Source organism: Vigna umbellata, chromosome 8, assembly GCF_029865625.1.
Source record: "Vigna umbellata cultivar VRB3 chromosome 8, Vumbellata_1.0, whole genome shotgun sequence".
NCBI classification, from domain to species: Eukaryota; Viridiplantae; Streptophyta; class Magnoliopsida; order Fabales; family Fabaceae; genus Vigna; species Vigna umbellata.
Genome location: NC_142172.1, coordinates 9111818 through 9183906, shown reverse-complemented (window position 1 = coordinate 9183906; position 72089 = coordinate 9111818). Strand labels below are relative to the sequence as shown.

Genomic DNA, 72089 nt, shown 5'->3' with positions numbered 1-72089 from the left:
TTCCAGGGGTGCTGAGCTCCAGTTTTCTCCCGCACACCGCCTGTGCGCCCCACTTAAGGTGCTGAGCGCCAGCGTGGATATGGACCTGGTTTCTATTATTTGTTTTTATCTATATAAGGACTTGGACGTCCTAGATTTGTATCTTTTGATGGCTTGAGCATAGAAACACACTTTTGACCCCTTGGAGGCAGATTTGGGGATGTGGGAGCTCTCCTCTTCAGTTTTTATGGTTTTTCTATCTTTTTCATTCCATTGTTGATCTAGTTTGTCCATGACAAGGGGGAACTAAATACAATTTGTTGTTGGGAAAGATGTAACCTCTAAACTCTCACGTATTTGAATTGATTCCAATTTATTTATGCTTCTTTCATTAATTGTTAGGGTTATTCTTCTTTGCTCAATGCTTGTTACGTTTAACTCATTAATGGCATGATTATTGGTTTTCGTGATATGGACACATACGGGGAAACCTAGATCTGGAGAATTTTCTCCCAAAAGCAGTATTGTCTAGACATAGGGATATGAGTTTTGGTCATCTTAAGCTTCTAATCGTAATGCATAATTAATTACTAGTGATACAAGACATTGTGATCTAGTAATTAAGGATATGCTTTCTTCACCGTGACATCGGGTTTTAAGTAATTTAGAAAGTGATATTAACAATTGAATGAAGAAGATGAATTCTTATATGCATGAGAGTAGACTAGGTGAAATCTAAACCCCAACAACATACTCATCTCATATTTTCAACTTCATCCATTTATTCTTGTGTTTAGCCCCAATTGATCAATTGGAACTCATATTTACTTTCTTGTTTTGCATTCAAAACCCAAAATTTTTTCTTCAAAGTCTTAATTAGTTGAGTAATCACATAATTGTCTAGTATCGTGAGTCCTTTGGGAAACGATACTTGGTCTTACCATTTTATTATTACTTGATACGATTCGGTACACTTGCCGATATCTTAACATTTGTGTGTGTCTGTGTGTATTTGTGTGTGTGTCTGTGTGTATCTCTATGTTTGTGTGTGTGTGTGTGTGATTGTTTGTGTGTGTGTGTGTTTGTGTGTCTGCGTCTGTGTGTGTTTGTGCGTGTGTCAGTGTGTGTGTGTGTTTGTATGTGTGTGTGTGTGTTTATATTTTAATATACATATCCTAAAATTCATTAAAAAATTTTAATTTTGTTTCAAATTGATCTTTGAGTGCATATTTGATTGTAGTTGATACTCACTTTTATTTCCATGTGATTCTAGTGTATTTGGGAGAGACGATAAAATCCTATAAGATATCTTAGAGCTTACATTAGAAAATGAAGAACATAATTTTACCCTTATTCAATTGTTAATGATGTAAACGTTTGAAATATTCTTTATATTAAATTGATTTATCTAGTTACTTATATTAAATAAATATTTTGTGTTCAGGTATATGTTTGGTGTGAGTAGCAATACGGGATTGAATGATGTATATAGGTTCATAAACTCCCAACTCATTCATGAATGCAATAAATTTGATGTCATCAAATCATACATCATTAGCTGCTTTGCACGAGGAAAACAAATATATTTTTCCCTCATATTAATGCATAAGTGTAATTTGTTGACTTATAAGTATAATCTATCATCTTAAGGTATAATAATGAAGTTATTTTCAATTTAGGCATCATTGACAACTATTTGTGGTTTCTTTAACGCACAAAACTGATATGTGGTTTTACTCCTTGCACAAGTCTCCCCTCAACCATTTTAAACAAATAAGAGATTGATAAGAACCTTAATATTATGAACTTTCTTTATTACATAAGTGTATCATAAAACATTCCCTTCTTTATAATTCAATTGCAAGACATAACATGTTATTAAGAAAATCAACTATTAAGGCTACAAAGCTTGCATGGTTGTCCCTCAAGGTTTGGTAGTTTTTTCCACATATTTATAATTGTTTAACTCCTTTTCTTCATCAATTATTTATAATTATGCTCACATAATAAACAAACTAGCTCATATGAGTGCAATTACTATGTAATGCACTAGATGATAATCATTGTTCGTGCTTGCATTACAACTAGTTAGAAAATCAGTAATAATTGGTGTTGTTGAATAAAACTTTGCAACTTTGCTTTTTTATATACTAATTGAAATTATTGTTTTTTTGTGTAAAAAATTCAAGAATTCTACACCAATTCCCGGTAAGTCAAATTATTATTTAAATAAAGCTTGTGCAAAATACATAATATAAATGTACAATAGTATTTAACACATTTCCTTGTTATAAGATATTATATTCTTAAGGATTTAGCATAAATGTTGGAAGGGTAGCATTTAACACATTTACTTATCTAGATTTTGACTTATTCTAGGTGTGATGAATGTATAAGTTGAGTTTATGTGCTATGTTGTAAGGATAGCATTTAAGACATTTACCTGTCCATGTTCTGCTTCTGTGTTGGGTTTTCATGCATGTTTAATATATGGGTGTTGCTCCCTCCACCACCACACCTTTCTCCCTCCACCTCCCATTTACTATTTTGTCCCTAACTAAAATTTTATTTTTAGGGTTATTTTTTAATTTTACCCATTCACAACCTATTCCACTAATAACCTATTCTAGTGTCCCGTACATGAGTAAAATACTTTTCTTTCATTTTAACATTATATTTCTTCCTCTCTTTCTTTCGTCTCTGTGAGATACTACAAGTTGCAAAGGTTAGTGATGGTGGAAAGAATTATCAAGCAGTCTCCCTCTCGTGGTGCAGTGTGTGGAGTGGTGCAGTGCGTGTGTTGCTTCCTCAAGGTGCGTATTCAAATAAACCTTTAAATGAAACCCTAAAATAAAAAACGTAACCTTTAAGACATCCTTCAACGGATGTCAACATCCGTTTAAGGTAAAACGGATGTCGACATCCGTTTTTCCTTAAACGGATGTTGACATCTATTGAAGGATGTCACCTCAGGTTACGTTTTTTATTTTAGGGTTTGTTTTATTAGTTTATTCTTTATTTTGGAAATATTTTAATAATTTAATTTAAATATTTTGATTTATTATTTTTGAATATATTTTTAATGTATTTTAATAATGTAAGGAAAATGAAGAAGAAAGAAATGAGGGAGGAGAAGTGAAACGAAGAAGACAAATGGGGTTGCAGAGTAAAACGGAAGACAAATTGTTAAACGGAAACGAGAGATGGAAAGATTGGGTGCAGGGAGTAAAGTAGGAGAACTAGGTTTGAAATAAATTAAAATAGTAAAAGTAAAAAATTTTAATCTGAGGATATAATTGGAATTAAAAAAAATTGGGAAGGTGGAGGAAGAAAGGTGTGATGGTGGAGGGAACAACACCCTTAATATATAGCCTGAAACAAAAATAGAAAAAAAAAATTAAGAAAGATGTTCGGCTTTAATTATATACAAAACCGAAGCAGAGTATTTGGCTTCTGTTTAGATCATAATCAAAGCCAAATACCCTTTAAAAAAACAAATATTTTAAAAAAACAACATTAGACTTCAATTATATATATAATCAAAATATAAAAGAGATTTAATATTAGTTATAAGAAGAACCGATATTATATGCGCTTTCTGATTTAATAATATTATTTAATTTTAAGGATATTTGGCTTAGGTTCTAACGAGCTAAATACTTTTAAAAATAATAATATTTAGAAAAGGTATATGACATTGCTTCTTCTTATAATCAAAATCAAATTCATTTTTTTTATTATATAAAAAAAATACGACCTAAGTTCTTCCTGTAAGTTAGACCAAATCAACTTTTTTATTTTATTTTTATTATTTATTTATGGTTTAGTACTTCGGTTTTTATTAAATTGTAACAAAATACTGAAAATTATTTTTCAGTTCATAATCGAAACTAAAAACTATTTTTTATCTAGTTTTGATATGCTTTAATTGTAAAACTCAAACTTAATGTGTGAAATAATCATTGCCATCTCTTCTTGACACACTAGTGATCTCTCTCTTTTTGGCAATTACAAAAAAACCATTGACAAAAAAATAAAAAAATATAATAAATAAATGGTAGACAATTTAACTAAATGAATGCTTCTAAATTCATTTTTGAATATGACTTTATGTGTAGATGGAAAAATGAGTTACCTATCCCATTTTAGACCGGGTTGACTATATGGGTTAAAATTTGTATCCAACCTTGTAACGTTTCACCGTGTACATCCAATACTTTCACAGCTTGCATCTCCAAGTTTTCCTAAAATACTTATTATGTCCTACGGAAAAATATCTAAAAATTTGTCTTCTACGTAAAAATATCTAATGGATTTTAAAATTTTTTCTTCATCAAATTTTGAAATTTGATAAAAAAAAATATCAGATTTTGAAATTTGATGAAAACCAATTAATTTCATAAAATGCCTATTATTTTTATTTTAGTTTTTTTAATATAACTATTAAGATAATATAAATTTTATTATAGTAATTATTAAAATATGAAAATGTATTAAATAATATTAAAATTTAAAATTAAATTAAATAATTATAAAATTTTAAATAGAAGAAAAAGTTTTTTAAAAAATTGTTAATCGGTTTTCGAAATCCGTTAACATCATCCAAAATCCGATAAAATTTCTTTTACAATTTTATTTTTATTGAAAACTTAATAATTATTTAATTTAATTTAATATTTTAATAAAATTATTATATTTAAATATATTAAATCAAATTTTATATTATTATTATTTATTTTTATTATTTTTAGTTTTAATTTTTATTATTACTACTTTTATTTAATTATTTTTAATTTTTTTAACACTATTGTAATAATATAAATTATATTTCAAAAATTATTAAAATTTAAAAAAATATATAACTTAATATTAAAATTTAAAATTAAATAAAATAATTATTAAATTTTAAATAAAAAACAAAAATTTTAAAAAAATTTATTAATTTGATTTCGAAATCCGATTAACAAATTTTTTTCAACTTTTGATTATAAATTTAATAATTATTTAGTTTAGTTTAAAATTTTAATATAATTTAATATATTTAAATGTATTAAATTGGATTTGAAACTTTTATTTTCATTTTCATTATTTTTTCTAATTTCATTATTATTAATTTTATTGTCATTATTTTTATTTAATTTTTTAATATAATTAGTATAATAATGTAAATTAATTTTAATAATTATTAAAATATGAAATATATTAAATAATATGAAAATTTTAAAATAAATTAAATAAATTTTAAATTTTAAATAAAAAACAAAATTTTAAAAAAATTTGTTCATCTAATTTCGAAATACATTAACCGATAAACAATTTTTTGAAAATGTTCTTTTTATTTAAAATTTAATAAGTATTTTATTTAATTTAATATTTAGTATCATTTAATATATTTAAATATATTAAATTATATTTTATTTTATTTTATTTTTTAATTATTACTTCTTTTATTTTAATTATTTTTATTTTTATTTAACTATTATAATAATATAAATTATACTTTAATAATTATTAAGTTAAAGATATATTAAATAATATTAAAATTTTAAATTACATAAAATTATTATTAAACTTTAAATTTAAAAGCAAAATGAAAAAAACTTGTTAATCAGATTTCGAAATTCTTACAAATTTAGAAATCTTTTAAGGAAGTGTATAGTAACTTTAATAAAAATAGAAAAAAATTAAAAAATATATTTAAAAAGGTTAAAAAAAAATTAAAAAAAATTAGAGGTGCAAATGAGACAGTTGAAGGTAGAGGGTGAAACGCTCCCAACCTTGTGATAGAGTGGATGAAGGACGGGCGTTCTCCACATTTTTCAATTTTGTTTTTAAAAATCTTAATTTTTTTTTATTTTTTATTTTGTTATGGGCTTATTTATTTGCATGTAGTTAGTGATCAACAATATATGAAACAATATAAGACACATGTTAGATGGTGGATTTGAATAGAAAGAAGGGGAAAGTGAGATTATATAGACTAAGAGAAAGTTGGTGAGAAATAAAAAGATTTGGGATTAAAGTTAATGACTAATGAGATAGATTAAAAAAATATTTGATAAAAATAAAATATTATTATTTTATAAAAATAATTTAAAATAAAATATAATTAATATAAATTAATAATAATAAATTGTTAATTATTATTTAAAATAAAAAATTAAAATTGATGGAATTATATTAAATTAAAATAGCATTGGTAAAAATTAATTTAAAATATTATATATATATATATATATATATATATATGTTTATTTATTTATTTATAATATAGTAAATTATATTTTGATTTTTAAGACATTTGCTAACATTTCTTTTGCAAATCTTTTCTTTTATGCAAAGAAAGTAAAAAGTAACAAATGTCTTTTGTTTTGACTTTTTTTTTAATTTTTTTCTTTTTGTTTTTCGTGCTTTCATCTCTTGTATCATTATGTTGGTCGCAAATTCATTCACTGGAGAAAACATTGAACACAAATAAAAAATTAGCATTAACAATAGGTTTAATGTCTCAATAGGTCCCTATTTTTGTTCAGAATTTGAAATAGGTCCCTTTATTTTTTGGCATCTCAATTGGGTCCTTATTTTTGTTAATTTTATGCAAATAAATCTTTTCCGTCAATTTCATCAAACGGCGTTAATGAATGTGTGACGTGGCCTGAGGACAGTATTGACACGTGTAAGGCCACGTCACACATTCATTAACGCCGTTTGATGAAATTGACGGAAAGGATTTATTTGCATCAAATTAACAAAAATAAGGACCCAATTGAGACGCCAAAAAATAAAGGGACCTATGTCAAATTTTGAACAAAAATAGGGACCCATTGAGACATTAAACCATAACAATAATCACTTATGCCAAAAGCAACACATTCTTGTTCAAAAGCATCATCGTAAATAAAGGCAATGCATCATAAACATAATGAGAAAACCATGCAGTGTCACAAATTCAGTTTTCCCTAATTATATCATAACAAAATCTAGTCATTAACAATTCAGCACAATATACTTTAGCTAAATTAGACATATATCAAAATAAAGTTAAGGTCATTCTCAACTCAACATAAAAATAATCATAAACCACAATAACATGACCTTTGTTGAAATTTAAGTAATTAATTATATTCCATTTCAGAATTAATAAGGGTAACATTAGACAAAATCTCCTCTACTATTCTATCTTTATTACTTTGTTTTCCGTTTGACATGCAATTGAAAAAACAAAAAGTTAGAATATAAAAATTATTTATTAAAATAAAATATAATTATATTTAAATTAAAAAAATACAATTATAAAATCATATTTTCAATTGAAAGTACAATATTATCGAAAAATATTATTTATTAATGCATTTAATTTATGGATTTCATTTATAATTTGAGTTTTTTTTAATCCCTAAAATTCATATATAAATTTTTTTCTATTTTGAATCACTAAAATTCATTTATAATTTTTTTCTATTTTAATCCCAGCCAGATTTGGATAACTGTACTCCTTAATCCTATCTATTGTGACTCTTAACTGCTTTCTATTATTATAATCGATGCATTCTACATATATACATTGCTATATATTTTGGGATGTCACATTTATGGTATCAGAGCAGTTTTTATCCTTAGAGAACCTGTAGGTTATGTACATCCCTTACTTGTGCTTGTGTGCCTTAAATGTACGGAAGCATTCTAAATTCTTGAGTAAGACTAATTGTTTTACTCTCTGATCTTAAACAGAATATGGCGCCTAGACCTCCTCCTCCTCCACCTCCACAACCCGATCAGACTGAAATGATGAGGATGATGGAATCACTAATGAACTCCATGCAACAACAAAATAATGCACTAGTCCAACAAAATACCATGGCACTGCAAAACTTAGAAGCCGCTAGAGTGGCCTCAGAAAGTGCTAGGGTGGCAGCTGAGGCCACCCAAAGACAGTTCTTGGAGGTGATGACTAGTGGCAGGATGCCCACCGGTCCTTCTTCTTCTTCGGCTGCTCCAACTCAACAATGGAGTTTGGAAAATTTCTTGCAGCATCATCCCGCCAAGTTTGATGGCAAATGCTCCCCAGATGAAGCCGATCAGTGGCTTCGTGATATGGAGAGAGTCTACAACGCCAAGAGGTGCCCTGATGAAAACAGGTTGTCCTATACTGAGTATCTATTGACTGGAGAGGCAAGCCACTGGTGGAGCAGTGCACGGATGATCTTGGAGGGAACTAGAACCCCTATCACATGGGACCTATTTAAGAGGAAGTTCTACAGGGAATACTTCCCTGACACACTTAGGTATGCGAAGGAAGTGGAGTTCTTGGAGCTAGTACAGGGGAACATGTCAGTATCTGAGTATACTGACCGTTTCAAACATCTCCTCCGATTTAATACCATGACGGTGGATGAAGAATGGCAGTGCCGGAAGTTTGAAAATGGGCTGCGTGGTGACATCAAGCTCTTGGTGAAGGGACACCGTTTGAGGGAGTTTCCGACTTTAGTGGAGATGGCTAGAGATATGGAGAAAACCAAGAGAGAAGCCGAGGGATACCCTAGCCGTCAAGCCCAGCCACTAAGGGTTGGGGGACCAGCCATGTCTAGAGGCGGGTCCAGTTCCAGGAAGGCACCATACTCCAGATCTTCTCCTTCTCGTAGTTCTGGAGGATCTTCTCAGCCTTCCGTTCAGCCGAGCCAATCCTCCTCTATGAGTGGCGTGAGATGCTATGGATGTGGAGGTCCTCACTACTTATCTTCATGTCCCCAGAGGACTAATTTTCGGAGGTGCAACTGATGCCACAAGGAGGGCCACTATGAGCGTGATTGCCCTATGGGTAGGAGAGCTACTTCCCAGCCGCAGCATGCAGGGAGTTCTCAACGCGGAGGTGACATCAAACCTCAGGCCACTGGACGTGTTTATGCACTGACGGGGACAGAAGCAGCTAGCTCAGGTGATTTGATTTTCGGTACATGTGTATTGGGTGGTAGATCTTGCATGGTTTTGTTTGACTCTGGAGCGACACACTCATTTGTGTCTGAGACTTGTGCTAGAGAGTTGGGGTTAACAGTGAGAGAGCTACAATATGACTTGATTGTATCTACTCCTACTTCTGGGATAGTGAAGACATCTACAATCTGTGTTAGATGTTCAATAGTGGTTGAGGGACGTCAGTACAAGGTAAACTTGATATGTTTGCTTTTGTAGGGTTTGGATGTCATCCTAGGGATGGATTGGTTGTCTGTCAATCGTATTCTCATTGATTGTGGAGAGAAGAAGCTAGTATTTCCCAATGAGGAGAATTACACACCTCTGACTCTTGGTGTGTTGAGACAAGACCTAATAGAAGGTGCATGTTGTTTCCTGATACTATCACACATGGAAGTAAAGCAAGGAGATTCTGACGTAGACCTCTCGGTAGTCAGTGAATTTCTAGATGTGTTTCCTGAGGAGATTCCTGGCTTACCTCCTCCAAGAGAGGTAGAGTTTTCCATAGACCTTGTATCTGGAGCAGGGCCTATCTCTATAGCCCCATATCGCATGGCGCCAGCCGAATTGGCCGAATTGAAAAAGCAGATTGAAGAGTTGTTGGAGAAACAGTTCATCCGACCCAGTGTTTCTCCTTGGGGTGCGCCTGCATTACTTATAAAGAAGAAGGATGGCAGTTCAAGATTGTGTGTGGATTATAGGCAACTTAACAAATTAACCATCAAGAATAAGTACCCTTTGCCTAGAATTGATGATTTGATGGACCAGCTACATGGGGCAGTTGTGTTTTCCAAGATTGATCTACGGTCCGGCTATCACCAAATATTAGTTAAGGCTGATGATGTTCAGAAGACAGCCTTTAGATCCAGATATGGCCATTACGAGTATGTGGTCATGCCCTTTGGTGTGACTAACGCCCCTGCCATATTCATGGATTACATGAATAGGATTTTCTGACCTTTCTTAGATAAATTCGTTGTCGTCTTCATAGATGACATTCTAATTTATTCTAAGAGTGAAGAAGAACATGCCGATCATCTTAGAACGGTGTTGAGGATATTGAGAGAAAGAAAGTTGTATGCCAAGCTCTCAAAATGTGAGTTCTGGATGATAGAAGTGCAGTTCCTTGGTCATATTATATCGGCTGATGGGATTTCTGTAGATCCAGCCAAGGTTCAAGCCGTGTTGCAATGGGAAAGACCAAAGTCAGTCACTGAGGTCAGAAGCTTTGTTGGGTTAGCAGGCTACTATCGTCGCTTCATTGAAGATTTCTCTAAGATTGTAGCCCCTTTGACACAGTTGACTAGGAAAGACACTCCATTCGCATGGACAGACCGTTGTGAGACTAGCTTTCAGGAGTTGAAGCAGAGATTGACTAGCGCTCCTGTATTGGCCATTCCTGACACAGGTAAACCTTTTGAGGTTTTCTGTGATGCTTCCTATCAGGGACTAGGATGCGTCTTGATGCAAGAGCGAAGAGTTGTTGCATATGCCTCGAGACAACTCAAGATTCATGAGAGGAACTATCCTACTCACGATCTGGAGTTAGCTGCAGTGGTGTTTGCTCTCAAGATTTGGAGACATTATTTGTATGGAGCTCAATTTCAGGTGTTCAGTGATCACAAGAGCCTGAAGTATCTCTTTGATCAAAAGGAGCTTAATATGAGACAAAGAAGGTGGATGGAATTCTTAAAGGATTATGATTTTGACCTTCTTTATCATCCAGGGAAGGCAAATGTAGTTGCTAATGCCTTAAGCAGAAAGTCAGTACATATTTATGCATTGATGGTTAAAGAGTTGGAGCTAGTTGAGAGCTTTAGTGATTTAAAGCTGGATGTAGAATTTGAACCTGATGGCATTAAATGTTGCAAATTGGTTATATCAAGTGGTCTCTTTGAAAGAATTAAAGAAGGACAACTAGTAGACCCCGAGCTTCAGAAGTCAAGGGCTTTAATTGGTAGGGAACAAGGAAGAGATTTTAACACTGGGACAGACGGTCTTCTACGATTCAGAGGAAGAACCTGTGTACCAAATAATGGAGAGCTAAAGAGATTGATATTGGAGGAAGGTCACCGGAGTCGCTTTAGTATGCATCCAGGCATGACTAAAATGTACCATGATCTTAAGAAATCATTTTGGTGGTCGGGTATGAAAGGTGATGTGGCTCGATTTGTTTCCTCTTGCCTTACTTGTCAGAAGGCTAAGATAGAACACCAGAGGCCAGGTGGTATGTTACAACAACCTGATGTTCCTGAGTGGAAATGGGACAACATTGCAATGGATTTCGTAACCCATTTGCCATACACTGTCCGAAAACATGATGCCATCTGGGTAATAGTTGATAGATTGACCAAGAGTGCCCACTTCTTGGCAATTAATTTGAAGATGCCTATGCAAAAGTTAGCTCAGTTGTACATCAAGGAAATAGTTAGATTGCATGGCGTGCCTTCCAGCATCATATCGGACAGAGACTCCCGCTTCACTTCTCGCTTCTGGCAGACTTTACAGAATGAGATGGGCAGTAGACTCCAGATGAGTTCTGCTTACCATCCTCAGACTGATGGTCAGTCAGAACGGACTATACAGTCATTGGAGGATCTGCTTAGGACGTGTGTACTTGATCATCTGGGAGTCTGGGATGAAGTGCTGCCATTGGTGGAGTTCACATATAATAACAACTTTCAGACCAGTATTGGAATGGCACCGTTCGAAGCTCTTTATGGGAGGCGCTACAGGACACCTTTATGCTGGTTTCAGGATGGGGAGTTTGTGTTGACTAGGCCAGAAATAGTGCAACAAACGAATGAGAAAGTGAGAGTGATTCAAGAGAGGATGAGAGCCTCACAGAGTAGGCAGAAATCATATGCTGACAGGAGACGCAGGCCTTTGGAGTTCGAGGCCGATGACCATGTGTTTCTTCGTGTGACACCTACTACTGGAGTAGGGAAGGCCATCCGTGCTAAGAAGCTTTCTCCCAGATACCTTGGGCCATATCAGATTTCTAGACGCATCAGACCAGTTGCATATGAGATAGCTATGCCGCCCCAACTAGCTAATCTCCATCCAGGCTTTCATGTTTCTCAGCTTCGGAAGTATGTCCCCTACCCTTCTCACGTGTTGGAAGCTGACACTGTACAAGTCAAGGAAGATCTCTCTATAGAGATGCAACCGGTTAAAGTAGATGAGAGGCTATCCAAACGACCAGATGGGAAAGCTACTAGACTGATCAAAGTCATATGGGATAGTAGAACCGACGATTCTACCTGGGAGAAGGAGGAAGAGATGAAGAAGTCATATCCTCACTTGTTTTCTGGTAAGTTCCAATTTTCGAGGACGAAAATTTTTGTTGTTGGGGAGAATGTAAGGCCTTATAAAAATATAATCAGCAAGTGCGCACACGTGGCAGCATAGGGTAGGTTGGGCAAAATTAGTAAAGTAAAAATCCACATCTAAGTTGTGCTTTAGAAGAACGTTCCCCATTTTCTTTCAAGCACTCTCTCTTTTCTTCCTTGCCTTGCCACTCTCTCTATTCCAACTCCAAAATCTAACCGTTTGTTTTCTGAATTGAAGCTACCTAGACCTTCAGGACTCCAAGAGCTACGTTTCTACCGATTGATTTTCCATTTTCTCCAACCGGTAAGAAAACCCCCTTTTCTCTTGTGTCCTAGGGTTGTAAGCATGCGATCGAACTGTTGCATGCAACCCATTTCGTTTTCTTCCATAATCTAGCTTCTATTTGGTTCTAAGATTCGTTTCCATCATCAATTGATGATTTATAGGTGATTCTAACATTTTGGGAGTGCAAGCAAGTGGTCTAGGGTTCCTACTTGAGCTTGGTTGTCTACACTAGAGGTAAGGGGAGCTAGTTACAATTTTAGATGATGTATGATATGCTTGTTTGATTTATTTTGCTTTTTACTGTTCTACTGTTTTGGTGATGAACATGTTTAAATTGTGTTGGTTGAAAATGAAGAAATTGTGTGATCATGCTGTACTGATGTTGATATGAACTGTGAATTGGATGATTAGGAACTGGTATTGATACAATGCTGTGATAATTTTGAATGCTTAGAAGAAATGAATTCTGTTAAATAATTTATTAGGAAATAACCATGTGAATCATTGAAGTTTATAACCTATGAAGAGAACTAAGGTAGTCAAAATATGAATTTTGTATTTCCAGCTGTTAGGATCAGTTTAGATAACTTGGGTAAGTTAATTGTGACTCATTAGGAGTGTTAAAGTGTTAAAAATAATTTATAAGTGGTAGATTCAGAATTGAGTACCTAGGTTGATGAAATTGAGGGTTTAGAGTTTAAATCAACATTAAATCACTAGATAATAAGATTATGAAGTATTAGAATCAATTATATAAGTTTATTTCGTCATATAGATCAAGTTTGGAGTGTTAGAAACTCATTAAAGTGTCTAAGATGCACCAAAACCAGAAAAAATCATGTTGCTGTCAAAAACTGATAAGAATAATCGATTATCTCACTTGATAATTGATTATTTTAGTCAGAGAGTTGTATCTTCTTCAAAGCTCTCGCAAATAATCGATTATCACATATGATAATCGATTATTATCGTCGGAAAATCATCCAGAAGAGTTTTTGATAGTTTGTGGGGTTCTGGATGTCCGTTTTGGACGTTCTTTAGGTCGTTCTGGGGGTTTTTGACCCTTCCGGAGACATTGGTGAGGGTCTCCAAGCTGTTTGAATTACTTAAGTATTGATAATTAAAAGTCCTAAAGAAATTTGTGTTAATAAGTGATGGTTTTGTGAAAGTATGTAATGTATGAGTTGTTTTTATGACATGGTTGATGTTGTATGATGATGTATGGGTTTGGTATGAGACAATATAGTAAGAATGCACTTGAATGACTATGAAAGTTTATGTTTGATGAATCAAAGTGGTTTATGAGGTACATTATTGATCCAAGAGGAATATCATGTGATTTAAAGTGGTCGGATTGAATATGAAATTAAGATCTCTCGGTGGGATCAGTTAGTGTATTGAATGAATGTGAGAGGCTTCCATATGGGGGGTTATCCCTACACTCCAACGGTCTTTCATTCTCACTTAGAGAGGATTGACGCGTGTGGTGGGAGTAGTGGGAGGTCCTAGGGTAGGTGCTATCACTGAAGGTCTATTCCGCGGTAACGGACTAGCCTTGTGTATGGTCGGGTGGAACCCCTCGGCAATGGCTTTGCAAAGCAGTAGGGGCCATCACAAGTGCACAACCCGCCCCAGCTCTACATTCATTCCAAGTCCGGACGTGTCTAGAGTCTTAACATGATAGGATGCTTGTCTTGATGAGTTTTATGAAATAAATGCTTATGTTTATGATGACTAAGGTGTTTATGTGTGTATGAATATTCTGGGAAATGCTAGATTGATTGAAAATGAATTGTATGATTGTTTGAGACCTAGCTCACCCTTGCATTTGTATGTGTTGCATGTGTTTGCTTTCCCCCTTGCGATGATCATCCAATCCTTTGGATGTGAGCAGTAGGTGATGATGTACCTTTGGAGCAAGCTTTGGAAGTTGAGGAAGACCCAACCCCTAGTGCTTAGGATTTCTACTAGCTCTTAATTTAAATTGCTCTTTATTTTGAAAGACTTCTAGCCTTCATTTTATCATGATATGTATTTTTGGAAACACTCTTTAGGTCCCATTGAATCTTTATTTAATCATGTATTTTGGAGAATTATGAACTTGTACTTTAAGCTTTAAAACTTCCCAGCCAGATTTGGATAACTGTACTCCTTAATCCTATCTATTGTGACTCTTAACTGCTTTCTATTATTATAATCGATGCATTCTATATATACATTGCTATATATTCTGGGATGTCACATAAATCCTAAGTTGTATAGAAACAATACTAAATACATACATGTATAATCGTGTAATCGATTTAGATTGTGATATCTTAAAATGACGTTATATATATTACCATCATTCATAAAGATTATGGAACTGATAAAATTACTTAACCCATCTCGCCCCACATTTTATAACTAATATAATTAAATATTTAACAATGACTTTAACCATTGATTTTGCCAATGAATTCCAATGTTTTCACTGACAAAATTAATCAATAGAAACAATTAATCAATAGAAGAATAAAAAATAATGTAATAAATGAATATAGAAGTGTATAAAAATATATTTTCTTTTATGAAATTCATAAAAATTCTAGTGTACTAATTTCACCAAACATTTTGCTTTCCCTGTTCACTTATGGAATCATTCACTGCCTATCAATCATAAAATTTAGCTTCATCATTCTTTTTAGCGTGGTTCATGCACAACTCATTTGAATAATATTATTTTTTAAAATAAATGGTAGGACGATTACATTTATATTTATTTGATATATTAGAATGATATAATGATCATTAAAAAATAATTTTTTGTATTTTAAAAAGAAAATGATAAAAAAGAATAGAATAAAAAATTTATGTATATTAAAATATTATTATTATTATTATTATTTTTATCTCAAATTTCCATCTCTATTTCAGATTTCCTTTTCTGTTGCGGACAAAAACACTGTTTCCGTATACATTTTAAAAGAATTTAATTTAAAAGAAATCACAAATATGAATAAATTGTGCTTTTATGGTCAAAAACAATGTTTCCGTATAAATTTTTAAAAAATTTAATTTAAAAAAAATTATAAATATGAATAAATCGTGTTATAAAATGATCAAGACGAGGCAACTTTAATTTTGCATTCTAAATTGAAGTTAATTAAAGTTTCCTAACTCGAGTGGAGTTCAGTTTGGATAAAAATTGCGAAGATAAAGAATTGCGAGGATAATACGATTTCACTTTATAATATTTTCACTTAAAAATACTTTAAACAAAATTATATCACCTTAAATATTTTAAATTAAAGCCTCAACTTTAAAAATATTTTGAATTAAAGTAGTGTGACTTTGATATGATTAGTTTACAGTAACTTTGGTAACTGTCTGCCCTTTTCAATAAGATCAATATATTTTAACAATTTTTTGTTGTCGTAAAAATATAACAAAATTAAAAGCAGCAATGAATGTTTCAATTCGAACATGACCAAACAGAATGACTATGCTACTTTTTTTATACAATATAGCTGTTCAACTTATCAAGAATACTAAATTGGTTTTTATTTTACTTTATTTACGAAATGCAGTAATTAGCAATAAGCTTATACAACCGTTGTAAAATATTTGATGGAGTAGCCGTTGTTCATCCCACTCGGTTTATTTCCTCTATAAATTCGTAATGGACCGCTGATGAAACCAAGAAAACTAGTGTAAATGATTTTATTTATTTGACACTGAAAATATTATTAATATAACACAAGCAACTACATATATTTACTATGTTTCACTAACCGGTCACTCATCATGAAAAACAGTAAACTAATCCTTTGATCGACACGAACTTCCCTTATTGGCTTTGACATTAGTTTCAGTGTTTTTTCTATGTCCTGCTGCTTTCTTCTTAGTTTTGCGTCATGGAGTCTTTTCTGTGCTAAAATCTAAGCATTGTCAGTACTGTTTATAGATGCAGATCATTTTCTCATAAAGGGCAACTCATGATCCTTCTCAATGATCTCGATTTATTTTTGGCCTTTTGAAGGTTGTTTTGAACTCTCCAATTCCCTTCCTCTAAATGCTGCAAAAAAGGTGACTGTAGTTCACATTGTGATGTTCTTATGCTCAGGGAATTTGAAAGGACAACCATTACCTAAATCTTAGAATAAATAAATGTTTGTGATTAATTGCATAAGAATATTAGTTACCTGTTGCTTTCTTCTCCTTTCAAGATCAGCCTATGTATAGAAGCATGATCCATGTTAGATATGGAATCTAATTACTGGGTACAATATACAAAATAAAGAAAGAACTTCAACATTGATCAAAGTACAATATAGTTGGCATACCAGTGATAGTTTAAGTTCGGCGTTCTCTTCTTTCAACTGGGTCAATTCTGCTTCTAATTCAACTGTGTATGCCTGCCAAAGCAAAAGTGAAAGATAATACCACGAAAAGAAAGGTCATTAACAATATTATGTTCAAAGGTTTAAGATAAGAAAGCAACCATTTTGTATTTTACAGGTTTAAAACTTTTTATCCCTCTACTGCAATTTCATTCCTTTGTTTGAATTTATACAGGGGGAAGTTTTCTAAGGCCAAAAGCTCTCAAAAGTAATCCTACTTATCTAATCAGGTACCTTTTTCTCTACCTTTTCCTCCAAAGCAGGTAATCAGTTTAATTAACAAGAAAAAGCCTATTCTAACATCTTTTACGCTACCCCTTTACATCACCCTTTTGTCACTTACGGGAAAGAAAGTTTATCAATAAAGAAGAATCATAAGAGTAAACTATACAATGTTAAAAAAAGGTGCTTTTATAATTAATTAGCCTAACTGTTTTGCCTGCCTCAATTATCAGTGATGCGGGAGCTCACCAACTGAAAATCACAACGCACCTAGGCATGTGGCAGCCAACAAAATTTTACTGACAATTTGATATCCTTGTTATCTAAATTTTGAAAAAGAATATATCAAAACAAGTTGCCAGATCCTGTGGCTAAATTAGGAGTTGATTTAGTAACATATTTTCAAGAGGGACAAACTACTTCATTTGTAGATTAATTTTCCTTTTTCTCACTCCTTTTTGGAGAGAAGTTGTATTGCTAAAAGAAAGTGTGTAACCCTCATAAAAATTGGAAGAACAGAACTTCAAATCTAAACTATGAAAGCTGCAGTGCAAATTTCACAGTATAATTTCTAAGAACCAGACAAACAAAAAGCATATTTATCAAGAACAATGATTAACAAGACAAGACATCTAGCTTCGTATCAATGCAGTTTAATCATGAAATGCAGAAAGTACCAGTTTTCTTGCTCTGGATCTGGCTGCTGATTCTCTGTTCTTGATCATCCTCCTCTGTCTTCTCTCCACCACCTTTTCCACAGGCCCATCAAACGCCCTCTTTCTCCCTCTTGACACAACTTTGTCCATCCCAAATCTGGAACCAAAATTTTCACCAGTACCTATCCCCTCCGGCGAAACCGGGCTCACCGGCGCCACCACTCCCACGTTGCTCACTGCCTCGTAACCACCGCCACCATTCACCGCCCTCGGTCCAAAGCAAACCGCTGACGGCACTGCCGCCGGATACCCAGAAGACTGTCCAACTGCACCACCCCCACCACCACCCTTAGTCACCGCCTGATAAGGTGGTCTAACCACATTCCCACCAGCACTACCGCCGAAACCGCCGCCACCAAGCCCCATCACCTGCCTTCCGACAAAAGAAGGCTCCATTGTACGGTTGTTATTAGGAAAGAAGCCATACTGCTGCAAATGCTGATTTTGACTTGTAGAAGCTGGAACTGGCGTTGCAATGGCACACTGTTCACGAACTATCCCAGCTTTTATCAAGAAGTCCTCCAAAGTCATCTCTCCAAAGGTAGGTTGGCGACTGGCAGAATCGGTATTTTGAGCATTGTTATCATTATTAACGCTTCCACAGTTATTGTCGTTGTTTTTCTGTGGTTGCCGTTGTTGTTGTCCTTTGTGTATCTCAGACCAAACCTCGTCCACTGTTTTCCTACACAAAGGTGCAGGAAGTGTTAGAGACCCTTGCCGAGGAAGGCTCGGTTGCTTCCTTATCAACCCTTTTTCTGCGGAAGCTTCATTCAGTGAGAAGCTGCTAACGTTGATGCTGCTGTTGCTGTTGTTTAAAATTTGAATTTCTTCTGCACACCATATGCTGCTGAGAAACTCGTCCATGTTCATGGACCCAAAGTTCTTGCCATTCTCCCATAGCGTGTGTTGGAACTCGTCGAGGGTGATGGAGTAGATGGAAGAAGCTTCTCTTCCCAATGAAGAGAATGGGTGATTCTTGTTGACGTCGTGCTGTTGCTCCAACTCTATCGAAGATTCATCGTCGTTTTGTGAGTTCATCTCAGACTCCGCCACCACCATGCTTTTCAAGCGTTGGTTTTTTGTTCTCTTTATTCTTACACTTGCATTGTGAAAGGTCAAAAGATGAATAGGAGGGAAACTAAACAACTTTATTATGATGGCACTGTGTTCTTAATAAAAGAACAAAAAACTATCTTTTCAATTCTTATTTTTGGCATTGCGTTAGTAAATAGAAATCCAAACATATATCAAAATTAAAGGGAGCAATGAATGTTTCAATTCATAGCTCTAGAACTAGATGTCGCAGTGGTAGTGACAATTGTAGCACATCTATTTGATGAGTAAGAGAATCAAACAAGGGGTTTCCCAAGCTCACATCCACATAGTAAAATTCAATACACAGATAAAAGTCAAAAACAATTTTTTCTCTGCAATGTGTAAGAGACTGTAGTAGAGTGAAGTCCTTTTTTCTCAGTCAGGTGCAAGAAAGCAATTGAAAAAGAAAAAAAAAAAAAAACTTAGCTGTGTTATTTAATATTATCCGAAAGGGTATGGAGAAACATATATGTGGATTTTGATTCTTGTTGGACTGAAGAGGAAATTCTTGGTCTCCACCGAATCCCACTTAAGAAAGTGCATGAAGAAAGAATATTATGAGTGTATGAAGTTGGGCAAGGGATGGCAGCAAAAGTTGAATCCTTTGTCTAGTGCGTTGCCTACAAATATCGAAGCAACTACCTGTTTAATTGGCACACAGCACAGAAGTGCAGTAGGTATGGATGGGCCTCCGTAACCATTAACATTGTACCAATTCAAGAGGTCAAAATTTAGAACCTTGTTCTTAGGGGGATTTCACTCTTTTATGTGCCTAATCAAAATTACAAGTATATTGATAATGATAGTAATAATGTAATGAATATAAAGTTCAAGTTTTTCTTTAAAGTGAGTTAAGTTTTCACTAAACAAAAATACCAAAAACAACAACTACAACTCTTCTCAAATGTAATTCTTTTCAGAGAAATAAAAATGGCCAGATTTCAAAAAATAAAAAGTAGGTTTTTGTTCAATCATAAAATAGTATAACTTTTTAAATTATAATACAAATTAAGAAATAGCATGTCCTAATTTATAATTAAATGAAAATATAGAAAACTTGTAAACTCTGATACATCATTTGAAAAGTGAGTTAGTTAACAAAAGAAAAAGTCGTTAGACATAGTGTGGGCTATTCTTAACGAAAAATTATATGTTCTATCAATTCTTTTGTGTAAAAACTCGAAGAAAATTCGAAGGTGAAAGTCTCTTGTTCAAATATAAATTTACAAGTAAAAAAAAAATAATCCAGAAAGTCAAGCCAAAGGATCAAGCATGCATTCTGGTATGTGAAATCTATAACTCATTCAAACCAAAAGACAGAATGAATAATGCAATGACAACACAGATCAGCAAGGATACACAATTACATTATATAAATATAAATGTATACAAAAATATAGTAAAAAAATAAAAGAAAAGATACCTGAAAAATGTGTTCAACTCAAATACCAGTTCTTTTTGTGTGGCTTACAACATTTTCAGAACTTGATTATAAGGCTAATTGGGAAGAAGAGGTTTTGGAAGTGGCAACACTTGCACAGTGTGTGTGTTCAAACTCACAGAGACGCCACACAAAAACACAGTTACTAAATTAAAGGATAAAAAGCTGTTAAATGCAGGAACATATTATATAAGAATTGAGGAACTGAGGTTGTCCCACGTAGAGAACAAAATATCAGGGACCAATTTCCTAAGCCTGATCGAACCTTTTGCCACGTTAAGGACAGGTGTCGTTTGTTGAACCTCGTTCTGTGCAGTCACTGCTTTGAGTTCAACACGTGTACCCTTCGATTTCTTTGCCACCTACTACTTAATTTCTTCAAAAAAAATTTAAAATTTTTCGTTGGAAATGTGTTGGTGTCTACTCTCTTGACTGTGAGGTACAAACCAAGATAAGGATATCTATTTCTGGTGAAACATGCCTTGGTAAGGTGATTCTTTTTCAATTACTTTTCTGTCATTGCAAAAGAATATATATATATATGTATAAAAGCAAGCTTCACATATAATACGTTTATAGCTTAACAAAATTGGAAAAATGGCTACTTTCAAAGTTCTACCAAAAGAAACAAACTGTACTGAAAATACTCTTCAGTCATGTATGCCTAAACATATGAAATATTACTCATGAAAATTGTATAAATTAATGACTCAAAGGGTATAATATGATATAATGTGAACAGTTGATAGCATCTACTCTCGCAGGTTGGTTGTGTCCTAATGCTGCAAGGGCATATTCATTTCTGCTTGGCTGATATTTACTTATACTTGCACAGTTTCATTTTCTTATTATTAGTGTAAGATAGAATTTTTATATTTGTTTCACCTTACATAGTATATTATCAGTTGACCAAATGAATGTAGAATAAGTTCTTTTAAATATAATATTCTTAAAATTTCCATCGGACAGATAATTACACGAGAAAATTTTAATATTCAAATATGTAAGATAACATTAATCATAGCTAATGTTAGCATTTGGGTGATATATATAATAAATAATTAAATATATTACGATCAGTAGTGAAAATATTAAGATGATTTAAATAATTATATTTATGATTAAAATTATATATATATATATATATATATATATATATATTACGAAATATTAATTATATAATTATTATATTTAATATTTTAATTTGATAAGAACCATATTGGATATTGATTTTTTAAAAAACGTAATTGACAAATATACATAAAAATGTTATGATTTTTATGAGTACATACTATTATTTCTAGGTTTTTCTTAAAGATAATTTTTTGAGACGGAAACTCGCACATTTTTTGAGGATATTGAGTTTTCGGAGAAAGAATATTTAAGGTTAAAGATTGTATCTTAGAAGAAGAATTTATGAAAATTTCTTATCTAATTCATATATTTATTTATAATGAAGCAAGTTCATAACCTCTACAAAATATTGTTATTGAATCTCCCACTCAAGACAATTTAGTTGGTTATGAAGAACAAACTCAAAATCTTCAAGAATCTATGCTTCATGAGATAGTATTTTTCCGAAGATCTATGAGAGAAAGGAGAATAGTATTCCATATGATTGTGTGGTATTACTCTCTAAGAAAACAAGGAAAATAATGGTATGATGAAAGATAACCTAGTCAACTTTCGTCAAGCCATGCAAAATCCTAATTCAGAAAAATGGATTAAGTAGTGAATGAGAAGTATAACTTCATGCAATATGATAAGACTTGGGAATTGTCTAATTACTAGAAGGTGTAAAACTCATTGGTGTGTAAAACTCATTGGTTGTAAATGGATACTTAAAACCAAAAGAGATTCCAAAGGTAATATGGAGAGGTATAAGGCTCGTCTTGTGGCGAAGGACTATATTCAAAAAGGAAGAGATTGACCTTAAAGAGACTTTTTCTCCAATTTCATTAGAAGACTCTTCTAGAATAATCATGGCTTTTTGATGGAATCCATTTTGGGAACTAAACGGAGATTCATGAAGGGAACATCAACTTAAACTAAGGCTAAGAGATTAGAAGAAGAAGAAGAAGGACTTTCAAGCTTGTTCTTGCTTTCCCTCAAGCCTTAGAAGACATTGGACCTCTCCTAAAGAGCCATGGTCAAAGAAGATGGAAGAACATGGAGTTTCAAAGATTCTACTCTTGTGGAGGACATTTTACTCTTCTTCTTTATCTTAAAGCACTTTTGTAAATATGTAATATAGCTCATTTTTAGGCCTTGTATTTGGCCAAGACACTTTATTTAGCTTTGCTTAGAAGGTTTGGTGGATTTAAGAGAGAGCTAGCGCACCATTAGGTCCTTAGTTATAAGGTAACACCTAAAATGGGTTAGAAATGGGTTTAGAAGGAGTTAGTTGCAAGGATCCTTTGCATTAAAAGTTTTGACTAAGTTAGTTACAAAGCATAAGACTCCTCACATTTAATGTTTAAGCTCCTTATTTAATGCATATGCTCCTCATTTAATGATGAGCCTCCTCATCAAATGATGGAAAGGCTCCTAAACATTTCATGTACTCTATCCTTCTCCTTCACCTATAAAACGAGACACACCCTTTTGTAATCCTTAGAACTTGATTGAGTGTAAAGTCTTTTTGCCAAAATTGCAAGACTTCTCTTCTTCAGTTCTCACTTTATGAAATTGTCTTCTTCTAGACTTCTTCATACCTTCTCCTTCATGGTTGGCCTAACCTCCTAGAAGGACACCTACCAAGGTCATACAACATCAACATCTTCATCTCTTCAAACTCTTTGCACTAGTTTAAACTCCAATTTTAAAAAATTTACTACAACCAGACCAGAGGTCCAAATTCTACATTCTATATGTTAATGAAAAGATATTTAAGTCTATTTTCCAGAAGAAAAAAAACATCTCATTTAGAGTTCTGTAGAAAACATTATGGGTAAAACATTTATCTATATTTTGATGCAATAAATGGATAATAACTTTTGAATATGTATATAATTACAATTTTGAGCTCATCAAGTCTAACACATTTATAAAGTTTTATAAGGATATATATTTGTAACCAACAGGAGATTGTTAGCAATTTGACACACACACACATATTAAATTAAATATGTTAACACCATTATATTATTAGTCAAAATATTATAGTGATCTAATTAGTTCTATTTATGGCTAACTGTGTAGATATCATATCCAATATTTTAATTTGATGAGAGGTCAAATTAGGAATATTGATTTTTTTTAGAAAAAAAATATCGAAAGAGGTTACGTAAAGGGGTTATGGTCCCCATTTGTGACCACACACAATTATTCTTATTTCTTTCTCTTCATCTCCATCAAAAGAGAAAATTATAAGGGAACTTAAAGCGCTCCATTTAGAAGATAAGATATCATTCTTCCATCTACATTGTTTTTAATGGTCAATCCAAACACGCTTCTACATACTTCTCTTAATATAATTGGAAGTAGTTTATTACATAAGATAGTTTGATTGTTCTTCATTAATTATTGATCTAGTATGGTTATTGATCTAACAAACTCGACATCATTATTGATGTTTTTCTTAAGTATTTATCATTAGAGAAAGATTATATATATATATATATATATATATATATATATGTATGTATGTATGTATGTATATATATATATATACATACATACATACATACATATATATATATATATATATATATATATATATATATATGTATGTATGTATGATATGAGTATAATTATAGGGAGTGACTATACGACTTTTATTATGGTTATAGTATTGTTGTGTTTTGTTGTTGTTCATGTCACACAGGTTTAAGTTTATCTCTAAGATAAATTAATGACTCTAATATTGATGAGTTCTTTTTTTAAGAGAGTTATCATTAGAAAGAAATTTATTATTTCTATTCAATATAGAAGTTATACTTACATTTAAACTATTCCCAATGTAACATCCCAAAATATAGCATTTACCTATATAATAGTCATCACATGTTTGATATGATAGATCAGTTATAACTAGAGTATAAAGTATAAACTTTACAGTCATCCAAAAATAACTATAGAATTTAAACTTTAGTTACAACCCTCTTTAACAAAACTAATCACAAATCTAGCCTAAAGAGGTGTACACACACACACATTAACAAACATTCACACAACAACACATCACACATTTAAACCAACCAAAGCACTTGTTATGCATGACGACTCTTTTCACTTGACCATCCAGATTAGTATGAATAAGTAGCTATGGCAGTTTGTGCACTTGTTGTGGTGAAATAGTTGGCCCACCCCAAGCTACCACACAAGGTTAGTCCGTTATCACTCGCCTTAGGCCAAGGTAAAGCCCCTAGACTAGGACTTCCTGTTATTCTCACGACATACCTCTCCTTTCTCTACTTGAGAATAGGTAACCATTAGAATTTTAGGATGAACTCCAAGACTGAGCTTCTCATATTCTTACTTACAACCTTTCAAACCACCACTGCCTCCTTATAATTCTCTTCCACACCATTTGAAACCATGATTGAAACCATATACTTTCTCTTTGAAACCACAATGCATAACATTGATAACCACATAATCTCATAAACACTTTCATACCATTCACAATGAATCAAAATGTAACTTCACTCCATAAGGAAATAAGAATGGAAAGAATAAAACATCCCCCGGACTAGTCGCTGAGCGACCACAAAGTTCTCTCACTCAGTGACCTAGCTCGTTGTGTGAATACACAGACAGTGTGACATACCTCTCCAACTCTCGCTCAATGACCCAGCTCGCTGTGCGAATAAAATGATTGTTTCATACCCCCAACCCTCTTGCTCAGTGATCCAACTCGCTAGGCGAAAGTATAGACAGTGTTCCAGACCCCCAACTTGCTCGCTCAGAGACTCAATTCGCTGGGCGAATGCATGGACAATGTGCCAGACCTTGTAGCCACTCGCTTAGCGCACCAAGTCTGTTCGCTCAGCTAAAGCCCATTCGCTTAACGCACCAAGTTTGTTCGTTGAATGAAAACAGAAACAGTGGGTTCTGCTCACTCACCTCTCGCTCAGCAAGGAGTTCGCTTAGCGGGGAGTTCGCTCAGTGAGACTACATAATTCTGCAGCACCAAAACTAAAGAATTTGCATTACTCAACCACTCAAAACCCATTCTATGCATCCTTCCCAACTTCTAACACTCCTAAATCGTGTTATATACTTAATTATACTCAACCAAGTGTGCCTAAATTGACATTCTAAAGTGTTTACAACCAAATTAAACTTCAAAATCTACCAAACTTCAACCTATGGACTCAAATTGCATTCTACCACTTTTGAAACAATTTCAAGCAACTAAGGAACCCTAATAAGTCCCAAATGACTTACCAATACTATTCAAATTGACCATTTGAGTACAAAACCTCAACTCAAGTTTTCACTAGTTCACTTCCTCAAAATTGAGTTCTAAACCAAGTTGAACCCTACACATTCACCACCACACACTCCTAACTCAAATCTCTCCCATTTAAAATGTTGAACATGTCCCAAAACAGTTCATAACCAACCCCAATGGCAACCAGCAAGTTCACCAACTATTTTCACCATTTCATCATTTAAGATATCACATTTTTCTCCCAAAACACAAATAAAAACTTCTACACTTTCAACTTCTTAACCTCTAACTCCAATATACACATTCCAAATAGAAAATTTAACATATCAACATTTAATTACACTTGAAGCCATCATACAATATTAATCACAGCATCATTTCATCCTTACACACATAAAGCACTCAAAGAACTTGGTGACAACTAACCTATCTCATAAACTTTAACCAAATAATTTAATATTCATGTAAAACATCAATTAAAGAAAATTTAGCTTCCCTTGCCTCAATAAAATATGTATAGCTCTATAAAACCCCAATCATTGCTTACACCGCAAGAAAACATAGAGAAACCTACAAATCACCGATTGATTATTGGAGATAAATCTTAAAACCTAAATTGAGTCAATAATCAAGAAAGAGAGACTCTACTCACATGAAAAAACAGATTCTTTGCATGATCACAAATTTAGAAAATACCAAGAAAAGGGGAACGAAACTTACTTGCTCTAATCAACAATTTGATCAGTTGGAAAGGTAGCCCTTGTTGCAAGGATCACCAAGATACCTCTTGATCGTCGAACATATAACGTAGGAGTAGAAAATTGTAGAGAGATGTGAGAGGAAACGAAAAGAAAAAAAGTTTAGAGAGATAGACGATATTTTAGATAATGAGACAATTTTATACAATTCTATTTTATATTATAAGATTATTTTATAATAAAATATTCGGTCTCATTATTTTAATACACCTATCAATCCTAATACTCTATGTTCTAGGTTACACCCAACATATATATGAAAAATACATTGTCATTGAACTTTGAATTTTTGGAAATATGTGATAAAAATCATCAAACAACTTTACTTTATCTTCTCAATTTTTGTTCAAGAGATTAAAAAAACTAATGAATTTGCCTCATATTTTTATTCATTTTTATATATTTGAATATTTTCTTTCAATTTTTTACTAATTTAAACGTTATCATATCATTAACTCCTCTAATTACCTTTTTTTTTGTCTATCTAAGAAGAATCATATATTGTTAACAAGTAAACAACTGGAATGTGACATAAGAGTGAGAGAAAGAGTAGTGGTGCAAGATACATGAAGGTGCAAGATACATGAAGGTGCAAGGATGAAACCATACTCAGGTATCATATTAGTTTCTTACATTTTCTTAATGGAGTGCTTAAAGAACAATATAGTAGTTTTTTACATTTACTTAATCGATTGCTTAAAGAACAATATAGATAATGTTCACTTTTCACAAATTTATCAAAACGTATTTTAATATTGATTTTATAAAAAAAAACGTAAAAATATATATATAAACAAGTAAATTAATTGCAAATCCTTATTTCGACTTGCACACAGGAAAATAATGGGCCTTCAAGTTCATTATTGCCCGCAGAAAATGCGGGTCTAATTAATACCATCATAAAGGGGCTTTTATTTCTGTACCTCAGTTTTTTTTTTTTAAATAATACTGGTCTAAATACACTATACAGAATAAGCACAAATTAAATAAATATGTACACATTTTTTAAATAATGTAGAAAATTCTAATACAAGTAAGTAAGATAAAATAATCATCAATTAAAAAAATAAAATGATAACGTGGAGAAAAAAAAATAGAGATGTGATAATTAATTCTTATCACTAGTGCAAAATTGACTTTAGACGTATGTTCTTTTGGCTTTTTGACGTCCGACCTGCACCCGACGTCTTTGTGGGTGACGTTAGTCAAACGTTTGTTGTGTCAGGTCGGACGTCTATATAGACGTCCGGGCTGACACAACGGGCGTCTATATAGACGTCCGTTGAAGCCACCCCGGACGTCTATATGCCTGAACGGGTTGTTTAGGGATTAGGGGGTTTGGACGTCCGTTTGTGCACTGGCTGACGTCTATAGACGTCCGTCAGTGCACTAACCGACGTCTATAGACGTCCGTCAGTGCACTAACCGACGTCTACTGAGTGTTTTTTTTTTAAAAATCAATTTATTTTTGCATTAAAATCACACCTGAAAAGCAGAAAATCGTCCCAGAACAATATATAGTATAATATATTTGTGTTTCATATAAAGAAAGTTCTACTTAATGTACAAAATAATCCAATACCAAAACTATCAATATATAAACTTATAAAACTAAAATTAAGCAATGTTCAACAACAAATAAAAATGTTCCTAACTCCATCTTTGCAAAAGATAAGTTGTCCACTCCTGCCTTATTTTCCTAATCATGTCCTCTGGTATAGGAGATGTACTCTTGAAGCGCTGCAAAATTGAAGAAAGATTCATTATGGTTTCATATATGTTTAAAGATGAATTTGATTTGTAATGTATTCAAGGTATGCATCATTACCTCATTCCAGTCATCTGCAATGACAGCTCGAATGATGGTCTTAATCCAACACATGACATAGAAGCCACATTCCCATGAATCCTGCTGCTGGTTACACTAAAATGACAAACTAAATAGTCAAGAATTTAGATCATTCAATAACATAGAAATTGAATTAGAACTATAAATGACTTACAGCCTTTGGATATAAAATTTGAACTAGTTGACCTAGAGATTTACCAATAACTCTGTACAGATTGAAAACACAAAGTAAAATTATCATAACTATATTTATCATAAAAGTTTAAGGGGAACATCAAATTCAAAGTCATTTTTGGAGAAACACTTACCCTTGAAGCATGGTTCTCAAGTCATTTTTCATCTTCTTGTGCAACAAACAAAACCATATAATTTTACATTGTTTGGGAATGATGACCATCAGTTGCCAGTGCGACCTATCACAAAGGACAAATAGTTATTTAACTAAGTAATTAAGGAAACTTTAATAATGAACTTTTACATATAACAACACCTACCCATCAATGTATGACACAAGCTATACGTCTCTTTTTGACTCATCCATCCATGTTTGCAAATAATGTTGTCTGTTTTCAAGTGTGTTACCAGAAGGTTGAATGGTCTAAGGTTCAAAAAATCCGTACATGGAAGACCGACCTTGGTCTACAACGATTGTGTCCATGTACCTAAAACAACAAAGTTAAGTTGTTAGAAACTATAGGAATAAAAGAAAAAGAGATATGGAAGACAAAATTAACTATCTTACATGCACCATAGTTGAATGATGGAAATATTCAACATCATGTCTCCCCCAATCACCTCCAATGCATCAAGCAATGTGATATATACTGACACATGGGGAGGCAGACCAAATACTCTCAAATCCCAGTATAGTTCTAATGGTGCTCTCTTCAACCTGGGTAATCTTGTCATTAGCTTTGATAGAGGATCATCCTCTACTTCAGCCATGTCATCATCTTCATGTATGACTTTATCATGAATCAGCTGCTTTTGAGGATGTGTGAACTAAAGATAAGAATTTCATCAAAGAGTTATCAACAAATATTTTTAAACTTAACATAGAAATACTAATAACAAAGACATTATACCTGTGGAGTAGCGATGTGTGACATGATCAATGCTCGAGGCTAGGCTATAAATGAGCCTATGGCCTCCCCCACAAAATTAATTTCTGGAGTGGGTACAGGCACCTGAGCCTGGGGATCTCGAATCTCGTTAATCGTCACACGCACGTGGTGGGGTAATATGGGAACACCATGAATAGTGAGCCCTCCCTCAAGCACTCGTTCGACAGCCACAATGCGTGGGGGATCCCCATCAACCAACAGCGCATATTGACCGTTGTACTGAGTAGGTTCTACAGCAGAGCATGATCCTCTAGTGCTGACACGAGGTGACGTGGGAGTTTCACCGGGCCCCGTGTTGCCCTGCGTCATGGAATGCATCTTCTCTTCAAGCGCTCTTTGTATTTCTTTTGTTCTTGTAGCTGCTCCATGAATCATTACTCTATTGATCTCATGCTTTGGTTGAGCCTTTCTTCCCACTGAAGATCCATCTGCCTCAGTGCCTCCTGACTCATTGATTGAGTGGTTTTCTGTGTAGGGCCAAAGTAGTCACGAAGACCAATCACCCCATGAACTCCACGTACACGTCCTGGGTGCTCAGGCTTTCCAATGGCCGTTGTTAGAATGTCGTCCCTACCTTGGCCAACAAATGTTCCCTGAGTCTGCTCTCAATCAACTCATCCTGCACATAAAAAACGAAGATACTTAGAAGACATGATGTGATAGATACACAATCAAACAATGTTTAGAATCTGAACTTACAATTCTTTTTGAGATCAATGCAGCCTTCCACAGCTCGTACCTAGCAGGTGCAGGTTCTAGGTCCGACGACTCAATTCCCAAGGCATCCGCTCTAGACTTTCTAAGTTTTTTTTTTCAGTTTTGCATAACCACCTCGTGATAACAAGTGTTGTGCATCGTTTAGCCGTTGTCTTTCTTGGGCTGCTAACCTTTTACCCTGTGAAACCATGTATATAAATAAGTGTAAAATCATAAGAACTCAATGAAAGGTTTGAAGTTGTTAAGAAACAAACCTTCCATTCCTCAGACTCTCTAGATGCACGAAACTGTATCCAGTCCTCCTCTGTGAAGGTATACTGCTGACATGGATTTTGATCTTGTTTGTCTCCAAAGACATATAGTCGTGTCAGCCTTGTCTTGAAATCCCTCCATCTTATCGCTATATGCGATAACACTTTCTTTCTAATTTGTATCATGTTTGGAATATCATAATGTTGCTGTTTAAAACAAAACACATGTTATTGATTTGAAAAGATGAAAGAAATAAGTATATCAACAGTGTTGTAAGTAAACATACCTGAATATCTTGCCATAAGAGGTTCTTGTCGACCTCTGGGACGTCATCCCAAGTTGCATGAAGGATAGAGACATGGCTTTTTGCTAACTTACCCAGATAACTCCTAAACCTATCAGCATTTGGCCCTGATGTCTGACCTGATCTGGGGTCAATGTCAACATGTCTCCTCTACCCATCAATGCGTCCGGCTGTCACATCTGTCAATCGTGTGACGCCTCGACCACGTCTGGTCTGTCCCGATCCTGAGTCTGAGGCCGACATACCTGAAAAATTATACAAGGTTAGTAATAATTCAATTTTGATGAACATAAATATAAAGTCAATACAAAAATATCAGAACCTATTAAGATATTGTTTTCTCCCAAATCCCTTCATTGTGATCACTACGAATTGCTTGGATGACATCGACAACGTCATCAACTAGGTCTTCAATGGGTATAGATGCAACAGATGTTGTCTCAAGTATATCAAGAGAATCGTCATCATCATGTCCATGCATGTTTTTTCCTTCTAAAACCACTGACCATTTTTTATTCGCTGGATCATTTACGTAAAATATTTGTCTTGCTTGACTAGCCATGATAAATGGTTCATCAGTGTAATTCATCTTGTTCAAGTCTACCAATGTGAAACCAAAGTCATCTGTCATGACACCAGAATTTATATCAACCCATTTACACTTGAAAACTGGGACTCTAAAAGTGACATAATTAACTTCCCATATTTCTTGTATTATTCCAAAATAACTCATGGATGCTGTGATTGGATTTTTGTCTTTAGAACTAGCAAAGTGGACATCCTCAGCTTGTAGTGTGACGCTACTATTTTGAACTCTACTTTTGTCATCTTCTACCTTTGTCTGAAAACAAATATTGTTTATATAATATCCACCATATGTAATGACATCTGCGTTCGGTCCACGAGATAACCTCAATAAACTTTCAGAAACATGTGGAGTCGCATAAATCTTTTTCTTAAGCCATTGTAAGAAGGTTTTCACATGTTCACTAAGATGCCATTTTTCACTCATTCTTGGGTTTGTTGCCTTTATTTCATTAACGTGGTCAGAAATGTAAGGAATCACATCAATAGTGTTGTTTAAAATGTACAAATGAGCTTGGTCAACTTCTTTTCTGCTAACACTTTGAATTCTCACACCTCGAACACCCTTACCTTCACATTTTCCTTCATGTCTGCTCTTGGGAAGACCCACTGGTTCACAAGATGGCATATAACTTGAACAAAATTCAATGGCTTCCTCTGCAATGTATCGCTCTATGATTGAAGCTTCTGGTCTATACTGATTCTTGACATATCCCTTTAAGATCTTCATGTATCTCTCAACTGGGTACATCCACCTTAAGAAGACCGGCCCACATATTCGAATTTCTCTAACTAGATGAACAATCAAATGTACCATGATATCAAAAAAAGAAGGTGGAAAATACATCTCCAATTGATATAGTAGTCTTATTCCTTCATTTTCCAATTCATCTAAACCTCGAGGGTCAACAACTTTCTTGAAAATGGCATTAAAGAACAAACTCAGGCGTGTCAGAATACCCCTAACAGAAGGAGGTAATATGCCTCGAATAACAACATGTAACAATTGTTGCATCAATACATGACAATCGTGAGACTTTAAACCAACTAACTTTAACTGTTGCATAGAAACAATGTTACTAATATTTGAAGAATAACCTTGTGGAACCTTCACACTTCTTAAACAGTTACAAAAACTTTGTTTTTCTTTTTTAGAAAGTGTGTGACAGGCTGGGGGCAGATAGGTGCGTCTTCCTATTATCTGTGGATGTAACTCAGATCGGATTCCCATGTCAGCCAAATCTTGTCGTGCTTTTATTCCGTCTTTGCTCTTCCCTTTGACGTTTAATAAAGTTCTGATGACACTGTCACAAACATTTTTTTCAACGTGCATCACATCAATACAATGTCTAACATCAAGTTGACACCAATGTGGAAGCTTAAAAAATATTGATCGTTTCTTCCAAATGTTTTTTGCAAGGGTACTTTTATGATGTTTTCCAAACACAATGTCAATGTTTTTGACTCGTTGTACACCTCTTCACCATTCTGGGGTCTGCACACAACCTCATCCACAACACTTCCATTAAATGCTTTTTTTAATCTATGATAAGGGTGATTACGAGGAAGGAATTTTCGATGTCTTGTATATACCGTCTTCTGTCCATGCTTCAATTGAAGGTAAGTAGTGTTTTCTTCACATATGGGACATGCAAAATGACCTTTAACACTATAACCGCTCAAGTTTCCATACGCTGGGAAATCATTTATAGTGCAAAACAACATTGCACGCAAACGAAACTGTTCCTGAACATGTGAATCAAACACGTCGACCCCTTCTTCCCACAACAATTTCAAATCATCATTTAAAGGTTTTAAGTAAACATCAATGTCATTTCCAGGTTGTCTAGGACCTGATATCATCATGGACAACATCACATATTTTCTCTTCATGCACAACATAGGAGAAAGATTGTAAATCATCAACATAATTGACCATAAACTGTGTTTGCTACTTAAGTTTCCATAAGGATTCATACCATTAGTTGCAAGTGCAAGTCTTAAGTTTCTTGGATCTGCACCAAACTTTGGAAATTTTTCATCAATCTTTTTCCATTGGGGTGAATCAACAGGGTGTCGAAGAAGATTATCGCACTTGCTTTCGTCAAAGTGCCATTTAAGGTTCTTTGGATCTTCTTTAACAGAAAACATACGTTTGAACCTAGGTATTATAGGCAAATACCACATCACCTTAGCAGGTGCACCATCATTACCTTCATTAGTAGTGTTTCTGTTGTCAGATTTCTTTTTAAAATGGGATAAACCACATGTTGGACAATACTTTAGCGAAGCAAACTCCTTTATCTACAAAACACAATCATTAGGACAAGCATGTATCTTTTGATATTCAAGACCCATTGGACATAAAAAAAATTTTGCCTCGTAATTACGAATAGGTAGAGTATTATTTTCTAGAAGCATCTCCTTCAACAACTCCAACAACTCGGTGAAACTTTTATCGGTCCATCCATTCCTTGCTTTTAAACTAAACAACTTTAAAGTTGCAGACAGACGTGTAAAGTTCGAGCATCCGAGGAACAACAGTTGCTCTGAATCATTTATAAGAGAATCATACAAATTAGCTCTTCCAAAATTATCGTCACCGACATCACGTATCATGTCCTCTAAATGATCACTCATCCATTCTTCCACATAATCCGTTCCTCGTGACGTGGTAGGCTGGTCCAATACTTCTCCATGCCAAGTCCAAACGGTATAAGTCCTCATGATGCTGAACATGAATAGATGGTCACGCACATTGCCTAAGTCTTGCTGTATTTGATTAAGACAACGCACACAAGGACAAAAATATGTCCCGTTCACAGACTTAGCATTTTGTTGAATGTATTGCAAGAAATCTGAAACACCCTTATCATATTCTTCACTAATGCGACGTTCATTCATCCAGCTTCGATCCATTCTATGTTCGTAAAATCATCAGTTTAAGTTTTTAACTCTCACAAGGTTAGGCCCTACCCATTCAAAAAAATTAATTTTCATAATTTGCTAAGACACGTGCAAAGAAGTCTACATCATAACTTTGATAAAATTTCGGCAGCATTTCGCATTGGTCTCCGAAATACACGAAATGAGCGTAGTCAATGATGACCACAATCAAATATGCATCCGGAGAACAACACAAATACTGAACCGAAATTTTATCAATCTTATCCATAGACTCCAACTTACATTGCAAATTATGAAAATTAATTTTCTCAAACTGTCCAATCGGACAATTCAAAATTTAACACAAACGATTAAAAGATTGATCGTTTGTGTTAAATTTCAAACGGGAACTAAGGGTCACTCAATGATTTGATACTTATAATCTAACATGAAAATTATAATAACACAACTAATACATGCATATTCAAAAGCCAATAACACATGCAGACCTTAAAGTCAAAAACATGCATACACAAAACCCAATAACATGCGTACAAAAAAATTATCAACGAAGAAGCTAACCTGAAGAGCAGATTCCAAATGAAATGGAGGGAAATGGAGGAGTGCACGACCTAAAAAGTAGGCCAAAAGCAGTAAAAAGCGTCGCCCAAGAACACGCAAGAAACTGCACTAAAACGCACCGAAAACGATTTTTAATCGGTTCAAATCAAAGATATTTCATCACAGAACAATTTCATCGGATTAAAAGTAAATTTAAACGGTCCAAAAAAGAGAAAAACCAACCTGGAAATGCAATGCCGCAGAGTGAAATCGCGGGGAAGACGATGAACAGTGAGCGTAACTCCTCGCGGGCTCGCGATTTAGTATAAATGCCACTAGACGTCCGTTACTGGAAGGCCCCGACGTCTATAATATTATAGACGTCAGGGCAGTAACTAATATGACGTGTTTTGGATTTAAATATTGATATTCGCGAGGGGTTTTAAACGTCCGTTAGAGGGGCCCCGACGTCTATAATATTATAGACGTCCGCCCCCCCCACAACGAACGTTTAAGAGGCTGAACACCATTAACTCTTCAACTACCCTGTCAGCAACTTAGACGTCCGCTCTGGAGGGGGCCGGACGTCTATAATATTATAGACGTCGGGGCCCCTCTAACGGACGTTTAAAAGGCTGAAGCAATGAACTCTTCAACTTCCCTGGCAGCCTCTTAAACGTCCGTTCGGGGGGAGGGGGGACGTCTATAATATTATAGACGTCGGGGCCCCTGCAACGGACGTTTAAGAGGCTGAAGCAATTAACTCTTCAACTACCCTGTCAGCAACTTAAACGTCCGTTGTGGGGGTGACGGACGTCTATAATATTATACACGTCAGGGCCCCTCCAACGGACGTTTAAGTGGCGGTTTGAAGAGTTAACTTTATGTTTTCAATATAGTTATGATAATTTTACTTTGTGTTTTCAATCTGTACAGAGTTATTGGTAAATCTCGAGGTCAACTAGTTCAAATTTTATATCCAAAGGTTGTAAGTCATTTATAGTTCTAATTCATTTTCTATGTTATTGAATGATCTAAATTCTTGACTATTTAGTTTGTCATTTTAGTGTAACCAGCAGTAGGATTCATGGGAATGTGACTTCTATGTCATGTGTTGGATTTAGACCATCATTCGAGCTGTCATTATAGATGACTGGAATGAGGTAATGATGCATACCTTGAATACATTACAAATCAAATTCATCTTTAAACATATATGAAACCATAATGAATCTTTCTTCAATTTTGCAGCGCTTCAAGAGTACATCTCCTATACCAGAGGACACGATTAGGCAAATAAGGCAGGAGTGGACAACTTATCTTCTGCAAAGATGGAGTTAGGAACAATTTTATTTATTGTTGAACATTGCTTAATTTTAGTTTTATAAGTTTATATATTGATAGTTTTGGTATTGGATTATTTTGTACATTAAGTAGAACTTTCTTTATATGAAATGCAAATATACTATACTATATATTGTTCTGGGACGATTTTCTGCTTTTCAGGTGTGGTTTTAATGCGAAAATAAATTGATTTTTTTAAAAAAAAAAACACTCAGTAGACGTCGGTTAGTGCACTGACGGACATCTATAGACGTTTGGCAGTGCACAAACGGACGTCCAAACCCCCTAATCCCTAAACAACCCGTTTAGGCATATAGACGTCCGGGGTGGCTTCAACGGACGTCTATATAGACGTCCGTTGTGTCAGCCCGGACGTCTATATAGACGTCGGGCCTGACACAACGGACGTCTATATAGAAGTCCGGTCTGACACAACGAACGTCTGACTAACGTCACCCACAAAGACGTCGGGTGCAGGTCAGACGTCAAAAAGCCAAAAGAACAGACGTCTAAAGCCAATTCTGCACTAGTGAAAGGTGCTTAACTATAAATAAGATTGATGAGACATGAAGAAGAACAACACACATTGAATACTCCAATAAAGAAATCATTATCTTAGTAGAATTAATAGAACAATTATGCTATTTTTTAAAAATTATGTACATTTATCACAAATAGGAGAACTAACGTTGTTCACAAGGAATGAGCACACCAAAAGAGAAGATAAATCTAATTTTTTTACTAAACTAATTTGAATAAATTAAAATAAAAGAAACTTTAGAATAAAAATAAAACTAAATAGAAAGTGTAAGTTGAAACCATTATCCTTATGTAATTTCATATTTGTTCATAAGGAATGAGTGGACAAAAAAGGAAGATAAATCTAAATTTTGTTTTTGATGAAACTAATTTGAGTAAATTAAAATAAAAGAAAATTTACAATAAAAATAAAAAAAAAATAGAAAAAGGTATAAGTTGAAATAGTTGCCCTCATGTAATTTCATATTACATTATTTTATTTTTTTAGGTAAATATTAGGTTTAATCATTTCGGAGGTTTCTATTTGTGCAGAATCGTCTCAAATAGGTCATCGTATTTTGTTTTGATCTAATTAGGTCCCTTTTTCTTTAAAATTAAGTCAATTTTGACTTTGTCGTTAAATTCAGTGGATGACATTAAAATTTGTGTGTCTTGGCTGACTGAACAAATCTTAATGACGTGGCAAAGTTACGTGGAATTTAATTACTTTAAATTTTGAACTCCATGGATTGACCGGCTAGCACCATGAGTAACCCCAGGCCACCGCCAACCTCGTCGTCGCACCACCCAAATTGCCTAGTCCTCGACATAGAATCGACCACCACAATGCCTCAACCACCTAACGCCAACATAGGGTCGTCGCATCAACATCTTATCGCCACTGCCTAACCGTTACCGTCGTCCAGCAAACCCAAATTGCGTCACCTGTGCTCACGGCCAGCCACCAGAAACTAGCCCCAAATCGCATCGCGATCTCCTCCATAACCAACCTAGAAACGCGAAGCTTCCTCCATTGACGCACCATCACAAAGCTTCGTCTATCACCACCTACAAATCAAACGCAGAGAAACCCAATAGAAAATCGCGCTGCCAGTAGCCAAGGCAAAACCACCATCTCCCTCGTGCTTTCATCAACCTGCAAAAAGGGAACCATAATCGCGAAAAGTGAAAACATAGACCCTAACCTACGTGTTCATCCATTCCAAAATCATCAACCTATCTTCGTTCTTGCACCTCACCACCAACAACAATCCAAAACCTGCAAATCATTCACAAAATCACAAAAATCGCAGCGCCTTCATCTTCCATCAGCCAATGCTTCGTTTTGCTTGCGTAAAATCCCAAATCGAACCTATAAGAAGCATCAGCATCGAACGCGCCACCACGGGAGGAATTTTTAGTGCCTTCGTTCTCCTTCACGTGGGCGCGGCACAAGCTCCTTTGCCTGATTTGCAGAACCCTAATTTGGAAGAAAGGGGGCTGCCACGTGGCAATCCCTCATCGGCTACGTCCATCTGGTCAAAGCTGGTCAATCCTGGTCATTTTAATCTTTTGCTTTTTAATTTTTATATTACACGTAATGAGACCACGTCATTAAAAATTGCGCAGTCAGGAAGCCAACACATACAAATTTTAATGTCGTTCACTGAATTTAACGGCAAGGTCAAAATTGACTTAATTTTATAGAAAAAGGAATCTAATTGGGATAAAAAGAAATACGATAACCTATTTGAGACTATTCTGCACAAATAGGGATTCTAAAATGATTAAACCTAAATATTATAATGTCTTTTGTTTCAATTTTCTCACCCTCCACTTCTCTTCTCAATCTGGCTTCGGTTGTCTTGGAAAAGATTGACTTGGAAACTACCAAAAAAGGTACTCCAACACTAAAGTGTATTGAGTGTAATATAATAAGTTTTGAGATAGATGAAATGTATTAAGTGTAATAATAATGACTCATCTACCTTACATGTATTTATACTATTCTTAATGGGAGAAAACCATTTATGGACTTTTGGACAAGAACCAATTGTCCTTGATCTTCTTTTATATATATTTTTTTTTAAATAAGCTTTTTTTATAATATTAAAGAATTCAAATTAACTGTTTCATGAACCTTTATGTGAATTTAGTAGAGTGTGAGCATAATCATTTTTATCACAAGCTTATTTTGTTATTTAAAATTCTGTCATATATTGCATTTTGAGGTCCTATAATTTTTAAATTACTGGTTTGTGTTAAACTATAACTTCCTTTAATCTTTTATTATTCACATGTTATTTATTATAGTCTTTTTACTATACTAATTTATATGTAAAAGATACTTAATATTTATTCAAAAAATAGTTTATTTTATTTTAAAATAAATAATTTAATAGCATTTTTTGACATGTTTCTATTAAAAAAAATCAGTACAAGCTTTTAACAATATTTTTGCCTTATTTAAAAAATAAAACTAAATTATTTAATAAATTTAACTGTTACTTTTGATGGAATAAAAATTATTAAAAGTATTTTAGAAACGTTTTATTACATTATCTTCCAATTGAAAAAAAAATACTAAAAGTTTTTTAAAAAAAATTTATAATATTATTTTTCTATTGAAAAAATATTCCTAAATTTTTTTATCAATATTTTATAATGTTACGTTTTTATTAAAAAATGTTAATGAAAATTTCAATAAATTGTTACATTCCAAATTTTCATACCATTTTTATTATACCTTTAATAATACAAAGTAGTTAGCTCAAAGAAACATGTAAAATACTATTACACATATTCATATATAACTTATAATAGCAAGATAGATTTTGCACTACTAAGAGATATTACACTAAACCAAAAGTATAATATGGTCTTTTTAAAAACAAATGAAATAAAAAAAAAAACTTCTATCTATATGTTGCAGTTTCATCTCCTCCTAGCACTACTCACTAGAGAAATCTTCCTCTACTCACACCATTAAGGTGATCATTGCAAAAGAGAAAACAAATACACACAAACAGATAAAGCTAGAAGAGTAAACTAAAGTAATAAAGGATCATTCATACAATTAATGTACAACAATTAACATATATACAAGTTATCTCAATCCATTCTAAGACATACAACCATGCATTCTAGACTTAACTGTCCAAATCAGTATTTATGTAAAATCTCGGAGGATCGTGCACTTGTGGTGGTAATATCTGATCCACCTGGGTGTTCTACCGAACTACCACTCACAAGATTAGTCATTGTCAAGGTCACAAGAATCCTAAGGTTGCCCTTATGACAAGACTTCATGCTCCTCTCACCACATAATCATCATTCTGCTTGAGAAAAAATAGTTATTAAAGTGTTAGGTTCTAGCATATAAACTCCCACATCAATACTCACACTACTAAAAACGTCACCATAAATCTCTCCACGAGATTCATGAAATTATGTCAAACACATATACCATGCACATAATCAATAACATACTCGTCATCATCACTATATTATACATGAATAACCATCATACATGTTCAGAGTCATATTATAAACCAATAATTGTTTTTAACATTCACATAATCACACACATTAAACACAAGATGTATAGGTAAACTTAGTGAAAAATCTGATATTTTCACTCAGCTACTAAATCTACTTGCTCAACTAATAGTACTTGATAATACACTCGCTCAACCACCAAATCTGTTTGCTCAGCAAATGCCCTCTCACTCAGCCACCAAATATGCCCGCTTAGCTAAAAGTGTCTGGAACCACACTCACTCAGTGACCAAATCTACTCGCTTAGTTAGAAAACCTTTGGAACTTATAAACTTAAAATTCTCCCAAAAGTTGTTAAGCGAGTATACTCTCGTTTAGCGAATATCAAGTCTGTGAACTCTCTGACTTTGATTTCATATAGCGAGAATAAGCTCGCCCAGCGAGTCTGCATAATTCTACATAACATAATTATGCAAATTTATGTCGTTCCAACCCTACAAAACAATCTAACACTATAGATGCCCAAAATATCCAATTAGATTAAACACAAATCAATGACTCAAATCACCTCAAATATGCAATCTCAATCACACAATATACCAACATTTCAACATCCAATCACTAAAAATGATTCAAAGCTCTTAACTTAACTCAACATTCATATTTCATCTGCACAAACACCAATATTAACATTTCAACCAATTTCAAACAACTCAAACATGTAACTCAGATTATCAATACACCATAAACTTAAAAATAAGGTAATGTAACTTTCCTTACCTAATAGATGACCAAACTACTCTAGAAAGCCTAAAACAACTCAAAACAAGAAGTTCTATGTGCTCCTATGGACCATAGAAACACGATCAGGGTACACTGTTAGGACCACTGATTATAGAAGACTCAAACTTCACATGCAAAACAAAAAGGACTAGCATGCAGGAAGACGAAACGGACCCAAAAAGAGGAGTAGAAAACCAACTTACTCTATTTGAGAAACTAATCAATTATACTTGAGGATCTGCGATGATGACTCAAGCGGTCTTCGATCTTCAAACAAATGAATAAGGAATCCTTAAAGAGAAGTTATAAAACTCTAGAAAATTGGTTTCTAGATAATTCATAACGAAACTATTTATATTAAAATAATTTAGTATTAAAATAATTGAGTCTCACTATTTTTAAACCATTATCACTTCTAAAATATCGAATATCTTTACATTTATAAACTTTTTTTTTATTATATATAAAATCTTAATAAAAGTGATTGGTAAAATAAAACATAAATTCAAAGTATTTTGCTCCTAAAAGTGAAGTAGTTAGAGTTTTTTATTCTAACTTTTTTTTTATTTACCTTAGTCTGAAGTGAATCATATCTTAATTATTTTTAACAATATTTAATCATGTGATTTTAATTGAAATTAAGTTATATTTTCAAATTTTTTGTATATGTTTTAATATATATAATTATTTTTAAAATAACCGTGTCGTCTTATATGTATAGGTGATAATATGTTGCTGACAAATAAACACGTCAGCAATGCGTGGAATGAAGTTCATCATTCTGCTTTGCCAACTTTTCTTCAAACATAAGCAAAGCAATGAGAACAAAACCACACAATCAATGGATACATGGCACGAGCACATGAATTCAATGTTTTATTAATGCAGCTACACCTTAATCCCCTGGTGCTCCACGCAGGGTAACCCCTTTAAACAAAATACACATTCTCATTAATCATTCTAATCATGCTTATTGTCAGCGCCGCTTTATGCAACGCGTGGAATCGCATATCATTTAACCACTTTTCATTAAATTAAATTGAGAAGAACTCTATATTATAGTACACCAAATAATGTTTTTGTGATAAAATTTTCGATGGATATCATATGTAAGATCACAGTAAGCTACTGTCATTTGTTTATTATGAGTTCAGTTAAAATAGTTAATATATTTAAATTAATTTAATTTTTATGAATTAAAAATTTTGTAATAGGATCAATTTATCATACATAGACGGTTGAATAACATTATAATATATAAATATTAAATTTCCAATGATATAATTAAAAATTATAAAAATATTAATAAAAAATAATAATAAACTATTATTGATTAAACCACTTTCAATTCCATTATATTCATAACTTAGAAATATCATTTGCACTGAATTAAGTGAATATCACTTTCTATAAGAAAATTTTATTCATTAATTATATTACTAAGTTTGCCAAATTTAAATTTGGCTATTAATTAGTTTTAACAAATGATTAATTTGTTCTTAAAGTTTTAAAAGTATCTAATTCTATTATTTAATTAACTTTGTAAGATTAAAAAAATCGTTTTTAAACATTAAATTTAAATACAAAAAATAATATATATTTGAATTTAGTCGATCTATTAATTTTAACACTAAAAAAATGTTATTAAAGGTTAACTTTCAGTATATAAATATATCAAAGTCATATAATTTTAAAAATTGAATAACTCAATCGTGAATTTGAAAATATAAAGATAAAATAAACAAAGTATACCAACAAAAACATATTTCTTCCTAAAAGGGAGCACTAATTGCAGAATACGTGCCTAAGATCCAGTAATAAAGCTCTTGCATCTTATGCTACCATGTAATGATTCCAAGAGCGTCTTAATATACATTTAATTTCTATATAAGCCCCTTGAACTCAGTCTTTGTTCAACACAGAAAAGTATTCAAAAAAGAGGCAAAAGAACAAGAGAAAAATGTCTGCAGAAAAGACCCTTTGGCTTTTGATAGCTATTTTCTTCCTCAGTTTGGCCATAACCTTTGCCTCTGACCCTGATCCAGTTCAGGACTTCTGCATACCAAACCCAAGATTTGGTGCCATCAAAACAGCACATGCCATGCACTACATTCTCCCATGCAAGAACTCATCTGAGGCAACCACTGAAGACTTTGTCTTCTCTGGTTTAAGAGCCTCAAGGACATTCTCAGACACAGGCCTGGCGGTGGTTTCAGCAAGCCCTACCAATTTTCCCGGGCTGAACACTCTGGGCTTGTCTTTTGCACGTGCAGACATAGAAGTTGGGGGCATCAACCCACCACATTTTCACCCTAGAGCCACAGAGCTGGTTCATGTGGTGGAAGGAAAAGTGTACTCAGGTTTTGTTGATTCAAGCAATAGGGTGTTTGCTAGAGTACTTGAAAAAGGAGAGGTCATGGTGCTCCCTAAAGGTCTGGTGCACTTCATGATGAATGTTGGTGATGAACCTGCTACTTTGTTTGGATACTTCAACAGCCAAAACCCTGGTATTCAGAAGATACCATCTGCTGTGTTTGGTTCAGGGATTGATAAGGAGCTTCTGCAGAAGGCTTTTGGACTCAGTTCTAAGCAGATTGGGACCTTGAGGAAAAAGTTTGATCCCAAGACTGCAAGCTAGATAACTGCTAAAATGCTTCACTTTGTCCATTTCCTTTTAAGGTTTTTACTCATATTTTCTTGCTTTTTTTTTCTTTCTTTGGAAGAGTTTTCAACCCCTTCTCCCACTTTTTCTGTTGTAGTATTATAACACTTTATAAGGTAAAGAATATGAAATGCAGCTTGGTCACACTTCCTTGTATTGAGTGTTCTTTAATAATAATAAATTATATAGTATTAATGAATGTTTTGTTTAATTTCATTAAGACACGAGCATAGTTTATATAACAGATTGACACAACTTCAATCGAAAATATTAAGAACAATGGTTTTATATAGAAAATTTTTTTATAAGAGAAATCCTCACATTTAGATTCTTCACCATATTATACTTTATTTAAGTCAATCACCAAAATAAATCTACGATTCATATCACTTATGGTCTTTCAAAGAGATATATGGAAAAAGTCCAATACTAATAAGACTTGTGTCAATTCTATAAAGAATGGACACCAGTTCAATCCAATGAGTTTATGGATTTTCTATTTTACAAGGTGTTTAACTTTTCATATCTACCCAATATTAAACTTGAACTAACACTTAAATAAAATTGATCACTGAAGTAAATAAAATATTTGTAGTTAAAGAGGTTCTATCCTTTAATCTAATAACAATTATTTTAAAAGAATAAGTTTGTTGACTTTTATAATAAGAGCTATTATCATTATGAGTTTAATGTTATACTTAATATAATTTCTAATCCAATAATATATTCTACACAAAAAAGAGAATATTTTTATGTAGGCAGAAAATGCTTTTAATTTATTCCATTAAATTTTGAATCTTGTGTCGATGGATGACAAGGAACAGAGCTGGCTAATGTGCAGCAAACTCTTTTTTTTACACCCAACAACTTCAAAAAGTTGTCATAGGCGTTTCTGAAAGAGATGATAGCAATCATAAGACTTTGCAAATTAAAAGAAAAAAAAAGGGTTCAGAAAGCTAGTAAAAGACATTGACAACACTGCCAAAACAAGCACACGACATCATTAAGCTTCAAAATCTATAAATTAATGCGAAAGCCACCATTTTTCTATCCTTTTGTTGGGAAGTGGAGGACATGGTTTTGATTACAAAAGAGAAAAGTAAAAGCTGTATGCAACGTGAGACAAACAACAACACGCACAAATTATCAACTCCATTCATTTCTTTCGTAGATTACAATTTTACTTATGAATTCTTATGAGATTATGTTTCACCATACACGTGACAAGGAAAAGGGTGCAAGGGATTGGAAACATTGGTGACAAGAATTTAGGTTGCTTTGGATGTTATCATTTTCAAAAAAATTTCCTTAGGATATGTTTCATTTGAAGGGATGGATTTGAGAGAGGAAGGATGGATGAATTTTAGAAAAGATGGATTTGAGAGAGGAAGGATGGATGAAGTTCAGAAAAATTTAAGAAGTGTTTTTTTTAAGGAATTTCGAAATGAGTGAGTGGATTTAAAAAAGAAATTTATTAAAGTTAACTTAAGAAATGACCGATGTGATAAATATAAAAATTGTTGTAATTAATAACAAATAAAAATTATCAATGGTGATAAAAGTAATATAAAATCATATTTATTAATAATATATTTAATTGTAAAAGTTATTATAAGGTGGAAGAAGAAAAAGGAATCAAAGCCATGAAAACTGAATCTTACTCATATTGGAATCGATTAACCATGTCTTTAGAATCGAATACTCCATGGCCATAATCGATTACATCGTAACTGATTACAAGTTCTTCATTTCTCACATGAGGTGAAATCGATTCCACCTCTATCTGGAATCGGATATGCTTTTATCATCTTCTTCATCTTTAACTCCATCTTTTTTTTCACTCATAATCACTTCAAATGTCATTATCACATATGGAGAAAACACTTTCCTCATCTATCGATTCAAATTCCTTAATGCGAATACCAACTTAATCTCAAATTTGTCTCTCCAAATATGCTTCAACAATACCATCCATCCATGCGAACAGTGTTAGAGTTTAAAATAGTTTAATGTGTTATTCAATAAATTTTTATTTTCCACAGTAACTATCTTAAAAGTTATATCATCAATCATATTTTTTAATTGGTTAAGTGTAAAATTATTTTATTCGATAAAGACACAAACATTCAAATATTATTTTAGTCTCTACCTTAATTTCTCTTTCTTTTCAAATTTACCTGTTGGTATTATATAGTAATACGTAATATATTTTTTTTTCCTTTCAAATTACTCAATTTGTACTTTTCTGGATTAATCAATCCGAAAAAGAAAGATGGATGTTTATGTAGTGGTCTGGAAAGCTTTTTCTAGAAAGTTTATAAGTATCACTTTCAAGATAGTTATTGTAAAAATCAATCAACTTAGTGAATAATTGACACTATAAAACAGAGTTTTGCAATCTATACATTCTATTTTCATATATTATACACCAAATACTACAATGGCAGAAGCTAAAGTGGTCCAACTTTTAAGACAAACGCATCCAACCATAAAGACAATAACTTAGCAGAGAAAGATTTGTAAGTAGCAATATTTAGAATATAGCAGTTTGGACCTAATTATCAATCATGACCATCATCATAGAATTCATCTCATCAAAAAAGAATTTTGCCAAAAGAAAAACTGCTCAACGTTCATGTTTCCATTGTGTCAGCTTGAGAATAACTTAGTGAGGCTTTAGAGAAATAAACCAGCTTCTGTAAAACAACTTCCCATGTAAAAGAACAACGTTCATACAATTATTAAGTAACCGGATCTCTCCTTACCATTAAGTGCACTCAATGTTCGTCAAAGTTGATCATACATAATTCTTTTCAACAGTTTGAATTCACCAAAACTGAGATGTCAAATGCCAAAACTGATCTGAGATAGACAGTGATCAATATAGAAGAAGCCTACTTCGTACGTAAAAGATTCTTAATGATAATGTCACTCATACCATCAGCTAGAGGAAACAAATGACCAGAACCTGGAAGCTCGTGATAGATAATCCATGGAAGCTTCTGCGCTATGTATTGTTGCAGAGTAACTGGAACCAATACATCATCATCTCCTTGCCAAATATGAACAGAAGCTTCACTATTTGGAAATGGATTTTCAAGATGAAGGGGACTGTATTCCCAGTTACCGAATCCGATGTTTAAGTCACGATGGAGGCTTTCATATTCGCCTTGTTGTCTTATCTGTGCCTATGGAAGCAACACAATAACAATTTATAAATTTCTATCACGAATTGAAGTAAGAAACAGAAATTACACAGTAGAACATGCTCAGTTAAAATGAGGCTAATCAAATTCAATGGCTCAAGTAATCAACCACTTTTCAAATGAACCAAATTCCAGAATAAGTTCTTATGAGTGGATGAAATTTGAAAGATTTCCACAAGCGTTACTTATAGAAGTGAAAATTTGCTTTACCATATATGTATGACTGTGAAATTAAATATCAAAACAAAAGGACATGCTAACGAAGCATTATCAAGTCACAGTTTACACAAGTAACGACTTGTCTTGGATCAACAATATCATACAAAGTAAACGGCTTTCCAGTGTGCTGGATAAACTACATAGATCGAATGATGTCACTATGCAGTGCTTTAACAAGGAAACAACAGAGTTGTAGAATTTCCACATCTCATAATTACAACGGAGCATTCAAAATTCACTTTGTTACTCTGATCCATCACAAACTACGAGACAACACTTTAAAACATATTATACATGAAAACAATGGGGAACTTATCCATGGATGCAGGGAGAAAAGTAACAAATGAAAATTAATAACATGAAGATTGATTTAACTGCTATGCCAAGTTAAACAGGTCACAGTGGCAACGTGCTCTAACAATTGCCTGTTGCACCAAAGGAGCAATGCACCAAAGCCTTGAGCAACAAAATTTTTTCTTCTTCTCTTATAACAAATTGTTTCAGAATATTTCTCATGCAAACCATGTACTATACTTTAAATTGGAAGATGTATCATGTAAACAGATATATATCAAGTTTTAATCAGTGATTTTATTATTCTGTGTTATTCGTGGATAAAGCCTAAGTTTTTCCATCATGTATCAATGTTATTTGATTGATTATTACAAAATGTGTCAAACTATAGTTAATAATTATACAAGGTTAACACTTGAATAGCTATATATTCTATATATGTCAAACAGCACAATAGAAACAAAAAAAAAGTTTATAAAACTTTAGCAGTGAATTTTCAGGCATTTTTCCCACAATTTTCCATTCATGAATAGCATGATCTAAACCAAATACTTGTGTTATGAAACATGGTATTGTTTAGAATTCTAATGCTTGCCTAAATGTTGTCTATTCCAGATTGATACCAACATAATGTATCAATGATCATAGTTTAAATACTCCTGTCCTGTCTATATTTTCGTCTAATATCTCTCTTAATATCTGTAACCAAAGACAAACTGTTGTCCCTATTGATTACAAGAGCCATGAAACTACTTTTAACAGTATAACATCAAGAACAAAAACACGGAGTATGAGTACAGAGAATTCAGAAAATTCAGGTGGTGAGAATTGTATACGACCAGCTTAAAATAATGCAAAAATTCACATGAAAAATTAAACAATTAGAAAAACTGAATAAACAATTTCTGTTGGAACTTGGAATTCAACATCCCAAAGTGAACTGCATTCAGCAAAAAACCACAATTTTGTAATCACCTAAATGCTGGATACTTACTCGATAACTTTCTCTATTGGGCATCTTAGCCAGAATTTCCTTGTCTTCACGAGAAAAGATATGTGGACTCCCAGAAATTACACTAGATCCAGGGAACCATTGTTGAGTGTTCCACCAGTAAGTTAGCCACGGCACGTAGTGAGCAACCCGAAGGGCCCATTGGTCTTGTATGTTCTGTTGGCCATAGGCTTCAGTAGTTAAGTTTGCAGGAAGACCAGGCCACCAGTAGTTGACAACTGGGGCAACGAGTCCCACGCCTGCCAACCTGTCAGCATTAAAAAATTACTTTTGCAAGCATACGTGAATATAACAAAACAGCTAATAATGCAAAAAGAAATATTATTAGTGAAATGTTTTTAGAAGAACTTGTGCTTCCAAAACTAAAAACATCCTGAATAAGTCATACCTGTGAGGTATGTATTTGAGGCAGTTCCAAACAATTTGTCCACCCATAGAGAAACCCACCACATAGAATTTGGACCCCAACACCAGCTGATCTGCAAGCTCTTCTATATCTAAAGCAATGCTTTTTAATGAACGTTTTGGATCAGGATCACTTTCCCCATAACCAGGTCTGTCAAAAGAGAGAATGTAGATCCCCATCTCCTCAACAATACCCTGGAAAAATCCATCTTAAATATAATAGTACAAACAACAACATATATTAGAGAATGGTACGAAAGCGAGAGAGATGTAATATCAATAATTACAGGCGATAAGGCTTCGGCAAGCACGGCATCATGCCTGCAATTATCAAAACCATGGACATAGATGATTTTGTACATGGCTGCATCTTTTGAAACACCATACTCTTTGTATGCCAAATGCCTTCCATCTCTTAATTTGATTCTTGGTGCTGTTATAGGCGGTCCATCAGGGGTGCCACATATCTTGGGTGGGGGAGGTTGAATAACCTTATAAGCCCATGCTAGAAACCCGATAAACAACACTGCTAGTGCTGTTCCAAGAATTCCTGATAGATTGAGATGCCAAATTGAAAGAGCAGAAAAATACAAGTTAAAACAAAAAAGATTAAAAAACAATTTGCACTCAACAAGTCAAGCATAAGAATGCCAAAATACAATTTATTAATTACCCTATGCTCCAATACGTATAAATCTCTTAAGCCAACAAGGGTTGATTCAGTTGGCAATGATAAAAGCAAGTTACTGACAAATGCTTAGGTTAGAGTCCTCCAACCATTAATCCCCTCAACTTCAGCTTACTAATAAATTAGTCTCTTACGAAAGAATAGGAATGAGCAGAATAAAAAGTGACCAACTCCATTGATAACTAACAAGAATCTAACCACAATACATAGTCGTTGTAAGGATTTATTTACTGCAACAATTACCAATTTACCATGTACGTACGGTACAATTGATCTTTTATAATAGATATTTTCGAGGCTATATCTAGAAATGTTTTAGATTGGTTAATCCTGCAACAGGTTTAATACTGACAGTACATTAAAAATTAAGTAACTAATAATTCCCCAGGTGCAATGCAAGAAATAACTATTAAGTTGAAATATAATGAAGGGTTCAATTTAGGTGTCCAAACAAATTAATCCACATCATCTATACCTTAAAAAACCAGCATTCTTCACACCAATTAAAACAAAACGCTGGGAAAGGCTTAACATCCTCAGGTCTAACAAGAGATGCAGCACGACCCAGATAATTTTTATAACTTGAAATACGATAGAAATGAAAGTGTGATGAAAAATGAAAGGAATTGCGAAAAGGGACCTGATGGGAGTTGTGAGGAATTGGATTTCTTTGCTCTCCTGGTGTGAGCTCGAGCTGATGCAGCAGAAATTTTTCTGTTCACTCCGGTGGCCATTGTGAGAGATGAAATACCCACGAACGGAACACTAGGGAAAATTTCAACTTGAATGATTAAAGTACAGTGCAGAGATCTAATATGACCTACAAGTAAGGAAGGTTAGAAAGCTAGATTAGACTTTTAAGAGAGGCGATATTATTAATATAAGGTGTAAATATGTTTGCTGATCAAATAAACTGTCTTTTTTTTTTCTTTCTAAAAGAAATAATAATAATGTTGTAATTTTCTTTCCATATATACTCGACCAGATCAAAACACTTATCACTAGTGCAGAATTGGCCATTAACATCACTCAATAGACGTCCTTCTACAAAAACCCAAACGTAAATAATTGACCGGTGGCATATCCGAAAATAAGTGGGATTGTAGACGTTCGTTCTGAATGGGGCCGGACGTCTATAATATTATAGACGTCGAGGCCCCTCTAACGGACGTTTATAATATTATAGACGTCGGTGCCCCTCTAACGGATGTTTAAAACCTCCCGCGAATATCAATATTTAAAACCAAAACACGTCATATTAGTTACTGCCCCGACGTCTATAACATTATAGACGTCGGGGCCTTCCAGTAATGGACGTCTAGTGGCATTTATACTAAAACGCGAACCCGCGAGGAGTTACGCTCACTGTTCATCGTCTTTCCCGCGATTTCACTCTGAGCATTGCATTTCCAGGTTGGTTTTTCTCTGTTTTGGACTGTTTAAATTTACTTTTAATCAGATTAAATTGTTCTGTGATGAAATATCTTTCATTTGGATCGATTAAAAATCGTTTTCGGTGCGTTTTGGTGCAGTTTCTTGCGTGTTCTTGGGCGGCGTTTTTTTACTATTTTTGGCCTACGTTTTAGGTCGTGCACTCCTCCATTTCCCTCCATTTTCATTTGGAATCTGCTCTTCAAGTTAGCTTCTTCGTTAATAATTTTTTTATACACATGTTATTGGATTTTGTGTATGCATGTTTTTGACTTTAAGGTCTGCATGTGTTATTGGCTTTTGAATATACATGTATTAGTTGTGTTATTATAATTTTCATGTTAGATTATAAGTATCAAATCATTGAGTGACCCTTAGTTCCCGTTTGAAATTTAACACAAACGATTAATCTTTTAATCGTTTGTGTTAAATTTTGAATTGTCCGATTGGACAGTTTGAGAAAATTAATTTTCATAATTTGCAATAACATGTAAGTTGGAGTCTATGGATAAGATTGATAAACTTTTGGTTCAGTATTTGTGTTGTTCTCCGGATGCATATTTGATTGTGGTCATCGTTGACTACTCTCATTTTGTGTATTTCGGAGACCAATGCGAAATGCTGCTGAAATTTTATCAAATTTTTGATGTAGACTTCTTTGCACGTGTCTTAGCAAATTATGAAAATTAATTTTTTTGAATGGGTAGGACCTAACCTTGTGAGAGTTAAAAACTTAAACTAATGATTTGACGAACATAGAATGGATCGAAGCTGGATGAATGAACGTCGCATCAGTGAAGAATATGATAAGGGTGTTTCGGAGTTCTTGCAATACGTTCAACAAAATGCTAAGTCTGTGAACGGGACATATTTTTGTCCTTGTGTGCATTGTCTTAATCAAATACGGCAAGACTTAAGCAATGTGCGTGACCATCTATTCATGTTCGGCATCATGAGGACTTATATCGTTTGGACTTGGCATGGAGAAGTATTGGACCAGCCTACCACGTCACGAGGAACGAATTATGTGGAAGAATGGATGAGTGATCATTTAGAGGACATGATACGTGATGTCGGTGAAGATAATTTTGGAAGAGCTAATTTGTATGATTCTCTTATAAATGATTCAGAGCAACTGTTGTTCCCCGTATGCCTTGGGACTTGAGTCGCCGGACCTAGCACCTGCACCTGCTAGGTACGAGCTGTGGAAGGCTGCTCGGACTAAATCTGATGGGAACATGACATCTTCCTCAGCAGCCTTGATCTCACAAAGAATTGTAAGTTCAAATTCTAAACATTGTTTGATTGTGTATCTATCACAACATGTCTTCTAAGTATCTTCGTTTTTGTATGTGCAGGATGAGTTGGTTGAGCAGCAGACTCAGGGAACATTTGTTGGCCAAGGTAGGGACGACATTCTAACAACGGCCATCGGAAGACCCGAGCACCCAAGATGTGTACGTGGAGTTCCTGGGGCGATTGGTCTTCGTGACTACTTTGGCCCCACACAGAAAACCACTCAATCAATGAGTCAGGAGGCACTGAGGCAGATGGATCTTCAGTGGGAGGAAGGACTCAACCAAAGCATGAGATCAATGGAGCAACGATTCATGGAGCAGCTACAAGAACAAAAAGAAATACAAAGAGTGCTTGAACAGAAGCTGCATTCCATGACGCAGGGCAACACGGGGCCCGGTGAAACTCCCACGCTACCTCGTGTCAGCACTAGATGATCATGCTCTACTGTAGAACCTACTCAGTACAGCGGTCAATATGAGCTGTTGGTTGATGGGGATCCCCCACGCATTGTGGCTGTCGGACGAGTGCTTGAGGGAGGGCTCACTATTCATGGTGTTCCCATATTACCCCACCACGTGCGTGTGACGATTGACGAGATTCGGGATCCCCAGGCTCAGGTGCCTGTACCCACTCCAGAAATTAATTTTGTGGGGGAGGCCATAGGCTCATTTATAGCCTGGCCTTGAGCATTGATCATGTCACACATCGCTACTCCACAGGTATAATGTCTTTGTTATTAGTATTTCTATGTTAAGTTTAAAAATATTTGTTGATAACTGTTTGATGAAATTCTTATCTTCAGTTCACACGTCCTCAGAAGCAGCCGATTCATGATAAAGTCATACATGAAGATGATGACATGGCTGAAGCAGAGGATGATCCTCTATCAAAGCTAATGACAAGATTACCCAGGTTGAAGAGAGCATCGTTAGAACTATAATGGGATTTTAGAGTATTTGGTCTGCCCTCCCATGTGCCAGTATATATCACATTGCCTGATGCATTGGAGGTGATTGGGGGAGACAAAATGTTGAATATTTCCATCATTCAACTGTGGTGCATGTAAGATAGTTAATTTTGTCTTCCATATCTCTTTTTGTTTGATTCCTATAGTTTCTAACAACTTAACTTTGTTGTTTTAGGTACATGGACACAATCGTTGTAGACCAAGGTCGGTCTTCCATGTACGAATTTGTTGAACCTCGGATCATTCAACCTTTTGGTAAAACACTTGAAAACAGACAACATTATTTGCAAACATGGATGGATGAGTCAAAAAGAGACGTATACCTTGTGCCATACATTGATGGGTAGGTGTTGTTATATGTAAAAGTTCATTATTAAAGTTTCCTTAATTACTTAATTAAATAACTATTTGTCCTTCGTGATAGGTCGCACTGGCAGCTGATGGTCATCATTCCCAAACAATGTAAAATTATATGGTTTTGTTCGTTGCACAGGAAGATGAAAAATGACTTGAGAACCATGCTTCAAGGGTAAGTGTTTCTCCAAAAATGAATTTGAATTTGATGTTCCCCTTAAACTTTTATGATAAATATAGTTATGATAATTTTACTTTGTGTTTTTAATCTGTACAGAGTTATTGGTAAATCTCGAGGTCAACTAGTTCAAATTTTATATCCAAAGGTTGATTGTCATTTATAGTTCTAATTCATTTTCTATGTTATTGAATGATCTAAATTATTGACGATTTAGTGCATCATTTTAGTGTAACCAGCAGCAGGATTCATGGGAATATGGCTTCTATGTCATGTGTTGGATTAAGACTATCATTTGAGTTGTCATTACAGATGACTGGAATGAGGTAATGATGCATACCTTGAATACATTACAAATCAAATTCATCTTTAAACATATATGAAACCATAATGAATCTTTCTTCAATTTTACAGCGCTTCAAGAGTACATCTCCTATACCAGAGGAAACGATTAGGCAAATAAGGCAGGAGTGGACAACTTATCTTCTGCAAAGATGGAGTTAGGAACAGTTTTATTTGTTGTTGAACATTGATTAATTTTAGTTTTATAAGTTTATATATTGATAGTTTTGGTATTGGATTATTTTGTACATTAAGTAGAACTTTCTTTATATGAAATGCAAATATACTATACTATATATTGTTCTGGGACGATTTTCTGTTTTTCAGGTGTGGTTTTAATGCAAAAATAAATTGATTTTTAAAAAAAAACGCCCAGTAGACATCGGTTAGTGCACAAACGGACGTCTATAGACGTCTGGCAGTGCACAAACCGACGTCCAAACCCGTAATCCCTAAACAACCCGTTCAGCCATATAGACGTCCGGGGTGGCTTCGTTGGACGTCTATATAGACGTCGGGCTTGACACAACGGACGTCTATATAGACGTCCGACCTGACACAAGTTTTTGTTCAAAACCAGATTTTTGTTCGTGTAATCGTTTACAAGGCCCTCTTGTAAGCGATTACACGAACAAAAATCTGGTTTTGTACAAAAACTTGTGCTACAGGAACGAGTTGTGGGTACATAAGTAGCCAAAGATATTTTACGTAATTTTTTCATATTTCTTGAATGGATGAGAGTTCTTTTTAATGTTTAAGTGTGAGTAGAGCCTGAAAATTGGGTTTTGGGCTCCTTGGTGGAGGAAAGACCCAATGTTGGTGTCATGACCAAGTTAGGTGAAGTCCTAAAACAAGTGTAGGCCATTTTTTCTCTTGTAATCAACAAGGGTCGTGTAAACGATTACACGAACAAAAATCTGGTTTAGTACAAAAACTTGTACTGCAAGATCTAGTTGTGGGCACACAAGTAGCCAAAGAGATTTTTCATTATTTTTTCATTATTTTTTCATATTTCTTCAATCAATGAGAGTTATTTTTAATGTTTAAGTGCATGTAGAGTGTCAAAGTTGTGCATTGTAACAACATTATATGTTATATTTCTTAATTAATAAAATGAAAAAAATTCCTTTGACACTCCGAAAAATGAAAAATTTGGTCTATTTTAGGTCAATTTTTCCATTTTTTGACCTAAGAGATCATAATTAACTTCAATAGAGGACGAAGTGATTGAAATTAGTGAATGAAACATTTTCTTTAATTTTAACTCAAATTGCTTGCATAACAATGTTTGAAACACAACTGACATTATGACTACATCAAACATTAAAAGTAGTAATTAACTAATCATTCCCCATAATGGTGTCCAATTCCACAACGTGGTCGCTAGAGTTGTCAAAATGGTCCACCAGGTCCGACCCGACCCGACCCACCACGGGTTGGTCACTTAGTGAGCCAACCCAACCTGGCTCATTTATTAGCGAGCCAGAAAAATCGAACCCGGCTCGACCCACCACGGGTTGGTGGGTAAACGGGTTGGCTCATTGGCTCACTTAATTACAATTTTTTTAAAATAAAAAGAAATTACAAATTTTCTATAATACAAATCTAAACAAATTTCACTCCCAAATTTGACTCCCAACATGGGTGTTTAATTAATTTTTAAAATAAGGAACTTAAATAATTTTTTCAAGCAAAAACAAAATAATAAATATTTTTTTATAAAATTAAAATTAAATTTTAATAAAATAAAATTAGGTAAGTAGGTTGGTGGGCCAACCCGGCCCACCACGGGTTCAACCCGCATGAGCTGAGTTTAAACGAGCCGGGTTGAAATATGACCCGCATAAAAAAAATACAATTTTTTCTAACCCAACCCGGCTCAAACCTGTGGTGGGTCGGGTTAGCTCGCAGGTTGTGACCCATTTTGACAGCTTTAGTGGTCGCCGCCTGTTCCTAGTTGGATTTCTCCTTCCCTGTGGAGGTCTAGGTGGTTCTTCCTGTGGAGGTTGTGCTTCAATATGTTCTTCACGTTCATCTCCTCCATAAGCAGTAGAGGAAGTACCTATTTGTTATGGCTTTCAACAAAATAAAACGAGTTATCATAATGTCCCCCAACAGTGTGGGCCAAAGGTGGAGTAGGGGCATAAGATCCAAATAAGCTTGGCATGCCTAGATCAGAGAACGATTAAATGGAATGCCTTCTTGCATGCATACTTGCCTCTGCATGAGGAGTGTTTTCATGGTCCCTACTTTTATGGTATTCAGGAGAATGAAGATGTGTCGATGTCGAGGCACATTGCATCCTAGGGTCATTCAACATTTGTGGAATGGACAAAAACAAAATTGCATTCTCAAAATACCAAGATATGTACTCGCTTATGTGGACAAGGACAAGTGTCCCTAGAATTGGAATTCCTGTCAATGTTAGGTGACGCTTGTTGTTCCATACGTTTATCCGTTGGGCATGTTTAGTAACCCAATTCTCATCTTGTTTTCCCCTCATATCAACTTTATTGAGGTCATTAAGATTGTTTGGTAATTCAGGAACATGTTGTGATAAGCGAAATTGTAACTTGACCCGGTCTGACTAGTTGCATTCAACAATTGCAAAACAAATTAAAGTTGTGCATGACGTCCACAATCCTGGTCTCTGTAAGCTTGGGTAGGAATAATTGACTATAATCCCTCATACGGAGCCCATGTAAACTGCATCAACGGACCATTACTGTCTGATTCATTTTTTTATCAAAAAAGATTTAAATGGAAATACAATGTAACTGGTTATATTCTATATGGTCTAGCCTTGATCGGTTTCCGATTAAATCATTGTGGGGGACATTTCGAAAGGTCAAAACACGACCTCCGCTCCATCGACATACAAGTGGAAAACTAAATTATAGTCGCGAAATTGGTGCAATAAAGGGCATACGAAACCATGCCCACGATTGTAACAACGATGCACAACCACACATGGTCTTTGAATGTCGATTTGTTGCTCTACACATCTCCCTGTACAACACAGCTAAACAAGCAGATCCCTAACTATATGTCGAGTTCTGCGAAGATTACTTAAGAAATTCAAGTACATTAAGTGTACTTTATTACTTGTTTTATCAGGCATAAGAACCCCTCTAATTAGTCCTAATATATATGTCCTTGCATGGGCATGTATTTCATCTAGACTTGAGTGGTCATGTACATGCAACATATTTTCCTACAACCACTTTAGCTTCACCGTAGATCCAACAAGGGACTCCCCCTTAATCAGTGTAATCCCTAACAACGTATCACACATATCTTCCCACTCAAACATTGTAGGTCTAATTACTAGAGGACCATCAACTCTAAGCCCCAATTGTAGTGACACATCTTGCAAGGTAATTGTGCATTCTCCAGTTGCAAGATGAAAAGTATGTGTCTTAGGCCACCACCTTCCGACCAACGCTATAACTAACCCATGATCTAGTTTTAAGTGTCTCAATTTAGATACAACACCAAACCCAACTTCCTCTATAACATGAGCAATACAACATGTGGTTCAGGCATCGAATGACAGTATAAAGAGATAATGTTACCCTCTGCATCCTAAAAATCAACAAAAAAAAATGTTAAGGACAAAAGTTAATTGAAATTTAAGTTTATGAAAAACAAAAATTACATATCATGGATGCAATATATGGAGCTCTATGTTTTTCTTGCGTCCACAACAACATCTTTGAAGTGTTTTGGTCGTCTAGGATTTAATTGATGACAATAATATCAGTATGTGATGAGGTTATGAACAACCACAATTGAAGATATATGTAGACAATTTCTCACTACATCAATTCAATGTCATCCGTTGGATTAAAGTTAGCAAAACATATGACAATCTCTTACTGCAACAAGTATATGAAATTTTGTATATCTCATGGCCAAAGTCTACATAGGTAATAAATTCGCATATGACCAAAAGCAAGTAAATAATTGACATTGGTAGACCTCTTTCACACCACCACATTCACATGTCCATGCTACGTACTAAATTGGTCGTAAGAAATTAGATATCACATCATTTTTGTTTTATTATGAAAGAATATAATAATAATACTAAAGAAATGAATAATTTAATAATATTTATAATAAAGTTGAATTGGAAGCATGTGTTGAAAAAAAAAAAGAATGGACAATACTTCTCGTGTGCATGGAAATAGTCATATTTCACATGACAAAAATGAATGGGTACAACTAAATCAAATTTGGTAGACCATCTATAAAAAAAAGTGATATCCAACCATGCGTATTATGCATGAAAATAATTAATTTTTGCACATGAAAACAATAAATAGTTTCAATTCCTCATTTAATTTAATTATCCACAAATTCAATTTAACATTAGTGCGGTGAATTTTAGATTATTTAAGGATGATTTCAATTTTTTGATGAAATTTATTAAACAATCAGCATTATAAGGTCCTTGAAAATATTGTCCATCATAGGATCATAATTGTTCATGTCTTCATGTAGATCCTAATCTACGACAAGGTTTCTCAAATTGAATTCATTATTTGGTTGATAAACAGTCATTAAGAGAAAAGTGAAATCAATCAATTGAATTAATTAATTTTATTGAAAAAATAGAAAAAAAAATATTGCATAAGTTAAATACTTCATCAACATCTAATAATTCGTGACTTAATACCAAACACTATAAGAGAAAAATATAGAAAGAGAAAAATTTAAAACTAAGATTGTAGTAGAGTGCCTCTACTTAGATCAAGCAACAGCAATAATGGTGTCCATGTAACCTTAATATTCATGATTTATTGTATCACAAGTCCGAAACCGTGCAAACACACAGACCACCTGTTTTTCTTTTATATTTAATATTTTAATTAGAAAAAATATAATTTTTATTATGTTTGAATAGAATATTTATTTGCATCATTATATTTATGTATTATTATTATGTATAATTGGTAAATATGGTATTGGAATAAAAAATCAATAATATGACAAGAAAGAATAAAGAAAATAATAAAAGGAAGGAAAAAAACTATAAAAAAGAAAAATTATTAAAATTGGTTAATAAAAAAAGTTAGTTTTATATACATATATTTTTAATGGGTTAGTAAGCCCATTGTATTTTGTTCTACTTCACATTCTTATTACTTTTTACACTCCTTCTTTACCCACTCATAAATTCTTTCCACTCACAAAAGGACACGTAATAAAATCTAACTCCATTCATTCACCTTTTCTTTTTTTTTTCATCTTTCCTGTCACTCACTTATTTTAACATAAAATAATGTTTCTTGAGTGCTTTTATGTGTACGGCTTTGTTTTTTTCAACCATTTTCATTTCTAGTGGATGAGATCTTAATTGAATTTCAAAAAATGATTAAATAAATTTTTTAATTCGTTTTCGAAAATCGATTAAGTGAATTCCTTAATTAGCTTGCTGGCTAAAGTTCTTTTAATTTTTTTTATTTTAGTTTTTTTTACAATTTAATAATAACAATAATAATAATAGTATATTATTATTATCATTATTTATTATTAAATAAAAACAAAAAATAAAATAAAATAAAATAAATTTAAAAAAATTAAGGAATTTTAATGGATTTTGAAAATCAAGTTAAGTAAATGTCCAGGTTCATTATGGTGGGTAGAAAATGTTGTCCATTGTACTTGAACCTATTAACTCATTTATTGACAAATTGTCGACATCTTTATCCTCCATATGATTTATTTAACTTGTGAATTCTAACTTGTTGATGGTTGTGTTTGGTTCACCAATATCTTAAGGAGTTATAACAATTATTTGAGTGAGATTAATGTCGTCAAGAGTAGGACTATTTCCTATTGACTCATTTGTAGTATGATCTTCGTTGAAGTCATCAACCTACTCCAATGAATTTGCTTGGTCTTGTTTTTGAATAATCTCATGTGAATTTGTTAGTTCTAGTTCTTGATCAAGATTATTGTCATTTGAAAATATAGTGATACTTACAACAGACAAAAGAAAAAAAAGTAGTGGACTTTCAATTAGTGTTTTCAAAATCGGTTAGACCCTTAACTAATTTTTGAAATTTGGCGAGCTCTTAACCAGCTTTCGAAAGTCGATTAAAGGTATAGCAAATTTTAAAATCACATAGACTCTTAACTAGAAGTTGAAATTCGGCAAGCTCTTAATTAGCTTTTGAAAGTCGGTTGAGCGATTAACGAATTTCGAAATCTCTTTTGACAATAATTTTAATTTTTTTAAAATTTATTTATTTTATTCTCGTTTTTAATTTATTATTTAATTTAAAACATGTGTTCTTACTATTAATATATTATTAGATATTGAGGAATATTGAATGATTAATATGTTTATTATGTAGATTGCGATTAATATTATAAGATGAATAATTATCCATTTCACTTAATGGATTCTTAAATAAATTTGAGCTTCGTGCTTGGAACTTCTTCTTTCATAAATGAAGTGGTGTAGGGTGATTGTACAAATAATTTTAGGTTTAATTGTTTATTTAGTCCTTAAATTCACTACTAAGATTCAACTTCGTCTCGTTGTTAAAAAAGTCTCAACTTCGTTCTCATGTTTTATAATAATTTGCATCAATCAAGTTCATTATGTTAATTTTGCAGAAATAGAGTTAACTGTGTGTTGACATAGCAAAAAAGTCTGCCACTTTTTTTTCTCTCTCCTCTACTCCTTTGCGCTCATCTCTTTCTTCTTCTTCGCCCATTTTCTTCTCTCTACTCCTTTGTTTCTCCACAAAAAATAATAATAATAATAATAATAATAATAACAATAATAATAATATAATAATAATAATGATAATAATGATAGTAATGATAATAATAATCATGATAATAATAATAATAAATAATAATAATGATAATAATAGTAAATAATAATAATAAATAATAATAATAAATAATAATAATAATAATGATAATAATAATAATAATAATAAATAATAATTATTTTTATAATTATTTTGTCTGAGCAAATTGTTCTAAAGTGGAGCTTTATTTATATTTTTTTCAAAGATTAGGATTAGGATTCTGGGTTTGTAGTTTAAGAAAGTTGGTTCATACTCCCAGTGTTGTATAATTGTTGAAGCATGTGCAACATTTGGCATGATTTAACTATAAGTGGATACATAATAGATAAAAAGTAATGGGCACAAAGAAGAGAGAGAAAGAGATGGGTGTAATGGAGGAAAGGAGAGAGAGAAAAAGTGGTAGATTTTTTTGTCATGTCGACACACGGTTAACTTATTTTCTGCAAAATTAATGGAATGGACTTCATTGATGCAAATTATATAAAGTGAGGAATTGGACAGATGGGACGAAGTTGAGACTTTGCAGTGAATTTAAGGACTAAATAAGCAATTAAACCATAATTTTACCTTGGATCAACTATTCTTATCACGCAATGATTTAATTGAATCAGTTTGAAGGATTGCATTTGACCTTGTATTTGTTGTCGTTACTGTTAAAATAGAATGACTTAGTTTTCAACACCAAGAGGGGGGTGAATTGGTGAAACACAAATGTAATGTTTTCCTTAAATCTTTTTCGCAAAGTAGATGCCTTTAAAAACTTTCTTGAAACGTAAGGAAAAAAACTTTGTAGTGCAGCGGAATAAAGTCGAATGCGTGAAAAATAAAGTCGACTGAATGTAACAGAGTAGGGATAGAAAAATCAAACACTGGGTTTTTATACTGGTTCGGCCAAGCCTACATCCAATGTCCTTCAACCACAGGAAGCAAATGCACTATAATGATCAAGGTTTTTACAACAAGGCTTTTATAGAGACCTCCACGTCAAAAATATAAAACATCTCTCTAACCGTCTAATCAAAATACAAACATACAACAAAAAGACCAGCAACAAGATGTCCCATCTTCTGTTGTCTACACCCTTTGAGAAACCCCTCAAAGTCAAGAACACAACACGCTCTTCTTCCTGTAATCATAACAGGGAAATAACCCAATCTTCAATAGATTGTCAACTCTGATCTTTTAGAAAAACACCTCTTTGTGTAGATTTGATCAGCTCTTTCAAAGCACAACAATCTTGCTCTTCAAGAAATCACAAGAGATGATCACCACGGTCTTCTTCTTTGATTCTTGGAGCTTTTCCATGTTCTGTAAGATAACACTGATCTGTAATGAATATGAAAATGTTAGAATTCACAAAATTTCATACAGAATTCAAATTCGCGTCTATTTCTAGTTTTTCACAATTCTGACGCGCTCAAGTCGACTTAGCTACTAATGCAGTCGAATACAACAATTCAGTTAAAGCAATTAGCAGCAATCAATGCAGTTAATTGAATGTACAATTAATGCAGTAAAATCACAATAAATGCTTGATCAACATATTTAAAAATATACTCGTTGTAACATTTAATATAAGCATTAGCAGAATTTCAAAATTGTAACAGACTTAGTCGAATGCAGGTTGCATGTAATCGACTATACAACACAGTTAAACAAAGTTTTGAAAAACTTTCTCTTCAAAAATCCTCACAGCACACTTTGATAATGTTTATGCAAAAGCACGAGTTTTAATCGACTTACTTCATAATCAAGTCGACTTAAAAGTATTGTTTTGCCACATATTATAAGTTCAACAAAAGTGCTTGTGGTTTTCCTTTTCTAAAACATATGTCATGCATTCGCAGATAAGATCTCATGTAAAACACAGTGAATTGCAGCAATGACAGAATCAACACAAACATGTTCTCAAATAAGCATGAAAGTAATGAACATGTAACACAAACACATGTGTTATTAATTATGTGTTGTCATCATCAAAAACCAGAAACTCTAAGATTGTAGGTTCAGTTAAACCAGTGCTCTTCCTATCAGCAATCTCAACAATCTCCCCCTTTTTTGATGATGCACAACCATGATTTATAAACAACCATGTCGTACAAATCAAATCATATCAGATCAAAATGTATAAGAGAAAATGATTAACAAATGATCAAAATGTATGAGAGAAAATGAAATATTCTCATTCATATCATGAGAGCTCAAAATGAATATCAGAACATTTTCCCAGCATTCTCCCCCTTTGTGCATTAGCAAAAAAGGTATGCAAATAGGTATTGATATTCAGATAATCAATTATTTCAGAGATGCATCAGTAAATCATGTTAATCAAACAAATAAAGATGCTCCCCCTGTCACAGATAATCACATGTTATAGATATATTCTCCCCCTTAAATATAGGCATGTGAAATATCTAAAAAATATGTAATGCTCCCCTTGTCATTAGGCATGTTTTATATTGAAAACCCAGATGCACAATGCAATATGCACAGATCATTTCAAAGCATGTATAAGCATGTGATAGTATTATACCAAGACAAAAATTGTGCAAACACATCAATGAAGCATAGATACAATATCATTCAACAATCTCAATATAATCTCTCAAACATTTCAATCAATTATAACACAGAGATATATTGAATATGAAACAATCAACAATATATGATCAATAATCAAAATAACCGAATTCCAAATCATGGAATTTATAACCCCTGTTAAACAGTAATTGATTGATTCCCAGTTGTAATCGACTTCATTGCTTTCCATTTGAGTTAATCTCCAGTTGTCATCCAGAAGCAATGTTCCTGCAAAATCTTTCAAGATCTTTTCCAGATCAAGCATTTTAGAATCATTGTAATACAAAAATTATTATAGGTATAATATGTGTGTGTAAATGTATGAATGCAATAGTAAACAGTAAATCATTCAACTTCATACACAACACAATCGACTTAATTCAAACATAATTAGGTACTCAATATAGAAATAATTCTGATTTCATTGACTTAAACCATGATTACAATCAGAATAACCAAAAGATAATGGCTTATAAAGCCTACTACAAAGGAAACACTTAAAACAATAAAGCAAACAAACTAGAACAAATCAAACACATTGAAACTAAGACAACAGATAAGTTCTCCTAATAACCCTATTCTGAGTCTGAAGTTTCCATAGATTCTTCATCAGATGAGCTTTCTTCCCTTTGCTGTTGAGTAGCACCATATCTCCTTTCCCATTGATCAACCCTTTCATTTAGACATCTAAATTGATCAACCACATATCTTTCAAACTTAGTTTCAGGAACAAAACTCTTCCTGTCCTCATTCATGGCACAGGTGCTTCCAGAACTATACACTAACTCTTCTTCTCCTTTAAAGCACCAGCCTGTGACTATTTTTACCAAGCCAATACTTGCAATAGTGTTTTTGTTTATTACATTTGTGCAATTACAGGAGCACTTTTGTTCTCCACTAATGTCCACACCTTGTAGACTTAGTAATTTGTTGACCAGTACAACATGTGGCAAATAATGAGAGTTACTAAGGAGAGCTTCAGCCATATGATCTTTTAGAACCTCCACCCAGTTGGTGGGAATGTCATTCTTAATAGCATGCAAGAGGTAGACATCTTCTGTAGTCATTTCATCCTGCATCATTCTTCTAGGTAGAATCACCCAAGCAAGAAGATGGGTAGTTATCCTTTCTTCCATTTTAATACCTTCATGCATGTAAAGTCTTTCTCTTGTGTCTCTTCCTGGAAATTTGAGCCAATCTCTGTAGAGATCCTTTTTATTTAGCCAGCGATTTGTTTCAGAATTTGGTAGATGAGAGAATTCACCTTCAGCTTTTAATCCAAAAACTTGAGGCCACACATCATTGTCAATGTGGATATTTACACCTTTTACCCTTGACCAGATGTCACCATTCATTATTTTCAAGTTATGGTAGAACACTGATGGCAATGCTCTGGCAAGGACAAGCCAAATCTAGAAGCAACCAAGCCATGTACTCAAGATGCTCACGATTTTGATGATAGTTTGCGGAATGGTGGTGGATGAAGATAGAAGGCTCACGGTTTTGGTGTGTTGAATGGTGAATGATGAAGTGTTTAGGTTTCTCTAAGAGAGGTTGGGCCAACTCTTGGAGGAAGGTGGCTAGAGGAGGCCACTTGGGTTGCTCTAGCCTAAGGTGACCTTAGAAGAGGTTGTGTGCACAAAATGGCAGCATAACTTTACTATATTTCCAAGGTGATTACATGGTGGAGAGCACCTCTATTTATAGGCTAAGGTGTCTCAAAATGGACTGAAACTTTAACCTAAAAGATCCACCTTGGTTGTCTTGGAGAGCAAGTAGAAATTCTCTCCAATAGGAGGGAGACAAGTGGCAAAAATCCTCTCAAATGAGAGAGTGACATGTGGCCACTACCTATGGAAAAACTCTCCATTCCTAGAGTGACACATGGCCACTAACTAGGAGGAAAACTCTCCAATGAGAAGCTTCCACATGTTTAAAACGAAATTCTTCTCCCTTGTTCTCCAAGCTTAGCCAAAATGTTAACCCCTTGGTCAACACACCCATTTTGGAGGTCCAAGCATAGTCAACTTTGGGCCTTGATCCTTTGTTGACTTGTTTGGTCAAAATCCTATTCTACTTGGCCCAAAATACAAGGCCCAATTGAAATACTACACTACTAGGCCCATAATACCAAGCCCAAATAAAATCTAGACTACTTGGCTCATAATACAAAGCCAAATAAAATCTAAACTACTTGGCCCAAAATACAAGGCCCAAAATTATTCTTACTCTACTAAATCTTCATGATGACTTAAGATGGCCCAAGAGAAAGAGTCTAGGCCCATCTTCCATAGACGCCTCCAACACTTCATTAATGTCCTAGGTTATGGCAGGGGGTATGCCATAAAACACTCTCACCATATTTGTAAACCAGTCACCTTTCATTTGAACTATTGTGAAGAGTTCTTGAGTTTCCAGCCATCCTGGGAATTGAAAGCCTTATTTTTCAAATAACTTTAACTCAAGATGCTTGGGAGTAACCATAATCTTGACTCGTCCACGAAGAAATCTTTCTCTTGTATCATCATCACTGATCCACCCTTCAAGATCAACACCTCTTGTGACCGCCATTTCTTTTCCTTTACTTCCTCTGAAGGGTTGAGATGAAGATGCTATCTGATGCAAATGCTTGGAAACACTTCTTCATACTAGGGTTACTGGAAGTATACTTACCAACCTCACTAAATGATGTCACAGTTCCACATACAAGACACAATATAAAGGCGCGAAGCTCAAATCACCAATAGGCCCTATTTAAATTTTTAAATATAGAAAGCCCATGACAGAGATATCTAATCGATTTCATTAATTTCAAAGTTGACTTCTGTATGACAACAAGTTTTCAAAAAACAGAAACATACATACAGTAACATGTAATGGACTATGTACTTAATCCAATTGATTAAAAGTCGTAAAAATTGATTTTCACAAAAAACAATCTCAATCAATCAGTCAACAATCATACATTCATCAAACAATCATTCAAACAAATATCATGCATGATGCAGTAAGATAATAATCATTACCACTTGTAGATACTCAAGAACTTTGATATCATCAAGTTAGCTCATCCTTGAGTTCTGCACTGCTACAACATCATTTGCTTTCCTGCAAAAAAAATTAGATTTTTTATGCAGGTACCCATTTGAATTTAGGTCCTTGTTTGTCAGTTGTAGAAAGTTGTTCCTTAGGAACCCATTTGTTTTTTCCCTTTGGAACACCAATATTTCTAAAATAGCAGTTTCTTACTGTGTGACCAAGTGTATTGTAGTAAAAGCATGCATTAGTAGTAGGTTTACTCAGATCAATAAATTTCTTTGAGTTTATCCTATTACTTTTAACCTTATAATCAATACCTTTTCTGTAGATAGCTCTTCCAGATGATCTCAACACAGCATCAAGATTTTCTTTACCTTGAGTGAATTTTGCCATTGTGCTGGTTAAGTACTCAATTTTCTCAACATGTAGAGGACAGCTATCACACTCTTTCTCAACAACTTGTACTTCGGTCTTTACTGTCTTTGCAGATTTCAGAGCTTCTTCAAGATCTTTTTCAAGCTTTTCATTATCGTGCACAAGATTATCAATTATGTATTCATACTCTCCTCTAAGATGATAATCGATTCACTTTGTACTGAAGTCGCATGGCCTCTGCGTGAATTTCCTTACATGCATCCAGTAGCATGTAGTACTTGACTTCTATTGGTTCATTTTTGAATTCACGATCACTATCATCATCTGATTGTGCAGAGCCTACCATGAAGCATATATTTGATTCTTCTTTGTGATCACAGTCTTCATCACTTGAAGAGTCTGAGTCACTGTTTTCCCAAGCAATATAAGCTTTCCTCTCTTTGTTCTTGTCCTGAGGATACTTGGAGAATTCTTTCTGCTTGTTCTTCAAGTCTGGACAGTCAAGCTTGATATGACCATCCTTTCCACATTCATAGCATTGAATACCGTTGCTTCTTGAACTCTTCTTTCCTCCTCTTGAGAAACTTGCATTGTTAGTAAGTTGACTTTTATTTTTCATAAACTGATTAAACTTTCTTACCATCATATTCATAATTTCTTTTCAAGGTATATCTACATCTGATTCAGTTTCAAGTTCATGAATCTTTGTAGCTTTCTTGCTTGTGGCTTTTAGAGCAATCGATTTCTTCTCTTCAATTTCTTCTTCCTCCTTTAGCCTTCCAAGCTCCACCTCGTGTTCTTTGAGTTTTCCAAACAATGTTGCCATGTTCATGCTGGTCAAGTCTCTTGATTCAGAAATTGCAGTAACCTTAGGTTGCCAACTTCTATTCAGACTTTTCAATATCTTGATATTGATCTCTTCCTTGTCAAAAACTTTTCCTAGAGCCATGAGGTGGTTGACTATATGCGTGAATCTTTTCTGCACCTCGTAGATAGTCTCACCAGCCTTCATTCTGAATAATTCCTACTCTTGTATCAGTGAGTTCTTTCTAGCTCTCTTAACTTCATCTGTTCCTTCATGAGTTACCTCCAAGACTTCCCACATTTCCTTATCCGTTTTGCATTGGGATAACCTGAAAAACTCATCCATAGTTAGTGCACAAGCAATTACATTTCTAGCCTTAACATCATACTGTGCTCTACGGTTCTCATCTCTAGTCCACTAAGAAAAAAATTTCAAAATAACTTTTCCATTCAAAACATGAGTGGGTTCATATGGACCATTTATGATTGCATCCCAAACACCTTTATCCACGGATTCAAGAAAGATTTGCATCTGTTAGCCGTTTTGCATTGGAATAACCTGAAACACTCATCCATAGTTAGTGCATAAGCAATTACATTTCTAGCCTTAACATCATACTGTGCTCTGCAGTTCTCATCTTGAGTCCACTCAGAAAAATTTTTCAAAACAACTTTTCCATTCAAAACATGAGTGGGTTCATATGGACCGTTTATGATTGCATCCCAAACACCTTTGTCCACGGATTCAAGAAAGATTTGCATCCGAATTTTCCAAAAAGCATAGTTTTCACCAGCAAATAGAGGTGGTCTATTTGTTGATGCACCTTCACCAAAGGTTTGAAAATTAGAAGCCATTTTTCCAAGATCAGTCGATTTAACAGAAAACGTAATCGACTAGTTTTTCAAATATTTTATGAAAACCAGCTCTGATGCATATTGTTAAAATAGAATGGCTTAGTATTCAACACCAAGATGGGGTGAATTGGTGAAACACAAAACCAATGTTTTCTTTAAATCTTTTTCGCAAAGTAGATGCCTTTAAAAGCTTTCTTGAAACGCAAGGAAAAAGACTTTGTAGTGCATCGAAATAAAGTCGAATGCGTTTAAAATAAAGTCGACTGAATGTAACAGAGTAGGGATAGAAAAATCAAACACTAGGTTTTTATACTGGTTCGGCCAAGCCTACATCTAGTGTCCTTCCACCACAAGAAGCAAATGCACTATAATGATCAAGGGTTTTACAACAAGGCTTTCATAGAGACTTCCACGTCAAAAATATAAAACACCTTTCTAACCCTCTAATCAAAATATAGGCATACAACAAAAAGACCAGCAGCAAGATGTCCCATCTTCTGTTGTCTACACCCTTTTAGAAACCCCTCAAATTCAAGAACGCAACATGCTCTTCTTCCTGTAATCACAATAGGGAAATAACCCAATCTTCAGTAGATTGTCAACTCTGATCTTTCAGTAAAACACCTCTCTGTGCAAATTTGATCAGCTCTTTCAAAGCACAACAATCTTGCTCTTCAAGAAATCACAAAAGATGATCACCACGGTCTTCTTCATTGATTCTTGGAGCTTTTCCACGCTCATTAAGATAACATTGATATGTAATGAATATGAAAATGTTAGAATTCAAAAAAGTTCCTACATAATTCAAATTCGCGTCTATTTATAGTTTTTCACAATTCTGACGCTCTCAAGTCGACTTAGCTACTAATGCAGTGGAATATAACAATTCAGTTAAAGTTATTAGCAACAATCAATGCAGTTAATTGAATGTACAATTAATGCAGTCGAATCACAATAAATGCTTAGTCAACATATTTAAAAATATAATCGTTGTAACATTTAATACATGCATTAACAAAATTTCAAAACTGTAGCAGACTTAGTCGAATGCAGGTTGCATGTAATTGACTATACAACACAGTTAAACAAAGTTTTGAAAAACTTTCTCTTCAAAAATCCTCACAGCACACTTTGAAAAAGTTTGTGCAAAGCCACGAGGTTTAATCGACTTACTTCATAATGAAGTCGACTTAAAACTGTTGTTTTGCCACATATTATAAGTTCAACAAAAAGTGCTTGTGGTTTTCCTTTTCTAAAACATAAGTCATGCATTGGCAGATAAGATCTCATGTAAAACACAGTGAATTGTAGCAATGATAGAATCAACACAAACATGTTCTCAAATAATCATGAAAGTAATGAACATGTAACACATAAACACATGTGTTATTACTTATGTGTTGTCATCATCAAAAACTAGAAACTCTGAGATTGTAGGTTCAGCTAAACCAATGCTTCCCCTATCAGCAATCTCAACAGTTAGTACATGATTTGACACAATAATTGGTGAACCCGAAAGAAAGACATTCATTTTGTTCAGTTCTACAAGGAGTGGGAAGTATAGGAAGTATAAACCTTATGTGCAGTCGAGTATATCCGGGATAAGAAAATTTGATTGTCCCTATAAGTTGAGGGGCAAACCTTATTCTAATGTAGATGATTATTTATTAAAGGTAATTTGCGAATATCACAACCATGAATTACTTGAGACTTTAGTTGGTGATCTTTTTGTTGGGAGATTAAATATTGTTGAACAATCATTACTTGTTGACATGACTAAGAGTCAACTAAAGCCCTTAAATATTCTATTGACTCTTAAAGAACAATAGTATTCTAATGTGACAACAATAAAGCAAATATGCAACTCAACGCACCTGCAAATTCTTTCTTAACTCTCTGATATCATATATGGAATTTCTAAAATGATTAAAGTTGTAAAAGTTGTTAATACAGATCACAACGCATCATTATATAGATATTTCACATGTCTGATGCTTTTTAATCGATTACCAAAATAATGTAATCGGTTATACTTTTAACAGAGTTATATCAGGATTACATTAAAACAAATTTAACTAATTAAACAATTAATGTAATCGATTGCATGTTAACTATAAGTCAAAGTATTTGAAAATATGACCGTTATTACAGTTAGGTCTTAGCTTGAAAATAATTTTCAAAGTATACCAGCCTTAACTGATTACGTAAACAGTGTAATTGGTTAAGTTTTACACTTAGTCAATTTTGAAAAATTTTTCTTCTCAAAAACTCATCACTGCACATGGCAAGTAGGTGTTAGCAAAGGCATGAGTTTTAATCGATTATACATATAATGTAATCGGTTAAAACTTGGTGTTTGCCATAGTTTAAGGATAAGCTATATGATGAACTTAATTGATTACATAATCATTGTAATCGATTACTTCATACAGATTTGCTCAGTGCAAGTGGTTTTAACATATGAAAACATGAGTATGCATACAACAAATGTAAACATGTGTATAACCATAGAAAGTATGCAACCCAAACAGTTTAGGCAATATATGTATAAAACACAAAGACACATTTATGTTGTTGTCATGGTAACATATATGTGTTGTCATCATCAAAAACCAAACATATGAGGGATTGGGTTTAGCATTCACATTGTTCCCCTATCAACACCTTTTGCTACTAATATGGCCTTGCTATTAATAATCTCACCAGATTCATCCTTCTTATTGCGAAAAACCTATTTTGTACTAATTACTTGTTGAGTGTTTTCCCTTGGAACAAGTTCCTAAACATTTTTCCTTTTAAATTGATTCAACTCATCTTGCATTTCTATGAACCGGTTCTCATATGACAGTGCGGCTTCAACATTTTTGGGCTCGATCTAGGACACATAGGCCACATTCATGCAAAACTGGTTGAGCTGCCTTCGAGTAAACACACCTCTAGAGATATCACCAATGATATTACTCGTTGACACATATCTTGGAGTCTTCCATTCCTTCACAGGCTCGGTTCTAGGAGGATCTACAGCAACCTCTGGATTTTGATTCTCTTAAACCTCCTCACTTTCCGGCTCTTCTCCTTTAGAGTCACCTGCATCAACATACTTTCTAGAATGCATTTGGTTAGTAGCATTATCAATATATTCATCAAATGAAACATGTATAGATTCTTCAACACATAAGGTTCTTTTATTATATACTCTATAAGCTTTGCTAGAAAGAGATTAACCAATGAAAATAGCCTCATCGACTTTTGAATCAAATTTACCAAGACTCTTTTTACCATTGTTGAGCACAAGTCACTTGCTGCTAAAGATTCTCAGATGTATAATGTTTGGTTGAAAAGTAATTTTCAACCCTTTATCACAGAGTTGGCTTATACTTAGAAAATTATGTTTTAAACCTTCAACAAGCAACACATTTTCAATTACATATGAAGAAGGTGTTTGGATTTTACCAATTCCAACAATTTTACCCTTATTGTTGTCCCCGTATGTAACGTGGCCGCTTGTCTTGTGAGAGAGATTGATGAATCTAGTTGGATCACCT

At 33.8% G+C, this 72089-nt stretch overlaps 6 protein-coding genes across 8 annotated transcripts; 2 read left to right on the top strand and 4 right to left on the bottom strand.

The window, feature by feature from the left end:
* The first annotated feature begins 7713 nt into the window (after positions 1 to 7713).
* On the top strand, positions 7714 to 8757 carry LOC148193990 (uncharacterized). The gene has a single exon (XM_088097082.1). It carries the CDS (start codon positions 7714 to 7716, stop codon positions 8755 to 8757), a length of 1044 nt encoding a protein of 347 aa, XP_087953208.1.
* A 7483-nt stretch (positions 8758 to 16240) lies between these two features.
* On the bottom strand, positions 16241 to 20589 carry LOC124822041 (protein ABSCISIC ACID-INSENSITIVE 5-like). Of its 3 annotated transcripts, none has more exons than XM_088095638.1 (5): positions 20406 to 20589; positions 17849 to 19602; positions 16893 to 16964; positions 16752 to 16781; positions 16241 to 16639 (listed from the first exon to the last, which is right to left on the bottom strand). In XM_088095638.1, the coding sequence occupies exons 2-5, from the start codon at positions 18944 to 18946 to the stop codon at positions 16529 to 16531; spliced, it is 1311 nt and encodes a 436-aa protein (XP_087951764.1). In that variant the 5' UTR covers positions 18947 to 19602; positions 20406 to 20589; the 3' UTR covers positions 16241 to 16528. The 3 variants fall into 3 exon arrangements, with proteins under 3 accessions (XP_087951764.1, XP_087951763.1, XP_087951765.1); XM_088095637.1 differs by having other exon boundaries at positions 17849 to 18986; XM_088095639.1 differs by having other exon boundaries at positions 16241 to 16624; positions 17849 to 18986; positions 20406 to 20588.
* Positions 20590 to 31150: 10561 nt separating this feature from the next.
* LOC148193989 (uncharacterized) lies at positions 31151 to 31837 on the bottom strand. Its single transcript, XM_088096617.1, has one exon. It carries the CDS (start codon positions 31835 to 31837, stop codon positions 31151 to 31153), a length of 687 nt encoding a protein of 228 aa, XP_087952743.1.
* An 11063-nt stretch (positions 31838 to 42900) lies between these two features.
* LOC124839839 (RmlC-like cupins superfamily protein) lies at positions 42901 to 43858 on the top strand. The gene has a single exon (XM_047315767.2). The coding sequence runs from the start codon at positions 42962 to 42964 to the stop codon at positions 43637 to 43639; it is 678 nt and encodes a 225-aa protein (XP_047171723.1). The 5' UTR covers positions 42901 to 42961; the 3' UTR covers positions 43640 to 43858.
* A 2486-nt stretch (positions 43859 to 46344) lies between these two features.
* Positions 46345 to 50334, bottom strand: LOC124839838 (uncharacterized). The gene is made up of 5 exons (XM_047315766.2): positions 50128 to 50334; positions 49087 to 49349; positions 48783 to 48994; positions 48377 to 48641; positions 46345 to 46851 (listed from the first exon to the last, which is right to left on the bottom strand). The coding sequence occupies exons 1-5, from the start codon at positions 50219 to 50221 to the stop codon at positions 46558 to 46560; spliced, it is 1128 nt and encodes a 375-aa protein (XP_047171722.1). The 5' UTR covers positions 50222 to 50334; the 3' UTR covers positions 46345 to 46557.
* A 13712-nt stretch (positions 50335 to 64046) lies between these two features.
* On the bottom strand, positions 64047 to 67897 carry LOC148193988 (uncharacterized). Its single transcript, XM_088097081.1, has 4 exons — positions 67562 to 67897; positions 67100 to 67369; positions 66613 to 67029; positions 64047 to 64883 (listed from the first exon to the last, which is right to left on the bottom strand). Exons 1-4 carry the CDS (start codon positions 67895 to 67897, stop codon positions 64047 to 64049), a joined length of 1860 nt encoding a protein of 619 aa, XP_087953207.1.
* Between the last annotated feature and the right edge of the window lie 4192 nt (positions 67898 to 72089).

What these genes read in the sequence shown, in the direction of transcription:
- LOC148193990 (XM_088097082.1), top strand. Translation starts at nt 7,714, where the DNA reads ATGGCGCCTAGACCTCCTCCTCCTCCACCTCCACAACCCGATCAGACT.
- LOC124822041 (XM_088095638.1), bottom strand. Translation starts at nt 18,946, where the DNA reads ATGGTGGTGGCGGAGTCTGAGATGAACTCACAAAACGACGATGAATCT. An exon ending in CCGAACTTAAACTATCACTG is followed by an intron (nt 16,782 to 16,892) that starts GTATGCCAACTA and finishes TTCTATACATAG; the next exon opens with GCTGATCTTGAAAGGAGAAG. An exon ending in AAAGGAGAAGAAAGCAACAG is followed by an intron (nt 16,640 to 16,751) that starts GTAACTAATATT and finishes TGTGAACTACAG; the next exon opens with TCACCTTTTTTGCAGCATTT.
- LOC148193989 (XM_088096617.1), bottom strand. Translation starts at nt 31,837, where the DNA reads ATGAGTGAAAAATGGCATCTTAGTGAACATGTGAAAACCTTCTTACAA.
- LOC124839839 (XM_047315767.2), top strand. Translation starts at nt 42,962, where the DNA reads ATGTCTGCAGAAAAGACCCTTTGGCTTTTGATAGCTATTTTCTTCCTC.
- LOC124839838 (XM_047315766.2), bottom strand. Translation starts at nt 50,221, where the DNA reads ATGGCCACCGGAGTGAACAGAAAAATTTCTGCTGCATCAGCTCGAGCT. An exon ending in TTGCCGAAGCCTTATCGCCT is followed by an intron (nt 48,995 to 49,086) that starts GTAATTATTGAT and finishes GGATTTTTCCAG; the next exon opens with GGTATTGTTGAGGAGATGGG. An exon ending in CCAATAGAGAAAGTTATCGA is followed by an intron (nt 46,852 to 48,376) that starts GTAAGTATCCAG and finishes TTGCTTCCATAG; the next exon opens with GCACAGATAAGACAACAAGG.
- LOC148193988 (XM_088097081.1), bottom strand. Translation starts at nt 67,897, where the DNA reads ATGAAGGCTGGTGAGACTATCTACGAGGTGCAGAAAAGATTCACGCAT. An exon ending in AACTTGAAACTGAATCAGAT is followed by an intron (nt 67,370 to 67,561) that starts GTAGATATACCT and finishes CCAGACTTGAAG; the next exon opens with AACAAGCAGAAAGAATTCTC. An exon ending in AAGGACCTAAATTCAAATGG is followed by an intron (nt 64,884 to 66,612) that starts GTACCTGCATAA and finishes GGTTGCTTCTAG; the next exon opens with ATTTGGCTTGTCCTTGCCAG.